Source organism: Momordica charantia (assembly GCF_013281855.1).
Source record: "Momordica charantia cultivar OHB3-1 chromosome 3 unlocalized genomic scaffold, Mcharantia_2.0 BLBB01000003.1, whole genome shotgun sequence".
Taxonomy (NCBI): domain Eukaryota; kingdom Viridiplantae; phylum Streptophyta; class Magnoliopsida; order Cucurbitales; family Cucurbitaceae; genus Momordica; species Momordica charantia.
The window spans coordinates 225,204-291,307 of NW_028275161.1; the positions used below are offsets into that span (position 1 = coordinate 225,204).

The 66,104-nt window shown below is 37.1% G+C and overlaps 4 protein-coding genes, 1 non-coding gene and 1 pseudogene across 7 annotated transcripts; 5 read left to right on the forward strand and 1 right to left on the reverse strand.

The window, feature by feature from the left end:
- The first annotated feature begins 9,535 nt into the window (after positions 1-9,535).
- LOC111022018 (nodulin MtN21 /EamA-like transporter family protein) lies at positions 9,536-16,449 on the forward strand. Of its 3 annotated transcripts, none has more exons than XM_022299172.2 (8): positions 9,536-9,748; positions 10,074-10,235; positions 11,254-11,438; positions 11,694-11,761; positions 14,789-14,921; positions 15,385-15,546; positions 15,636-15,911; positions 15,991-16,449. In XM_022299172.2, the coding sequence occupies exons 2-8, from the start codon at positions 10,115-10,117 to the stop codon at positions 16,105-16,107; spliced, it is 1,062 nt and encodes a 353-aa protein (XP_022154864.1). In that variant the 5' UTR covers positions 9,536-9,748; positions 10,074-10,114; the 3' UTR covers positions 16,108-16,449. The 3 variants fall into 3 exon arrangements, with proteins under 3 accessions (XP_022154864.1, XP_022154863.1, XP_087978087.1); XM_022299171.2 differs by having other exon boundaries at positions 9,537-9,713; XM_088121961.1 differs by lacking the exons at positions 9,536-9,748; positions 10,074-10,235 and adding an exon at positions 10,259-10,360.
- Positions 16,450-17,285: 836 nt separating this feature from the next.
- LOC111022009 (superoxide dismutase [Mn], mitochondrial) lies at positions 17,286-19,211 on the forward strand. Its single transcript, XM_022299157.2, has 6 exons — positions 17,286-17,699; positions 17,879-17,925; positions 18,030-18,155; positions 18,248-18,304; positions 18,539-18,616; positions 18,921-19,211. Exons 1-6 carry the CDS (start codon positions 17,408-17,410, stop codon positions 19,026-19,028), a joined length of 708 nt encoding a protein of 235 aa, XP_022154849.1. The 5' UTR covers positions 17,286-17,407; the 3' UTR covers positions 19,029-19,211.
- A 663-nt stretch (positions 19,212-19,874) lies between these two features.
- LOC111022008 (uncharacterized) lies at positions 19,875-27,276 on the forward strand (the record flags this gene model as incomplete). Its single annotated transcript, XM_022299156.2, has 10 exons — positions 19,875-20,301; positions 20,707-20,840; positions 21,073-21,258; positions 22,341-22,433; positions 23,111-23,293; positions 23,379-23,481; positions 23,553-23,738; positions 25,366-26,264; positions 26,412-26,845; positions 26,933-27,276. Coding segments are annotated over 10 exons (2,706 nt in total), but the record flags the coding sequence as incomplete, so codon positions are not given.
- A 2,907-nt stretch (positions 27,277-30,183) lies between these two features.
- On the forward strand, positions 30,184-30,254 carry TRNAG-GCC (transfer RNA glycine (anticodon GCC)). Its single transcript has one exon. It is a non-coding gene; the product is annotated as a tRNA-Gly (tRNA).
- Positions 30,255-30,261: 7 nt separating this feature from the next.
- Positions 30,262-30,355, forward strand: LOC148212126 (small nucleolar RNA snoR114; annotated as a pseudogene).
- A 1,793-nt stretch (positions 30,356-32,148) lies between these two features.
- LOC111022038 (transcription repressor OFP4-like) lies at positions 32,149-34,687 on the reverse strand. Its single transcript, XM_022299200.2, has one exon. The coding sequence runs from the start codon at positions 33,527-33,529 to the stop codon at positions 32,360-32,362; it is 1,170 nt and encodes a 389-aa protein (XP_022154892.1). The 5' UTR covers positions 33,530-34,687; the 3' UTR covers positions 32,149-32,359.
- Positions 34,688-66,104: the final 31,417 nt, after the last annotated feature.

The following is a 66,104-nucleotide window of genomic DNA, read 5'->3' on the forward strand; positions in this document are numbered from 1 at the left end:
ACTGAGGTTCTGGTGTTTGGAGTAGGACAGTTAACGGGCTCAAGCGTGCGATGAATGGCAAAGTTGCGCTATACAATAATAAAGTAAGGACGAACAAAAAATATCAAGTGAAGTATAGCCTAGCGGGATTTCCTTTTACGTTTCAGGTAATTAATACGTATGCATACTAGTTTGTGTTTGTTGGTTAAAAATTTTTGAGGTGTGAGACTGAACTTGAATTTTCTATTCAGGTGCGAATATATGAGGTTGTCTCATCTCTCAACACTCCTGGTGTCAATCATTTGAGTGAGACCGCGATTCCCCGAATATTTCGGTATTCGTGCAGTAGAGTCATTGGTACAAAAGATCTGGGGGAAGAGGTCCTTAATTCAGTGGTGGTAAGCGATCTAGAATATATTTATTGTTGTGTAGTTATATTGGTGTTTACACTTCTATTCTTGTAATGTACGTACAGTTGGTCATATTTTATCCACTCGTGGAGACGGAGCCGGAGAGAGACTACCAAAGATGTCCATTGGACGAAAGAGAGGTGGTCGACTTAGGTGCGCCTGGGGGTTCTAGCCTTCTGACAGTGACAGTGACGATGGACAAAATTCTTCCCCTATCACTGAGAATGTTGTAGCTGAAGATTATCTCCTGATCGACGATGTGTAGTTGTTGGAACGGACTGTACAGGTGGAGCTTCTGGAGTCTTTGGACATTTTACATACAGAGGCCATGTCTGGAGCTCGACTACAGACACCAGTCGAAGTACGAAGTACATCTACTCGTTCGAATGTGGGGTAAAGAACGCAGCAAGCACCCCGATTGACGTCATGCGATGCTTACCCTGCAGAACGAGACTACACCCGTGGATCGAACAATAGATTTGAGGCTATGGAGCGAAGGCTGGATCTTTTAGCTTCGGACATGGCAGAGGTCAAGACGGACATGGCAGAGGTAAAGTCAACGATTGTGCTAGGTAGCTTTTCTATGACTTAGTATACTATATGTCTTCATTCCGTCCAAGTGTTAATACGTTCTTGCTACTATTGTAGATTGATAGATGCGAGGTCAACATTGGTGTCTCTCCATTGGATAGTCCACCTATCATGTCCATTGGTATCCGATGTTATCCCTGAGCATGATGAGGATGTTGATGACCATCAACGTGGAGGTGCTGATACTGGAGAGGATGATGTTGTAGTTGATGTAGGATAGTCGATGCATGGAGGGGCGACCGATGACGTAGAGAGGACTCTACACCCATCCAATCCCAAAGATCTTATACTAGCCAACCCTACACATATTGTGATGTGGTGGAGTTGGACGTTGCAATAGGGACACCCAAACCGGATGCCCATTCCATCAATTCCAGTAGTAAGAAGACTTTAGGGGAGCTAGACATCACATCGAGAATCCCTGCTACTGATCCGGTGGACTTCCAAATGGCACTTCCAACAGTACATGATCCACCCGCAGAGACAACGTCCAAGTTGACAGCCCATCCTTTTGCCTCAAGCACCATTTCTGGTCCGTCTGACACGATCCATACGCCACATCAATCCGATCATATTGACTTGGCCCCTACACCAGTAGATACGACCCCCACTACTCAACCTATTCCCACCCCTACACCAACAACTGAAAAACCCCTAACCCTTACACCAGCATATACGACCCCCACCCCTCAACCTATTCCCACCCGTACACCAACTGAGAAAACCCTTACCCCTCAACCGAGTGATCCCGTGGATTCTACAAACCTTGAGTTAGAGAAGGTTCCTGAACCGTTGGCCATTATGCGACAACCAACTAAGGAGAAGAAACCTTCCATGGCAAGAAACTGACCACGATCAGATTTAGAGCACCACAAGAAGCCCCACTTGGTGTCAGTGGATCCGATGTACCCGAGCCCACCAAGCCGAAGAAAACCAAACAAAAAACGACTGAGAATCAGTTGGCCACGAAAACCGAGGTATGGTCCTCTACACATTTTTCTAAACTTAACCAATTATGTACGTTAAAAAAATGGTTCCTGTGTTTTGTAGATTCCATATGTCGGCAAACCAAGAAAGACGCAGCATAAACAGATGGAAACGAAACCCTTCAGTCAGGAGGATACGGATCGGCAGAAGAAGAAACAGAAGGCTGATGTGGAGCCGGTACCTGCCAGCCAGGTTAGGCCATTTCGTCCCAAATACAACCCATTGCATAACTTTTTGGACGCCAAGTTTAGCGAGATGATGCATTGGGTACGGGACCCTAAGAATGACAACTTCATTAACATCCTCAATCCTAAGAAGCAGGTTGAAGACCCTGTAAGTGATACAAAACATCACATAACTTTAGACCCCATTACTGCACTGCGTTTCACTAAAAATAGCTGTTGTAATTGTGATTGCAGGAAGCTATTGCCATAACATATTTCATCATGAGGAAGCTCGATAGTCGGCCGCACCGTGCGTTCAGAAGTTTTCTGTCATGGACCCACTACAAATGGTAAGATAGGTAGTTCATAAAGGTACGATATTTATGTTTCGACCAATCTAATCGTGTGTAACATTGCTGTTATGCAGAAAGTCCTTGACGCCGCAGGTGGTTCCTATGCACGGATCAAGGGTAAGGTCGTCTAGGACACGATCGAAACTTGGAGAGAATATAAGGACTGCCTGGAGTTCGATGTTATGTACAGCCCGCTTCACATTAAGGATCACTGGGTCCTGGTCGCGATGGATATGAACCAGTGCAAGATTTTTGTGTACGACTCATTGTCGGGGCACATTCCCATATCGAAGTTGATGACGGACTTGCGGCCGTTGAGTCATACCATCTCATCGTTTTTGTACGCATGTGAATTGTTGTATGGGAACGATTGCAAACTGAAGAGGACTCTGTGGCGTGTATACTGTCCTACGAGAGACACAAGGTAGAAAGGTGGTATAGATTGTGGTATTTTTACATGTAAATTTATAGAATATCTTGTAACTGGTAATACTTTAGAAACTCTTGTACAGTATGAAGTGTCGCATATTAGGATGCAGTATGCGACACAACTTTGGCACGATGAATTGTACTTTGAATGAACATACCATATTTTTTATTCATTGCGTCGTATAATATTTCTAAGTAGTTTAGTTGTGTGATTTGTTCGTAATAGTATGCTTTCAGCAGACATCTCGTTTTTTTCATTTTTCGGATCAGTATTGCTCTATATGATGTATACAGTCCTTTTTTTGGCTCTCGATCTCACTCTAACTCGATCTCGATCTAAGTCGATCTCACTTTAAGTCGATCTCAATCTAACTCGACCTTACCATACCTCGCTCTCGATATGTCCCCTCTCGACGCGCGATATCTCGATATCGTTGTTAGAACGCCTGATCAAGATCATGTAATCCATCTCTTTACACGTTTCACGATATCGCTAGATCTTGCTTGATCTCGCTCTCGCTGACAATTTTGCTTTTCACACACATCGTCAAATGCATTTAATACAGTGCGGCTGATTGAACTGCATGACAGATTGTAATGATAACTTGTCATTCACCATTACACTCCCATTTATTTCAGTATAATCATGGTGATCAATGCAATATCAAAACACATTGTAATTGGACGTGAAGCTCAACCCAGAGGTTGCACCCCCTACATTCCTCTCATTACTGCTTCTTCTTCTCCTTACTCGATTGGTGAAGTATCAAAACGACATTCATTGCACTGCTTCTTCCTTTATCACACTGTAAGCACTCTCTCACAACCATTCATGCGTATTCCCGCATTAAATTAACTACACTTTCTATTGATGAACACATCATATTTTCCAACACATTTGTCACGTTTAGCTATCCCACCATCACTAAACTATTTCGTTGTTCGCTGCATCGACAAGACATGCAAATGGAGGGTTGCAGCCCACTCCATCGATAAATCTTCAATATTTTGTATATCAAAGTATGTAGATGAACACACCTGCACAATTGACACCCTGAACCACGACCACAAACAGGCAATCAGATGGGTCATAGCGAATCTTATTAAGTATAGAGTTGCTGGAACCGGTCGTATTTACAAGATAAAACATATTAAGGAGGATGTCCGTAAAGAGTTCGGGGTGAACATAAGTTTTGACAAAGCCTGTCGAGCATGAGAGTTGGCATATGCTATTGATAGGGGCTGACCAAAGGACTTGTACATGTAAATCCATGCATACGGTGAAGCGCTAAAAATAGAGAATCCAGGTACTATTTTCTGCATCGAGACTGAAGGTTCGCTTAACTTCAAATACATGTTCATGGCCTTGGGTGCCTGCATTAGAGGATTTCAATCAATCACAAGGCGTGTAATTATGGTTTATGGCACACATTTGAATGAGAAGTTCAAAGGAGTGCTGCTAATAGGTGTCACCATGGATGAAAATAGCATTCGCGATTGTAGACAACGAAAGCGATGCATCGTGGAAGTGGTTTATGAAGAACTTGAAGGACACGATCGGAGCCCCACCAGATCTTGTATTCATGTCTGATCGACATGTCAGTATCACAAATGCAACAAGTGAGATATTCCTGGACGCATTCCATGCTATATGCACATACCACCTTAGGAACAACATAAAGGCTCGATTTAAGCATTATGCATTTTATAAATTGTATCAGGACGCAGCGTATGCGTATCGAAAGTCACAATTCACGTACTATTGGAACCAGATACTATCAGTTGGATCTAGTTCACTTGTCGAATGCTTACAAGAAATTGGGATAGAACGGTGGGCTCGGTGCTACCAAGTTGGTAGAAGGTATGAAAACATGACGACGAACAGCGCTGAGTCAGTGAATGCCCTCCTTCGAGAGGCTAGAGAGTTACTAGTCACTAAGATTGTCGAGTTCATCCACGACTGACTCCAAAGATGGTTCCACAAAAGAAGAACTCACTGGTCCAGCTGAAACACCTCTCATTCAGACTATGCAGAGCAATGACTTGCACTACAATTTGAGAAGTCTCGTCGCTACACAGTTAAACCAGTCGATTGGTGCATGTTTCATGTTGAGGACGTCGGCTTGGACGAGACAGTTGATTTGAATGCCCGTACATGTACATGCATGGAGTTCCAGTACATGATGTTGGCTTTCTTGAGTTTCAATCATACCATATGTTTTGATGATAACAAACTTAATCTATTGATGATTTTTGTGTTTCAAAGTGTCTATAGCGTAGAGCATAACAAGACAAATCCAACGCAATTTGAATGGCTCAAATCAGAGTTTAAATGAAGAAGTTATGATCGAAACAAGTCGAACGGAAAATACCCGAGAAGATAACGTGGACAAATATTATGGCGAGCTGTATTGTTGAAAAAAAAAAGAAACAAAGAAAGAAAAAAAAAGAGAAAGAAAGATTGAAAAAAAAGGTAAAAAGTTACCGTTTGAAAAAAAAACATAGTTACCGTTACATATATATATGTATATTATATTATTATTATTATTATATATTATATTATAATATAATGTAATTATTACTTTTTAAAATTCAATCTCCACCTTTCATCTTCAATCATTAAGATCAAATGACCCAAATTGCTTTTAGTTTCAAATCAATTTTACTCACTTTCCTCTCCTATTTAAACCCCTCTTCTCTCCCATTTTATATATACCAATTTTCTTATTTTTAAATCCTCTATAATCCATTGTTGTTCTCTCGAAGCTCTCAATTCTACTTCTATTTTTATTCTTGTGAGAGATTTCCTTTTTGTGAGGATTGATGTATTTGTGAGCTTAAATTTGTAAATCTATTCTATTTGAGAGTTTTAGTATGTGAAAAATTCTTATTTCCACACTTATTTGAGTTTCGTTCTTCAGCCCGGTAAAAGGAACGGAGTGTAGGTTTTAATCTTTGTCCCAAGAAAAAGATTGAGTTTAGTTCTAGATCCCGTAAAAAGAGCGGTTTGTTAGGTTTGGTCTTGATCCCGCAAAAGGATCGGGTTTTCGATCTTGAACCCGTAAAAGGATCGTGTTTAGTGGAAAATCTCGAGAGGTGCTCGGGGAGTGGAGTAGGCCGAGGGTTTGCCGAACCACTATAAATCTCTTGCGTGACGTTTTCTCTATCCCTTACTTTTTATTTATTGCAATTTATCTTTTAAGTATATTTTCTTTTATTGCAAATATATATTGGGCTTATTTTGAATATTTGTTTCATGATATTTTGAGTTGCTTTAAATATTGCATAAATTATTTTTGTTTTAAAAAAAATTTTACTTGGTTATTTGATTTATGCTTAAATTCGAAAAATCTTAGTAAATTAATCTTCAACACTATTCACCCCCCCTCTAGTGTTGTCATACCGATCCAACACATGAGCATTCCATCTTCGTACGCATTAGTAGCAGCGAGACACAAGAATATAAATTGTCACACGTTGATCGATTCATGCTACAGTGTGGACTCCCTAATTTCTGTCTATGCAGAACCAATCTTACTGGTAGGCCACGTGTTGGAATGGAAAAGGTCGGATGATTACCAGCCTCTTCCCGTCCAACCACCAGGACTCGTTAAACGAGCAGGAGCGACGTAGAATACAACGAATCATCTCAATCGGTGAGTGTCGTCGTGTCAACAAGTGTTCTCGATGCGGTACATCGAGTCACAATAGACAGACATGTACTAACCCAATTACGACGGTACAGACATCAGCATGCAGAGATGAGGGGAGAGTGTAAGTCAATCAGATAGTGCAGTGTTTATGTGAGAACACCCAATTTCTGTAGTAATATATTTGTATTTCAGTATCTGGAATTTGTCTCGCTTTCTCGCTCTCGCTCTCTTTCCCTATCATTTTTCTCGCTGTATATTTATCGCAATGATAAATTATCATTCTCGCTCTTGCTTTCTCGTTTTTTCTAGATGTCTGTATCCATAAACAATTAAGTGTGGTTAATTAATGCACCATTTCAAATCCCCAAAGCTTTCTTCCACCTTTCTAATGCACTAATTACTCTTCCTACACGTTCTCCCAATATAATTAATTGTGACTCTTTATCTTCACATCCACATACCATCATGAAACCAACCAACCCCCTATATATAGATACCACCAAGTACACAACAACGACATCCACTTCCAAATTGTTTGCTTCTTTAGAATATCAAACATTTTCTTTCAGAAGCAAACATGTCAACCTCCTACGAGTCAGACAGTTCCTCTTTCGACGGAGCAACTAGTCCTATTTCAAACTATCTCTCCTCCTTCGCGGAGAACAATGGTGAAGGTCAAAGTAACGCTACTGTTCAACAAGCACGGGAAGAAAACGATCAACTAAGGAGAGAGCTACTTCGGACGCAGCATGAACTGAACAACATGAAGTACAGGTTAGCCCGAGTTGAAGCATCACGAGACTTACTAGAAAGACTATTGAAGGAGGAGAAAGAGGAACGACTTCGTTTGGAAGACATGGTGGCTCTATTACTTGTCCGTCTACGTCGATTCCGTAATAATAATGTTTAAAATCTCATTATAGTAGTAGCATGTGATTGTTGTTTTGTTTAAGCTACTAAAAAAATTATTGTAATGGGATGAGTGGATCTCCCCTTCCTTTTGTTTGCTACAAACTACTTAATTAATTAAAAATTTCTCTTTTAATTTATTTATCATTATTGCTTACTATTTCTCAATATCCTACGGTGTTCTTCTCGTTCACGCTCATTCTCGTTCACGATTATTTTCGTTATACTTAAAATTTCTCCCTTTTTATCATCATCGTCGCTTACTTATTATTACTATTTCTTCTTCAATTATCCACTTATCGTATGGTGCTGTTTATCGTTCACGATGATTCTCGTTCACGCTTATTCACGATCTCTTTCGTTATCTGTTTTGCATTCTCGCTGCAACATTTAAAGAACACCAACCAACCATGGAAAGAATTAAATTTCATGTATGCTCTTGATCAAGCTCATGTACGATCTCGATCTCGCTCATGTATGATCTCGCTCTCGCTGATGTACGCTCTCCATCTCGATCATCCTTTAAGTAGCTATCCATCTTCCTTTAACGCGTTAACGATCTCCTTCTTGCCTTCTCGCCCTGTCCGTCAGCTTCTCCCTACACGTCTAATAATCAACAATCCAGTAAACAAACCACTTATATCAGAAGAAGCCCAACGAAACATTTGAAAACAAAGATCTTATGAAGATAGTATTGTTCTCGAAAAGATCCCAACAAAACACGGCTGTGAAAATACCCAAAACCATGGGATGAACGTGTCGTGGATAAATGCTGGAGTTCAAGCATCGAGAGTCGCTTGTAGATGAGAGAAGCAAGCGGAGAGAGAGAGAAACAAACAACCAAAATAATGAGAGAGAGCGAGAGAAATGAAGTGTTTTCAAATAAGGAAGGGAAAACTAAAAACTAAAGGTAGTAGAGTAAGGAGGGACATGAAAGGTCATTTGGCAAGGTAGGTGATGTCAGCAAATGACTAAAAAACTTGTGTTTGAAAAGGACGATTAAAAAACTTAAAAAGGTTATATAGAACGCCTATTTCCTCAAATTTCCCTTTTTATTTTATTTGAGGTTAATAATTATAAAAGCACGATATCATTTGTTCCTCCAAATTTTATACTCAAGTAAAGGATCCAACCATCTAACTTAGAAATAGTAATAAATATATCTACTTAAGATTAGGCTTCGACCGGATTCCTTAGTGAAAAAAAATTTAATATTAATTTTTTTTTAACGAGGGGTGGGATCAAACTCACAACTTTTTGGTTAGAGATATATGTCAATTACGGCTGAGCTATGTTCAGTTGGGTATATTAACATTAATTCTTAATTATTATTCAAACTTTTTTGAAGAATATAAAACTAATGTTTTACCATCTTTCGATTGTTAATACGATATATAAGGACCGCTACTACAAATAGTACTACACCCTTGATCGTGAAATATCGATTGCTTGTTGAACCCTGTGAATTGCGTGAAAGTAGGATACTCCAAATTCGGGAGTCTAAGAGTTTTATAAAACGTTCTTGATGGAAAAAAATGTGAATGAAAGATCCCACTGAATTGAATTGGGTCCATGAATCTAAGAAATAGTGAGAATTCTTGATCTCTCTCAATTCGAAAATCCAGGATTTGAATTGATGTCCTTTCATTGCGTCCTCCTAAATTGCATTGATTTATCCTAAAGATTTCATTTCAATTGGAATTTGGTTATTCACCATGTACGAGGATCCCCACTAAGCATCCATGGCTGAATGGTTAAAGCGTCCAATTCATAATTGGCGAATTCGTTGGACCCAAATCCTAAAACGATAAAGGAATTAAAACGAGAATTACTGGAAATGTGGTAATAATACAATAAAGTCGTGGGCTCTGCTTCTGGTCCAAATCGTCTGTTTACATTTTGAATATTATTATTATTATTATCGTCTCAATTTTCATTTGGTGGGCTTCCGCTCCGTCTCCATCTACAATACGTTCTATTCTACACGAAGTGAAGGCGAGTAGCGACAGCGAGCGAGCGACTAATTGATTAATTAATTAATTAAGTAAATTCTATGGTTTTGTTATTATGAATCGATTCACAACGTTTTTGTGCTACTTCTCTTCTTCGTTCCATTTCTCCATTCTCCCTTCTTATAACTGTTAACCTTCTTCCTTCGCCATTAAAGCCCACGCACACTGCTCCAATCAATCTTCTCTGCATCATTATATGTTACAGATACTCTTCTAGCGCATACACGTACGATTCTCTCTCCCTCCATTTGTCTCTCTGCGGTATGCTCGTTTCTTTTTCCTGACTTTTCTTTCCAGCTAGCAGATCTGCGCTTTACACCTCCAATTTTTATGCAGATCTTATTCACTGTATTGTTTGATTACTCTTTCTTCTCGTTTTTTGTGTTTCCTTCTGCTCATTTTCATATTCTGCTTCTCTATGCTTTCGTGTTTTCAATTCATGTTCATGGTAATAGAATGAATTACGCTCGAATTTGTTGATGCTTGATCAATTTCTGTGTCTTCAGCTACCACCGCCATCTTCCTTCGTATATCCATAGTTTATGTGCCTACTTGGTTTTATTGACGGTGGTGACTGGAATTGCAGAATCCAGATCGAGGCAGGACTCAACACCGAGCACCCTGAAAATGAGTGACAGCCAGAAGTTCCAGCTCGGGACTATTGGGGCATTGAGTTTGTCGGTGGTTTCATCTGTCTCGATTGTCATTTGCAACAAGGCACTTATTAGCACGCTCGGTTTCACGTTCGGTGAGTTGCTAAATATATGTTCACTTTAGGCTCCAAAACCTTGATTCCACGCCCTCTCGTTTGCATCTATTGTGACTTAGATTCCCTGAGCATTATTGACGTATCTTATTCTCCTCCCAACTAAGGTACCAACATTTAACTTTCGTAAGAATTGGTTTCTGGATCTACAAGGATTATAGCCTCCGGTATCTTACACCAAATTTTCGTTGATCACTAGATTTTCTCGAGAGCTTGGATTGGTTAGACTTAGGTGTATTCTTAGTCGAACACTTCTTTTTTTCTTTTTTAAGAAGAAACTATTTCATCAATGCAATGAAATTAAGATTACAAAAAGGGAGATGAATTTATCTGTGCTCTCAATTTTTTGCCACATAAATGAATTGTTACTCATTAACAAAGTCATTCCATGTAAATTTATGTATTATTACGTTTTGTGTTTAGAAAACAAATGATTTGAAAAGATTAAATGCATCCTTATCTAACTTTAAGCTTTTCAGGTCTAGTAGTGTGTGTGTATATATTTTGATGAGAAGGTCTGTAATAATTTAACAGGAGATCTTGATGTTAAATCATTATAATATTATTTACTCTCAATGATGGACTTTATGAATCAAAATTAATATATGAGACTACATCTGAGGAGTGTTAATAAGTGAGTCATGAAGATTAAACTTGGTAATAGAAGATATTTAGTGCGGTTTCTTTTGGCAACAGATAGACTAGCCGGACCAGCACATGAGCTACTCCCATTTGTCTGATTATAACATTATGATTATCAAAATTCGTAACCAAATGATTTGGCATTCAAATTATCAACTTATCATATGCCTCCAGCAAAACAGTAACCTGCTGAAACTAGATCAGTGCGTAGTTTGTTAATTATATTATGACAAGAGTGACTGTTTCACCTTTCCGGCTATTTATTTGGGCCAAACTATGAGCAGAAGCTAACTGCTGATGCTTCGCTCTGTCTTTTTTATGTGAACTGCTACATTGATGGAATTTGGTTGATGCACAGCCACTACATTGACAAGTTGGCATCTACTTGTTACATTTTGTTCCCTTCATGTGGCACTATTGATGAAACTGTTTGAACACAAGCCTTTTGATGCGAGAGCTGTTATGGGATTTGGAATACTAAATGGAATCTCAATTGGGCTTCTAAATCTCAGCTTGGGCTTTAACTCTGTTGGCTTCTACCAGGTAAAATGTTTTTGGTGAACAGAGTGTGTTGTCCTTCACATGATTTTAGAATTCATTCTTTACTTCTAAGATGCAATGTCAAGCCTGAAATCTTTAACCATTTGAGCAATTATAGCGCCCTTTGAGCATGTTCTATTTGTACAACTTTAGTGATTTTATTTTCTCATGAATTGTTTTTACTTATGGAACCAAGTATTGATTTATTTTTATGTTTTGAGTCTTTGAATAAAGAGTCTATATTGATTGCTATACCAGATGACAAAACTGGCAATCATCCCCTGTACTGTACTTTTGGAGACCCTTTTCTTCAGGAAAAAGTTCAGGTGAGTTTAATAACTGTTGAATCTTTCATGTACAAAACTACCTTTTTCCACTTTTCAAGAGGCCTTTGCTTCCGTTCAGTTTTATTCCTATAATTTTGTATAACAGTCTATACTTGATTATTTTTAGTGTTTAAGAAATTAAATCTTGGTAATTTGTCTGCGTCAGGCTCTTTTCCAACACATATCTAGTTACTTTTTTAGATGAAATTGGTACTTAGTTCGTCATGATTTTATTGGGATTTTTGCATGAACCCGTATTGCTTAATCTCAAGCCCATTGCAATAGTGTTATTTATAATGCCATAGATATAAATGTCTAAATTCAGCAGATGCATAATTCCCAACTTAAAAGTAACTCTTTATATCACTTCAAATATATAAATATTCCATGGTAACTTGCATTGTTTTCCTCTGGTTGAAGGTTACTTTAATCACTAAGACTAACTTAAATATTATACAACTCTGATTAAGCTCATTAACTACCAAACGGTCCACTTCTCAGGCTAAATTGGCCATCAGTTTTATTTATACTACAAAAGTGTGGGTTAGGCCTGCAGCACCAGCACCAATCTATGTTTTACAAACCTTACCTGGTTGTCTTTAGTGACTCGTTGTTTATGATTCTTCTAGGAGCCCTCTCTTAGATTCTTTTGCAGTTTATTAAAATTCAATGTTTTGGATGTCTTCTCTTGTGTTATAGATTGTGTATTTTTAATGTTTTTGGATTTCCTTTCTTGTGGTATAGATAGTGTAGATAGATATCTTTGTATACGCCATCAACTTCTATTTTATCTATTTTTTTCTGTATATGAAAGGTCTTGTTTCTTACGAAATAACAAGGAACAGTAATAGCATGGAATCCAGAAACTGGTACTTTTACATGATTGTGCGTCTTTCTATGCCATTTGTAGTCATTTTGATAGTATGCGTAACACTTACATATGCATAGTTTTTGTCCATGGATTTTCTTGGTTATTGCAACCATTGTCATTGTGAGTTTTCTTCAGTTAGAAATAATAGACCAAAACATTTTCTAGTTGCGGACCAGAAAGAAGTCACAAAGTGGATCCTACTCTGAACACTTTCTAAATCTTGGGAGTTGGCTCGATGAACTGAACTATCTTTACGCTGGGGGTTATCTTTAAGTACTTTTTTTGGAGGAGTAAAGGATTCAACTCCCTTTGAAAAAAAAAAAAAAAAGATTCAACTCCTTTAAAGAGGAAGCTAAAGTGCTTAGTCCTTTTTTATAATTGTAAGCTCAGTACGCATTGTATTGACAATCCTTTTTGTACTGGCTTGGAGTCTCTCTCTTTCCCCTTCATCGTTATTTCAAATTACTAATGGAATTATGGAATAGTTTTCTAACAAAAGAGAAAAAGTAAAAAAAAAAAAAAAAAATCCAAGCTTTAACATATGAATGACGTCGTTTGGTTTTTCAGCATATTCATACTTTCATCCATTATATTATTTAATGAAATCTTGTTTCTTGAAAACTTGACGTGTCGATTCAGATTTCAGGTTGGGCTTTGGAATTACCCAATCCTTGATCTTTGATTTCTGTTTTAATTTTTTTCCCTGTGGAGCATCATCTAATTCTTATGCTGTAGTGGTTCTGAAAATGGGATTGAGTTTCTTGGAGAAGTTTTTTGGATCAAGAAGTTCCTTGGCAGTGAATTTGAGAATAGCTTAAGTGGTTAAGACATATATTATTGACTAAAAAGACAGAGGTTTGAATCCAGACCCCACATGTTGTTGAACTAAAAAAAGAGTTTGATTCTTAAGTTCCTAAAAAAAGAGTTGATTCTTATAGTGAAACATAGAAGATGGGTTTTTTTGTTTTGTTTTTCTTTTGGCGAACTTAGAAGGCAGAATTACTGTAGGTAGAAATTTATTCAATCCTATTGATAATTGGGAAGCTCTAACACACACCACCAACTTTTAGCTTTGTTCAAACTTTGTGACATCAAGAGGATGATACATGATACCCTTTATATATTTCTCCACCCTTCTGGAACCATTTTTCAGATATAAATTAGATTACTATTTTGGAGATCCGTGCAGTTATTTCTTTGAACATCTTGCAACATTTCTGAAAAGTTACATAGACATCACATACCATACAGTTGTCCTAATAAGGACAGTAAATCTGTAACGTTATTTGGAAACGATTAAAGAACCTTTATTTTCCAAAGACCTCTGGTAACTTCAATATACCTTAAGAGTTAAGACAGTACTACTGTTATTTTATTCCTCCACGTGATTGAATTTAAGCTCTAGTAGGACAAGTTAAGGTTCCCACTGCAATGGGGGCTTCAAAATATACCACCCTCTTGATTGCGCTCGGGCTCCTGTCTCAGGGCAGCCCTACGCTCCATATGGTTACTAGAATATTCATTCTCCCCTATTAAAATAATAATTTATCGAGATAAAAAAAGCTAGCTATTAGCCAAAGGTTACCGGCAACTCTATTCCCGACTAAAAAACGTTGACCCTTTAACCTCTTTCTAATGGATTCTTCATTGACTGAGTAAAGAAAGAGTAGAAAGAGAGGAAGAAGAGTAGAGAAAAGGGTGGCAGAAAAACAAATGGTGGATGAAGAAGAGAGAGAGAGACTGATGGATGCAATTAGAATTTCCTATTTAGTTGTTCACTTTTAAGAAGGAATCACCTTCAGCGTTGAACGATTTGTCCAGGAAAGTGAAGTTCCTCCAAATCATTCATCTATTTTTCTTAAACAGTTGCACAGACAGATTTGAGAGGAAACAAGGACTGGGAAATACACCATATGTGGACCAAGATAACCCACTTACGACTGAGAGTTTAGTTTAAATAGTGATTGTCTAGCTTGACTTCTACAAAAATTTGGATAACCTTCTCTGAATTTTTGGTCAACTATGAGCCCCTTAAATGATGATTTTATTTTTCAATCATATCTATCAGTTGGGTCATTTAGGTCTGAGCGTATTTGGTTTTTGTTGTCCTGTATAAATATTCTTCTGGCAGCATACTGATATCTATACTATTGCAGTAAAAGCATCCAGTTTTCCCTCATGATCCTTCTCCTGGGTGTTGGAATTGCAACAGTGACAGATCTACAATTAAATGCTCTCGGTTCTTTCTTGTCTCTGCTTGCAGTTCTTACTACGTGTGTTGCACAGATTGTATCCTAAGCTAAGTTACTTTTACACTCGGTGTTTAGTTTTGCATGCCTTTTGTCTGGCTATCATTTGTGGGCTAATGCAAGTCTCGTGGGAAGCACTAATTTAATTTGCTCGAGTATTTATTTGCAGATTGGAAAATGTTTTCCATGACGCCACCAGACGTACTATCTCTTTAATCACTTGTTTATTTGAAAGCATATCAATTGCTACTTGCTAGCACTGATTTCAACAGCCCTTTGATACGTAATGACTATCTTTAGCAAAGCTTCATATTATTCTCGTCACCAACTTCTTCATTTTCAATGGTTTTATAACTGTTTTCATGTTTGAATATCGTGAATATGAAGATTAAGTTTTAGTTGGTTTAATTTGATGAGTGTGTGAGCGTCTACGTGCACTCTCTTTCATAAGTTTTTCTGCACTTTTCCCCCTTATGTTCAAGACCTTGACCAGTTAATTGTAGATGACAAATACCATTCAGAAAAAGTTCAAAGTTTCTTCGACACAACTTCTATACCAGTCTTGTCCCTATCAGGCATTAACTCTGTTCATCGCTGGCCCATTTCTGGATTGGTGTCTGACTGATCTAAATGTTTTTGCTTTCAAATACACTCCCCAAGTGCTGGTGAGGTTAAAGAATTAAGCTTCCTTTCCTTTTCCACCTCCCTGACTATATTATTTCTGACATGATTGTTTTTGTGCTTCTTTGTACAGTTCTTCATTGTACTTTCCTGCCTTATTTCTGTCTCAGTCAACTTCAGTACGTTTTTAGTTATTGGAAAGACTTCGGCAGTAACATATCAGGTCCTAGGACATCTAAAGACATGCTTAGTTTTGGCGTTTGGCTATGTCCTGCTTCACGATCCATTTAGCTGGCGGAACATTTTGGGAATCCTGGTTGCCATAGTTGGAATGGTTCTCTATTCTTACTATTGCACCCTCGAGAGTCAACAGAAATCTAATGAAGTATCATCAGCACAACTATCCCAGGTACGACAAGTAGTAGTGTTGAAATGTTATCTCTTGTTCTACCGCCATGGAAGTGTGACAAACTACATGTCATTTTTAGGTGAAGGAAAGTGAATCTGATCCCCTAATAAGTGTTGAAAATGGAGCGGCAATATTAGGCGATGGTGTGGGGCCCAAGGCTCCGGCGTGGAGTTCAAACAAGGACCTGCATGCATAGGGCCGTCGCCGTCTTTGCTGACGAATTTTGTTGTTAGCCCAAATCGGTGGGTCAAGTTATGCTGCCCCCCCAGCAATGAAGAGATTGCTGGCAAGACGCCTTCTCATGCTGATTGCTGTGTATCAAGAGTGCGACACCTATGGAAGTATAAAATTAGAGAGGTAGAGGAAACTCTTTCTCCTTTAGCAGTTATGAGTATTGTTAAAGTAATATGATTCTGTCAGATTATTGACGCATATAAAAAAAAAAAATCAAAAAATTGAGGACCAGAGAACATAGACCGTTTTACAACATCCTGAAAACAATATTTCATAAATTGCAAATTTTGGTGATTTATAGCTATCCTGGTTTGGCTGTCAGTTGTAAACTCCCGGCTGGACATCCTTAATCGCGTATGCGCCCACCGAATTACGTAGTTCGGAAATTGTATTCGACTGTTTGTTGCTTCTTTTGACGTCTCTATAATTAGTGGGTGACAAAAATTTAATAGAGCCAAATTATCCGAGACTGCACTCTCATTACCCAGTTATGAAAATTTTACGGGTACCGTTGATTACATATTAACGCAAAATTAGCTCAAATTACCTTTTTTTTCAATCAAAATAATGTCTTGAGATTGAATATATAATTTTCAATAAATATGAACTGCGAGATTCCTATCTTTAGAATAAAGTTCATCGTATAGGATTGATCTGCCGCATCTTTTAGAAGTATACAAAACCAAATTGAAATTCATATTACAGTCTTAAAGATTAAAATTTTAAATTATTAATAGACGAAGATATTTTCTAAGAAAAAGCTAAAGCAACAAAATTGTAATGAAAGTAATCTTACCTCCTCAATTTTACTGACGTTCAAAATTTATTTTTAAAGAAGTCTATACACATACCGCCACGGCCTCATAACCATCACGTATTTAGAATTTTCATTTTCAAGTTTTATGGTTTTTACTATAAGGATTGGAACACTATCACCTGTTTCAAAGTTGCACAAACTAAAAGTTTATATTTATGTTACAGCATAGCTTGACAACTAAAGTATGTTATTTCTCCCTGTTTGTTTCTTTCTCCACGGGTTAAGATGTTCAATCTATCCTCTTCACATTTGTTGTTTCAAGAAAACAATAGGTTATAAATACAAAATAAAAATAATAAAAAAAAAATAAAAAAGAAGGGGAAAAGGGCCCTTGGTGAATTGTAGCGAATTAGCGACTACTTGAAGCCGCCTGCCTGTGCTTTCTTTCTTTTGTGAGTCGATACTGTGGTCTGTCATCTGTGACTGAGAGAGGGGATTATCGGCAATGGCTCTTCGATTTCTGAGCAGGAAAAACCTAAAGCCAACCATTTCTGGAGCGTTTGGTTCTGGACATTTTCGCGGTTTGCAGACCGTTTCCTTGCCTGGCCTCCCTTATGACTATGGCGCTCTTGAGCCCGTCATCAACGCTGAAATTATGCAGCTTCATCATCAGAAGCATCATCAAGCCTATATCACCAACTACAACAAGGCTCTTGAGCTGCTTCACGACGCCATTAACAAAGGCGACACCACTTCCGTTGTCAAATTGCAGAGTGCCATCAAATTCAATGGCGGAGGTCTTTCTTTTTGCTCTCTGTTCTTTTGATTTTCAAACTACGATGCCTATTTGATTCCTCATTTGTGTAATACTTGAAATCAGATCTATTCGCTCAATTAGGGAATCGCACGATACTTATTGGGTAAATCGAGATTATATGCCATTTCTCAGTTATTAACCGAGCCTTTTATTTTTAAGGTCACATTAATCATTCGATTTTCTGGAACAATCTCGCCCCCATTCATGTAAGTCCCAATCCTTGTGTGTCTGATTCGGTTTCTAGGTTAATTTCTTAACTCCTTGATGTTTCAATTTAACTATTCGAATATATTCTGTTATATATTTGCAGGAAGGGGGTGGTGAGCCTCCAAAGGGATCTCTAGGATGGGCGATCGATACTCAGTTCGGTTCTCTTGAAGCCTTGATTCAGAGAGTCAACGCAGAAGGTGCTGCTTTACAGGGCTCTGGATGGGTGGTATGTTTTCTCCCTTGTCTTTATTTGCTTTCGTTTTTGTCTACCAAATATAATACAGACGTTTAACTGAAGAATTTTTGAGTTATTTCTAGTGGCTTGCTCTGGATAAAGAACTGAAGAAGCTATCAATTGAAACCACGGCCAATCAGGTATATCTCTAGGTTTATTTGTTTAGAAGCTATATCCATGCTGCTGAAGCAGTTTTTTCCTATTTCTGTTTTTGGTGATGCCTTGTGTTGATTCCTTGGTGATTTGCCAAACAATTTCGCCTTACTTTTTCATTTTATGGAGTATGGTTAGTTTTTTTAATCACTTGTTAGTAGAATTTGAACCCATTGTTGGGTTATATTTGAAAGTCATGTGGCTGATGCATCTTTTTGCAGGATCCTCTTGTGACCAAAGGATCTGCTTTAGTTCCTCTGCTTGGGATAGATGTCTGGGAGCATGCGTATTATCTGCAGGTAATTGTTTATGTCTACCTTGATAAGATCATTGTACTTTTTGGAAGATTCCCCTCATTTAGCTTACTGAAAGCTTGTTTACAACTTACTGTGGTGGTTGGGTTTACTTGGTAATAATGCATCAAGTGGGTGGGAATCTGGTGATAAAGGAACTTGTGTAGGAAACCGTCTTTGATTTTGTCCTTGTTGTGGTGAAATGCTATAATGTAATATATGTTATAAGTCATCATCACATTTGGCCTGCAGCTATTAGCTAACTATCTTTTGCTACTTGTTTGATGTTTTGAACTTTTCCATGGTGCAGTACAAAAATGTCAGACCAGACTATCTGAAGAACATATGGAAGGTTATAAATTGGAAATATGCTGGTGAGGTGTTCGCAAAAGAAGCTCCTCTAGTTGAGAGTCGTTAAGAGTCTCTTGGGTCCATTTGTCTAATCTTGTGGAAGCTGTGTTCTGGTGAATATTGACTAATGAGCATCAGTGTATGCATGGACCTCAAAGCCTTGTAATGAGATGAAATGTATCTTTGTTCAAAGTACTTTCTTTGGCCAGAACAATGAATGCATAAAGCCAGGATGGTTTCTTTTTCCCAAGTATTTGCCTCTTTTCAGTGCAGCTCTCTTTTATATTGATTTACCACCAGGGGTATGAAACATATACGCAGGTCTGTGGGTTGATGTTGAAAATATATGTTGCTGACCATAATTCCACTGATACATGATTGTAGAGGACTTGAATGTACATTCGTCTTCTATGGGAGAGGGGAGACAGCTTCATGTTATTCACCCTCACCATAGCTTGCGTTGTTGTGAATAATGATAATTAACAAGACTAGAGACTAGGGTGTATCTCATAGTTCCCTGATTGGGCAGGTTCCATGGGAGCAAAAGATGTGGTTATTGTTTTAACATGTATGGGAGTTGAATTCAAACATGCTCATGTTCGTTCGAAAGAGAGACAAAAAAAGGAACTAATTGACGATATGCATGGACTTTTATACACAATGTTGAAGTGATGAACCATCTTTGTTTTAGACTGTGTGGGTGAAACGCGGAAGATAAGTATGAAAGTGAAACTATAATTTGGTCATCTCTCATCAGATTGGAGGATAAGGGAGGGAAGCATGCGACGGCGCAATGCTGCGGGTGAGTTTGGTCACCATATACGTTATTATGGGCAGGTTAAGCTTAATTAGCGTTGTAATGTAATGTGTGTTAGCTGTTGACATTGAGAACCTGAGAGTCGGAGATAATTAACCACACCACAGTAACCGAGGTTTATGTCAAATTGATGATAATTACCATAAAAGGAGAAAGAAGAAGAAAGACGAGTCCACCGCTGGCTGCTGCTGCTCGCGAAGAAAAGCACCGCCACCGCAGCAGGTTCCCGTAAAACGACGTACGCAAAGCCAAATACTTCTTTTTCATTCTCTCTTCCGGTTCCAGTTTCCCACCATCAATCAAGAGTCAAGAAGAGTCAAGACAGTGAGGTTGTACGTTCGATTTCTCATTTCCTTCCGCTTTCGCTGCGTCGCATCGCGTTCCGGTTGCTGCCAAATTCAAATTGTGTCGCTGAAACTGAAACGTATTCGCCCACTGATACAAACAACATTGGGAACCACCCGACTCTGTCATTTTCTTTTCTGTGGGAGGAAGAGTAACTTTTCATCAGTTTCCGTCCTGGGTAATTCAACTCTTTCTTCCTTCTCCTTCTCCCTCTCTTGATTCTTTTCTCTCTTACGCATCATCGGTTGACGCCCCTATCCTGGATTTCCCATCACCAGCATGCTAATTCTCGTAAACCCACATGTCCCTTGTCTCTAAATTTCTCGTTCCTTTTTCTTCCACGTGACAATCGCGCTGCTTCGTCTCCCAGCGGTTCCATAATCGGCCTGGATAATGCCTTTTCGTTGCCCTCTTTAATATTATACACCACTTTCTCTTTCTGCTACATTTGATTACATGAGTGATCTCCAAGTCTGTTCGCCACGGCCCCATGGCATCTTGTTGGGCGACGATTACTCCTGCCCCCACTTGTCAACTCTGCCATTTCCTACGTTAAATTCTGATCCCTCTTTAATTACTTCAGAAAATTGGGCGACGGCCGAAAATACCGCCGGTGATATCCTCCGTAGAATTCGGCCCACTTTGGTGGCTGAGCAGAAGAGACAGGAGGTTGTTGACTATGTACAACGATTGATCAGAACTCGTGTAGGATGTGAGGTAACTTTTCAAGTGGATTGGGTTTACAGATTCATATTGCATACATCACTATAACTTGTCTTGTGTGATACCGGTTTCTGTTTATCTTTGTACTTGAACTGCTTAAACACATCACACGTTAAATACATTAAAAGCATATTTTCTTTTCCGTTCAACTAAAGATAAGTATCGCTAAGCTGATTGCTTTTGATGGGTTTCCGTTCAATATGATTTCATTTGGCTTCATTAACAGGTATTTCCATATGGTTCCGTGCCACTCAAAACGTATCTTCCTGATGGAGATATAGATTTGACTGCCATCTGCTGTTCAAATATTGAGAGTGCCGTGGTTTCTGATGTTTATGCTGTTCTTAAGGAACAAGAAATAAGTGGAACTTCTCGGTATGAAGTGAAGGATGTACACTGCATTGATGCTGAGGTTTCACCCTTCCCTCTAAATGAGAAAAATTAAAGAAGAAAGAAAGAGAGAGGAAATAAAAAGAGAAAAAAAATCGTTTGAATTAATATTTCACATGGATATACACGCCTTTATAATTGCAATTTGGTGAGGGTTTACTATAGTTCTCTAATGAATGTCTAATGTGATTAGTTATGTAAGGTAAGCCGGTGGTTCTATAGTTTATTCCTAAATCCTACTCATCATTCAAAAACCGTGGTAGCTTGTATCAATGGGTGGTCAGGAGTCTTGACTCAAGATTTTCGTTGGTTAAACAATTTTTATTTCATAATTCCATCTAGAAAATGTAGTATTGTATCATTATTGGTTCAAGCACTGAAATAATCAGTTCAATATGTAGTTGTATTTTTAACTCTTATTTAAACTTATGATCTTTCTATTAAAAAATTTGTTAAAAAAAATTCTTATTGTTAGTTTGACTTATAAAGTTCAAGAAACTCTTAAATGGTTTGTCTGGCTTCCATTATTCTTGACATGTGTTAATTGGGCTTGCATTATATATAATTTAATTAAAAGAAAAAGAAAAAAGTAAGAATGCTTATTTGGGTCAACTGATCAAGATCCTGTGACTCAGCTTTTTAAGTTGATTCTTATAAAGTTTTAACATTATATTCCTTACATTTTATGTCTATTCAATACCTCTGGTGAGCATCAGATAACTTGAACTTTAAGGTTCTAGTCTCTGAAAGTTGTGGAGGCTAAAGTTTAATCCATGTAAAGCTGTCGAGATATTTTATTATCTTCTATTTATATGCTGGATTTTGGCATTTCATTTTCAGTTATGATAACCTTTTCCCTCGACCATTGTTGAGAACATTATTGGGATCATGAATAGGAGGTACCATGGATGATGGAACTTTGAATTAATAACCAATCTCCTGCCCTGTCCTAGGTGTTTGAACGTCAATGCATTAATTTTATTATGGATGTTAACACTATTATTTCTGGATTGAAGTTTCTATATTTCTTGTTAATTCAAGAATGTCTTTATTAGTTCAGGTTGGATAAGATTTGCTTTTCTATGTTTTTACTTCTGTTGGCAGGTTAAGCTTGTGAAATGCCTGGTGCAGAATATTGTAGTAGATATATCATTCAATCAGTTAGGAGGTCTCTGCACTCTGTGTTTTCTCGAACAGGTATGGTTGAAGGCTAACTACTATTGTTTATAAAGTATATATGTGACACTCTTATATACAAAGGAAAAGCTTATGTACTTTGGAATTGTGCGGTGATGACTCTCCTTTGGCTTCTTTGCCGAGAAAGAAATTGTAGAACTTTTGAGGACAAAGCAGTTTTGAAAGATTCTTTTTGTGAATATCAAGCATACGGCTTCGTGGGCTTCAATCCGCAAGAAGATTTTTTTTGTAATTACAGTCTACTTTTGATTATGCAAGATTGGACAGATGTAATTGTATTGTCTTGAGGGGAGGGTTCTCTCTACCTTCTGCCTTTAGGTTGTCTTCCCCTTTTTTGGGTTTCATGGTTGTTTCTTATCAAAGAAAAAAAAAATGTGACACTCTTTCTTTTTGGTACCCTACCCAAGATCTATACATCGTTCAGTCACTTATTTTTCTGATACGATTTGAAGTACTTATACAAAGGCGGGGCACTTTTATGCTTTGCTTAATCAATCAACAATACACATAATAGTTCATGCATACTTCATGTGATTTTCTGGTGTGTAACTGTAACATGTAACATCACCTTGTTTTCATCTTTTTTTATTCCAAGTTGTCGTGCTTGTATAGCACAATATTAGGTCACTAAGTTTTATGATTTGAGGTTGGAACTCTGATGTTTATAACCACACCAGGTTGATCGTCTTGCTGGTAAGGATCATCTTTTCAAACGGAGCATCATTCTGATCAAAGCTTGGTGCTATTATGAAAGTCGAATTCTTGGTGCTCACCATGGACTGATATCAACATATGCTTTGGAAACACTTGTCCTGTATATTTTCCATCTCTTTCATAATTCTTTGCATGGCCCTTTAGCAGTAAGTAATCATTTAAAGTCGAGATTTAATTATTTACTTGCATAGGTCAGTTTCAGCATCTGGTTCTGCTTGCTTGTTCAAATAGGTCCTGTATAGGTTTTTGGAGTACTTCAGCAAATTTGATTGGGAAAATTATTGCATCAGCCTGCATGGACCCGTTATCAAATCTTCCTTACCTGATATAGTGGGTAAGAGATATCTTTTTGTAAGATTGCATAGGTTAATCTTTGCTTTCTTGACTTATGGCGAGTTTTCACAGCTGAAGCACCAGAAAATAGTGGTCATGGGCTATTGCTGAGTGAAACCTTCCTTAGACACTGCACGGAAATGTTTTCAATCTCATCGAGGAGGTCTGAGCCAAGCTTGAGGGTTTTTACCCTGAAGCATCTAAATATAGTTGATCCCATTAAAGAAAATAACAACCTTGGACGCAGTGTTAGTAGAGGTATTTATCTTGTTTCTATGTGTTTATTGCCTTAAAAAGCTGTGTGTTGTATCCTTAGCCTTTTCCTTTTGCTAATTGTAGTTTCAATTGTCTTTGTTGCTAGCCGAATTGGTTATTGGTATATATAATTTTATTGCAGAATAAACCCCCTCCCCACCCCAGTTGCATCCCAACCCCACCCCAAAAAACACACACACACCAAAAAAGTAAATTTCTGTAGTTTCTCTTAGTATGATGGAGTATTTCATTTCATTAGCCCTTAATACAGAAAAGTTCATTGAGAGTTCAAATCAATGCTGAAAATTGAATTGCCGGGAATTTGAGAAGCCTCACAAAATCTTTCCTTTAATTTTTACTTAATTTTTTACATATTTATTTTAGGATTTGAGCTAGTTTTATACTATTTTATTGAACTTTATTACTGGAAGGTAATGCCCTAATTTTTATTTAATTGTATAATTTCTTTCACGTCTCAGGGCATCAGATACTCCTGTTTACTTTCTAACCTTGTTTTTTGCTTTCCACTAGCTAAGAATTTCGGGGAATTATTTAAGGTTAAACTGTTAGCTCCATCATGCTTTGACACACCTTCAATTGCTCTGATGCGCCAGATTGAAGTTTCTTAAAAATATTATACTTTATGAACTATTTTGTTTTTCTTTTTTATGAGAAACAAATGTCATTCATAAAATGAAATTACCGAAGGAGCAGTGAGCGAAGCCCAAAGTTAAAGGGATTACAAAAGCCCATCCAGTTGGGTACAAAAAGAACTCAAATTGAAAAAAATAAAAGAAGCATAAATTTTACCCCTAGAAAGGGAGAATCCAAAAAGAAACAAAAGCCAAAGGTGCCAAATTCGTTGACAATAATGAGAGAAGCCACAGGAGATTGTCTTTCAAATATTGTTTAAATATATGTATATATACATATATTGTTTTGATTTCATTGATGATTTGAAATTACAAAAAGAAGGTGACCCATCTGGCCATCCAAGGAATTACAAAAAAACATTTCCAATCCTTTGTTTTATATATTATCAGTCAAATGTTGGCACCTTGGTTCTTTATTTTCATTTGTAATTCTTTACGTATTTTGTAGCATTGTTAATGGTACCATTGAAATGTGTTTATATGCATATATTTTTCCAGAGGATCTTCGAAGGGAAATGTAAGGATTCGGTTGATGTTTTCAATTTAGTCAAGTTTAAGGCTTCTCAATGTTGTGCTCTTTCTAATTTGTTTGTCGATCATTCTTCAAGTATGATTTGTTCAATCAAACTGGGAGGCTTTTATTACTCCCCTTAATTCTTGTTTCTGTTATTTTTGTTTCATTTTTTCTTTCACTCCTTCGCGAATTTGTATCTTTGAACAATTTTCTGTTTCTTTTCATTAATCGATGGAAAGTTCGTTTCTTATTAAAAAAAAACATATATTTTTCCAGAAAGGGCTACTTTAATTAGTGTATCTTCATCATGTTTAGATCCTAATTTTTTGAAAAGTAAGGTATTGCGAAGCTCTTATCATGTTGTCCCATATCCGTGTTTGTACTACTTAGATTAAATCACTTTGCATATTCTTCCAGGTAGATATCCTTATTAATCTGATCATGCATAGTTGGTTTACTGTAGGAAATTTTTATAGAATACGCAGTGCTTTCAAATATGGAGCTCGAAAGCTGGGTTGGATTCTTTTATTACCAGAAGAAAGAATGGAAGCGGAGCTTAACAAATTTTTTGCCAACACTTTAGATAGGCACTGTTGGAGTAACGCAGAATTCCCTACTATGGACGCTGGCTTTGGGGTTTCAGTCCAGACATCTGCACCATTGGAGACGTGTGTTCTAGACAAGTTATGTTTAGAGCCAACTTTGGACCTAAGAGATGAAAAGACATCAGGAGCTGAAGTTTCTTTCTCAAACATAAGTTCTACAGGGTCAGGGTGCGAGTTCACAGGGAATGTCCAGAAGCTTGGGATGCCTGTTCTAAATACAAGCAGCACTAATGACGCACCTAAATTGTCTTCCTTGCATTCCAACCAGATTAATCTGGTCTCAGAGAACTGTTTCTGTGCCCCACAGAATGGGTTTCGAAGCTTGTTAGGAAGCCGAATGACCTCAGATTGTGTTAATAGTGATGAGATATGTTTAACGTTAGAAGTTGAATCTAAAGATGAGGGTTTCAACAAAAGATGCAATGGAGACACTAGAAGCTTTGAAGATGCTGGAAAGTTATTAGATCTTTGTGGAGATTATGATAGTTACTTTAGAAACCTTAGATATAGTCAGATTTGTGACAGGTATGCCATGTCTCCTACTCTACCGTTAAGCCCACCCATGTCACCTCATAGGCAGAAAAATTATCCTTGGCGAACCAACCATCGATCCCTAAACCACAATCATTATATTCCTTCGGGAATTGACAGAAATGGATTCACCATGGGACTACAGTCCAATCCTGTTAATCATTTTGCGATTGTTTTGGAGGAAAATAAAAGGCCGCAAGGAATTGGTACATACTTCCCTAGGACGGTATTATATGAAACCTTTTATCTTCTTTTTATAACCAACCTCCTGTGTTAAAATCTTCATGGCTTTATATGAAATGATTGTGCGCCATGCATATGGTTCTCGATAGTTCCATGATAGTGTTATGATGTTTTGGTTGATTATTTGCAGAATACTTGTTCATATAGAGACAGGCAATCTCAGGCAAAGGGAAAGATTCAAGGACAGATGACTCAGAGGCAATTGCAAACACAAGATCGCAGCAACGAATTGTCTGCAACTTCAAGAGAACTTAGCCTATCTGCAGAAGGCAGCCATGAATTCTCGGAAGCTGAATTTCCAGCTCTTGGTAATGGAAAAACGGGATCATCAGGTTCACCTCCCTCGCCTTGCATTTCAAAATGGAAAACCCCTCATGGCAATGATACTTCATGGCCTCACGATGAACTTGGAGCTTGGCCCATTTACCCGGAGCCTTGGGATGCAACCATCTCAGAAGCGAGCAACCCAATAGAGCAAGGTGCTTCACACTGCTCATCTAAGATTGGGTTGTCAGCTACGGAAAATCTGAAACGAGTAGAAGAAGACAATCAAAGTCATGAAAGGTTTGAATAACTCTATGGTTTTTGTTAGTTTTTTTTTTTTTTTCTTTCTTTGCATAAATTAAAAATGACTTTTATCATGGTTATCAGGGTTGTTGAACAATGTTTCCATTTGAAGAACGATGAAGATTTTCCGCCGCTGTCCCACTGAGTGCTGTACAGGTGAGTGAGTGCAAGTAGACAACAATAAAACTTAGGACAAGATTGTCCCTCTAGCTGTAGTGCAAGAAAGAGTTTGTGTATATTTTTAGAATCAATGTCCTTAGACATCTCTGGAAATGGATGTCTTGGGAGTGTGTAGGTGATGGTGAACTTGTAAGTTTACTGGGTAAGGTAGGTAGGTTTACATTACATGATCAGTGTTATAATGCTTTCCACTGCTTTGTAAAACACCATGAGTTGAATGCCAAGTGGAAGAATGCTTTTGTTGTGCTTCTCGCAGCGATGACATATCCATAATCATGTTGCCAATTATGCATTAGAGATCTAACTGATGTTAAAGACTTAAACTATCCCTTTTAATATTTTTTCAATTTCCTCATTTAATTATTAACTTGGTTAAATCATAAGTTTTTTTTTCTTTTAAGTATGGTTAAATTATGAGTTGTATTTCAAACTTTAATGAGTGTGTAATAGTGTCTTAAACTTTTAACTTTCTATCTAACAGGATTCTAACTTTTCAATTAAATATTTAATCCTAACTTTTCAATTAAATATTTAATAGATATGTGGATCTTTAGATTAGATTACTATTTTGGTCTTTATACTCTTAATTTTAGTTTATTTTAATCTCCGTATTTTCATAATGTTCGTTTTAATTATTGTACATTTAATAAGTGATCATTTTAATCTCTATTTGTAAAATTTTTACACAATTCTACACGTGACGAAACTCCTTTAATATAAAGTAATGGTTATATTTTAAGAAATATATTGTGTAGTGTCGTGTTGAAATTGTGATAAAAAAATGAGATTAAAAATGAAATTGAATGACTAAACTACATGGACTAAAATTAACATTTTAAAAATAAGGACAAATGAAAAAAAAAAAGAGATTAAAAATGAAATTGAATGACTAAAGTCCATGGACTAAATTTAACATTTTAAAAATAAGGACAAATGAAAAAAAAAAGAGATTAAAAATGAAATTGAATGACTAAAGTACATGGACTAAATTTACATTTTAAAAATAAGGACAAATGAACAAAAATCAAAATGAGTACACCTATTAAAATATTATTTTAATCAAAATTCTAATAAGTTAGAGATTTATTAGACATAAAATTGAAAGTTGATGAACTTATTAAATTTTTTTTCTTTAAATATATGTTTTAGTCTATAAGTCGTGTATTTTTAAATTTTGCCCCTATTCTTTTAAAAGTTCAATTTCATCATTGATATGCTGAACTTTTTATATTAAGTTCTTGCAAATTCAAAGTAATAAAAAATATTTTTATCAAATACTATTTTGGGTGTATTTTCAATTTCGGTTCATTTTGGTCTCTATATTTTCACTTCTAGTTTATTTTAGTATTTAATTTTAGTTTTGGTCCTATGACCATTTTGACTTATTTATTTTTATTTCTATCTCATTTATTTTAATCAAATTTTTAGCACGACAATTTATTCATTAAATTTTTTAAATGAAGCCATAAATTTATAGGGTAAATTGCAAAAACTACCCCTAAACTATAATAGTTGTTACAATTACACCTACAAACTTCTAATCATCAAAATTAAACACTCTAACTTAAATAATTGTTTGAATCAAACTTTCCTGTGTAGTTGGATTAGAATTGTTGTTAAGTTCTGCGTAAAAAACAACAGGACAAACAAAAATAAAACTCTCCAACTCAAGTTTGAAGAGTAGCAGTGATCCTTTCTTGAAAACCTGATATGTGATGTTTGATTGTTGGTACAATTTCATCTAAAGGGAAAAATACATTTTTGGTCCTAAAATTTGGGGTAGGTATCCTGAAATTTCAAAATGAACAGTTTTTGTCTTTGAGATTTGGAGTAGGTGTTAATTTGATCTTTAAGTTTCAAAATAAACACTTTTTGGTCTCCACAATTTGAAAATTTGTTTTAAATGGTCTGTAAATACTCTTTGCCTGTTTGTTGACTTAACGAAAAAATGACGTGAAAATTAATAGGCGACTGGAGTTTTTTAATTTGTTTTTTTAATGACTTGGAAAAGAATATTAATTTTTAAACAATTTTGTTATTTTTTATTTCATCTCTCTTCTTTTGATCTCTTCATCTTCTTGCCATTCACCGACAATACTGTCGACCACCATCACACGCTATGGCTGTCGACCGTGTCACTCGTCCCTTGACCATCGTCGCCGTCCACCAGACAGAGGGAAAAGCTCTCCCTCTCTCCCCGTTCCAGATCTAGAATGGGGGAGAGAGGGAGGAGCTTTCCCTCTCTCAGGTAAGTAGCAACAATGGCAACGACAGATGGCGGCACGACGGTATGCTGCAACGACGGGCAACAACGACTACAACAACAGTGGACAACGTGATGGTAGTAAGAAGATGAAGAGACCAAAAGAACAAGTAAATAAATTAATAAATGCTACCTCACATCACAAGGTAAAAACTTAATATTTTTTACAAAATCATTTAAAAAAAGCAATTTAGAAATGTCAAGTGACCTGTTAATTGTCGCGTCAATTTTCCGTTAAGTCAACTAATGATCAAAGAACAGTGAAGAGCCATTTAAAATAAATTTTCTAACTTTAGGATCAAAAGTATTTATTTTTAAACTTAATAACTAAATTGACACCTACTCTAAATCTCATGGACCAAAAATATTTATGTTGAAATGTCAAGGAACCAATTGACACCTATCCAAGGGACCAAAAGTATATTTTTCATAATTTTATAGGTAGCCAATAAAAATTGAGAAGAAATTTGAAGCTTATTAATTATAGGTTTTCTAATCCAAAAAAAAAAAAAATTTAATCAAAAGATTTTTTTTTCCAAAAAAAAAACAAAAAGAATTATATATATTACTTTATATCTTCAATGTTATAAGCAAAATAACCTATATAATTTTATATTCTAAATTATATTTATAATTACAAACTAAAGTATTTCTCAAAAAAAATATTACAAACTAAAGTAAATAGATAACAAAACTAAAAAGAAATGGTAGGTATACGTATAATTATAACTAGTCTACGAACAGTCAACAATCGCACCGTAAAAATAGAAAATTATTTATCAATAATGATTGGATCGTCTAAAAAAAAAATACTAAATTCATCGAGTTATCTTAAACAACCAAAATTAAAGTTTAATTATTTAATAAAAACCTTCTATATGAATAGCAAGAAGCACCAGTGGTCTAGTGGTAGAATAGTACCCTGCCACGGTACAGACCCGGGTTCGATTCCCGGCTGGTGCACTCGGTCTTGCGACGTGGAATTTTGCTCTAACTCTGATTGTAGTTAGGGTCCATCTCTTCCGTCTGATGTTTCGGAAGAAACCAATGGCGCATCTGAGCTTGACACTTTTTTTTCTCTCTTTTTTTCTTCCCCACCTCAAGCAATTCGGGATATGGTGATTGATTGATTGATTGCTGCCACTCGGACGCTGAAGAGAGCATACATTCTTTTGGAACTTTCTTTCCTTGCCACAACAGTGTGCATGGAGTACAAACGTTCGGAGACGGAGAGATCTTCAATTCAATTATTGCCCATCAGACAATGTGATATTGTATGTATCGTATTTGTATTCTTCTGCACCAAAATCGTTCATCTCTGTCTTTGCTACAATGTACTGCGCCTTCGTGACTTTGCCTTCTTCTCTCTCCCTATAATTCTCAATTCTGACCCATTTTTTGCTTAATTCACCACAATATCAATCATAACTTCCCGCTTTCCAGCGGTTGTCTTCTTAACATGTGCTTCATAGGATTATGTTGGTTGTCAAAAAGTTGTTTCAGTGGATCATAACCCCAAATCATGATGTTTCACCTTTACATGAAAAGCTTCACAAAAGTATTGTTTTCAAATTCTTGATTCTCTCTAGTTCTTGGTTTGCTTTTTAACAAGTTGAGGTTGGCAGACTTTAAGAAAAATTGTGGGTTGCTGAGAGGGACTGGACCTGAATCATAGTTGTTTGACAGACACAACTCAAGTCTCTAGGAAATCCTAGGTTAGGTCTCTAGCAATAGCCTCATTGGCTGCCTCTATAAATGTTTCTATCCACAATTAGGTGTGGTCCTCCCCGCTCCATAATTGTTCCCCTTCTGGATCTTTTCCTCTTCTTTTTAAATCATGTGATCCTTGTAGCAGTTAAGATGTTTTTGGTTTCCGTTTTCTTTATTTTTAACCAAGAAAAATGAATTGCATGACTCCAACCTCCATAAATTCAGGTATGATAAAATAATTTTTTTATTTATGTTTGGGAACAAATTGGAAATGAGAACAAAGAAGAAACTTGTTTGGTTGTTTCTAAAATCTTTATTTTTAACCAAGAAAAATGAATTGCATGACTCCAACCTCCATAAATTCAGGTATGATAAAATAATTTTTTTTATTTATGTTTGGGAACAAATTGGAAATGAGAACAAAGAAGAAACTTGTTTGGTTGTTTCTAAAATTTTTATACAATTTTGATAATGTTCTAAAATAAAAGGAGAAACAAGAGACATAGTTAGTTGCAAAATGTTTAAATTTCTAAAAGAAATTTGAAATGAAAAACAAGAAACCAGAACGTTACTAAACGAGACCTAATTGTTTCCCCCAACAAAATCTGAAACAAGAGATTTTGTTTCAGATTATTTAGACGATCTTAGAAACATAGGTGCAATGTCTATCTAACGAGACTTCGACCCGAAAGAATTGAATAAACCTTTTGAGGAGGTAGAGAAAAATACTGGCCGGAAAGAGCACAAGTTGAACTCTGAAAGAATGTTTGAGTGAGTATGAGAGCCTGTATAATATGCTAGCCGTGTAGTGGAACATACAAATTTATTTAGGTCTCACTGAGCCAGATTTTGACATCGGTTAGAACTCAGAAAAGATTACAAGTATGAAATTTTTTTTGTTGGAGTTCAAAAGCAAATCCATATAAACATAGGTTTAAATCGATAATACTGTATGTAGAGATATAGAAAGGAGTCAAAGCCACCTAGTTGCCTTCAGTTAATAAGTATGTTTGCTGTAATTTTCAAGGACCCTTCCTTAGCATGTTTCACTAGAATTCTCCTGTAGAAGTTAACCAATTGCCTTTCCATGAATTGGAGTTCTGAAAAACTACCTTGTTTTTCTTGTCCATAAACAAACCAAAAGAAAAAAAAAAACTACATATCTCCCAGATTGGATAATAACATGAATATGATATAGTTACCGACAGTTCCTTGTTGAAAACCTTACATATGCATTGATAAAAGTTTAATATTACAAAAAGAAAAAGAAAAGAAAGAAACAAAAAGAAACCTACATGTTTCTTATTTTAGTCAGCTATGATATACATTTATCACATATTTCATAATCTGAGATGCTTTCAGATCCGAAATTCAGCCATATCAAACCAAATATGCTCAAAAGTTTTGATAATGAGATCATGATATTCGTCAGAATTCAGTATGAGGTAGCAAGCAAGAAGGTCTTCCAAATCCTTGGAACTCCTGATGTTATTCTCAATAATCATCTCTAGCATTGATTCCCTGAAGTCCTCTCGAGGATTATGTGATGTCTTGACCATTGCAACGCTCTCCAAAAGGCAACTATTCTTGCTCTTCAATCTAATGCCCGATGGCACATTCCTTCTTGCATGTGACTGAATCCTTCTTCCGATTCTCGGTGAATTAGCTCTCAGTTTTACACTTATTGGACTTGCAGATGGCTTCCGAAAAACATAACTGGTTTTCTGTTTCTCTACATTCTTGATGTTTTCCTCCACAGTTTTGACAGAGAGGGATTTGTTTGCTTTTATTTTCGTCCATTTGGATGAGCTTCTTAACTTGGTGCCTTCAGTAGCCTTCTGTTTGAGTCTCATTGTCTTCCTCGATATCAGAGGAAGCTGATCCAGCTCTCTTATCCAGTCAAACCCATGTAGCTTGTCAGTTTTTCTTCCCACCGACTCATCATTCATGTCTATGATGATGTCATTGTTTGAAGACCTGAGTGTGCATTTGCAGGAGCTGGACAAAGAGGTTAAATCATCAAAGGAGTCGGAAGAAAACGTGTTGGCGCCCTCTGCTTCAGAAAGACTGTCATAGGCCTCAGTTCTAGGGGAGTACTCTATACAAGAGAATGAGGAATTTGGAGAATGAGGCAGAGTTCCAACTGAACTGGGAGAGACACGACATGTACAGGCAGCTGAGACGGGGTTGACAACTCTTGGGGAAGGCTTGTAGATGGTTTTCCTTCGGGATCTTCTCTTTGAGGATTTTCTGGCTGGCTCCAAAAAATGGGTGTCTGAGAAGTTCTGGATGAAGGGTGGGTTGTGGAATCCATGAAGTTTGGCGGAATCCGGGTTGAAGTCGGTGAAGTAAAATGGCTGCGAGACTTGAGGTTTCTGCGGTGATATGGTTGTGGGCTTGAGCTTTTTCTTTGAGGTGGATTGCGATTGAGAGGAGTTATGCTTTGATCTGTTGCTGCTCATGTCTTTGAGCTTGTAAAACCAGGCATTTGGTATCATACCTGACAACCTAAACTTGTACTTCCCCATCCAACCTAACTCTTCTCTCGTTCCTACCCAAGTTGCTGCTTTGCATTCCCTATATATGAATACAATACGTGTAGAGAGTTAAGCTGACAAGGCTTTGGTTTGTCAGAGGGCAAGGAGAAAAAATAAATGGGGTCCAGAGGAAAAGTTTGGTGACGAAAAACTATGAGAAAGCTTGCATTAAGCACAAATGCCACATCAAGCATATGGCCACTTGTGTCATTGTCACAGAACAGAGTAAATTCTGCTGTTTGTTTAAGCATAATTGGGTTGCAAAGATGCATCATCATTCATTAGGATTTGGAGAATGCAAAAGCGTGGCGACAGGAAGTATTGCCTCATTCATATTGGTGAGATTTATGTTGCGGAAAATCTCAGGAATTTACAATCTTTTTCCTTCTATAATCAATGAAATTTGGGTTGTCAACGTTACAAAAGCTGCCATAAATGAGAGAGCAACGACCCATCTGTCTGGTGAGTGCTCCTTGGCTTTCTAGAAATTTGATGCTTTAATCTTTATGTATGATGATATGTACCTTTTCTTTCCCGACTGCTTCATGTACAACAGGCCCACCTGCCCAGCGCAGGCCTGGAAAGATCACCAATCATGCCCTTAACATTCTGATTAATCACAAGCATGAGTGAGAAACACAAGGGGGAAAAAGAAAAAAGAACCTCTCACTAGTCTTCTTTTGAAAGGTGTATTGATTCCGAACGAAAGAAGATTCAACCATACAACTTCTTCACATCTTTGTATATGGAAGTCAAATTTTGTAAGTTCGTAGTTAAGTCTATTTAGCAGTGAAATGTAGACTACAAAGTTTAACTGATTGAACCCAAGATAACTTTTTTTTTTCCTCATGCTACAGTTCTACTTCAGGCTTTTAATTTGAGGTGCACGACACAGTGTGATAGCTCATGCATGTGTAAAATGACAGTTGAGAGTTTCAATGGTGGTCAGTGGACTAACATTTCTTATTGAGAATTGCTCGTGAGTTCCAAGCAAACAAAGGCACTGTCTGTCATGTGAACCATTGCCATTATTGTCATTGTAATTTCAGGCTTCTCTTTCTTTCTTTCTGTTATAACTGACAGAACAGAAAAATAATTTTCTTGAGGTGAAAAAATGCCAAATGGTAAGTTTTGTGGCGAACTTTCAGGTTTTTTAATTGGAGAAGTGTCTTCACTCCCACCGCGGTTCAATGCCACATCCATGTAAAATACATCTTCACTCTGCAAAAACATGCATGAGAGTGAGGAGACGTGTAGGTTTAATCTTTCCAAAACCATTAATTTTTCAGTTCAATTTCAGAATCTCTAAAGAGCAGGGGTCACAACCACAACATTCTGAGCAAACAGGATTAACCTTAATCTTGACAAACTATTGATGACAATTGACCAAATAATCATATTTAGATCTTCTTTTTCTAAAAGATCAGGCTTAGAAAATACTCCAAAATTGTCCAGACTGCGTTAGGTGTCACAATCGCACCTTTTCAAAGCAGCTCGAGCGATTGTGCGGCACTTGCTCTAGCTTAAACGAGCAAGTCAGCCGGGAAAAACTGTAAGTTGCGGACAATCTCGGTCGTGGGTCCAGCCTCCGCTCACGTTTTAAGAGAAAATTGGTTTTAGAAAACGTGAGAGAGACAAACAGTTGAAAACATCTTTAAAACAAGCATTGTAGACATTGGATGCAAGAAAGCTTTGATTGCAAGAAAGTATACAACACTTGGTCGGGGGAGGTTTGATGACTACTTGGTCCCCCCTAAGGTACATTATAAGGCATTTTTGGTGTGGCAGGTGTAGACGTCCTAAGTGGCGAGGAGTCACTCGGTGGCCTACAGGGCCCGTGTGAACTCCGATTGGCTTGAAATTTGGCGTGCTTACACATCTTACTAATACACACCTAGTTCCAAAGCCGCTCGGCCAACTTCCACCTACAACCCCAAAAACCCGATACAAGAAAATTACACTAGAAAGCTTTAAAGACATGAAAGGAAAGCGAGTGGTGAGGATGGTTTGGACATGCGGCCATGGGTAACACACCCTGGACAAGCATGCCCACAACATTAGGCACCCTAGTAACTTCACTTGTACTTAAAAATATTCTTTTTATAAATGTTCCAACCACTTCTCATGTACCCAGGTGACAAAAAATATCTATATGTGTTAGGGATAAAACAAACTAACAAATATTATCTCAATCACAATTCCAGACCATATATGCTAATTAATCCCAGATCAGGTTCTGGTTCTAATTATAACAGAAATAAATCAAATCGGAACTATGCTCAAAAAGTAGATAAACCAACCTAAACCTCAAGCAACAAGAACAATAAAATATAGGGAAGAGAAATCGACACCGGATTTATACTAGTTCACCCAATGTGGGCCACGTCCAGTTCTCTACTACCATTGCAGGTTCCACTAAATGCCAGGAGAATCTTCAAGAATTTACAAGCGCTCTATAATGATTTCTTTCACTTTTCTCTCAAAGAAAATGCTCACTAATCACTCTACAAGCTTCTTGAAGCACTTCAATGGAGGTTGGAGATTTTTCTCACATGAAAAATTCACACAGAACACTCACCCTCGATGAAAAAATTGCCCAAAACCCTCATTTCAGTAAATCTCACTCTTAATTCTCTCTCTAGTGGTTGTTAAAAATAGTGGGGCGGAGGCATTTAATTTTTTTTAACAAAAAAAATAGAGATAATATCTTGGGAGGGCTATTTTTAATTTTTAATTTCATAAATATCTTTAGTTTTCTAAATTTACACTTTTAGATTTTTTCATGTAGGATTTTATTTTAATACCGTTTATATCCTTATTTATTGCTTTTTATTTTATTATAATTTTAAAATTTAAAAGATTTGAATCCTTAATTTGTTATTATATTCATTTAATTATTGTGGGCCCCGTTCAATTATTCAACCTAAATTCCTCAAATCTCTCCCTCAAAAAAGATTTTATTCTCTCGCCAGTTAAGAACTTCCAAATTTGTGTGCTTTCTTCTCCAACCTTGATTTTTTTCCCTGGCATCTTCCTTTTTTTCGTGCATACCTTCATCAACATCGACAGCATTGAAGTGCATACCGTCTGTGTACTTCTTCAGAGCTTCCATCAACGATCCATTTTTTCCTTCTTCTTTTCGTCGTCGAATAGACTTTCCGTCGACCTCGTTCCACATTTCCGATGCCATGTGCAGCGTGCTTCCGTCAACGAGGTATTTATTCCTTCAATTTCCGTCGCCAAATAAACTTTTCGTCGACGTCTTTAAACGTTTCCGATGCCGTTTAGCGCGTTCCTCGTCTCCTGTCCCCTTCTGTTTTTACCATTGATACTTATTAGTTTTCCGTTAAGATTGATATATATGGGGATATATTTTATGTATGTGTACAGAAAATAGAAGTTCTAAACGTCTCACAGTCTTTGTATTCCTGATTATATTCATATATATAGGTATATATTGTATATGTGAATATATCTTATATGTGTATACATATATCTTATAGTTCTGTAGAAATGGTCCTCCATACCATTTGTAATTATTAGTCTTCCATTAAGATTGGTATATATGGGGATATATTTTGTTTATGTGTATAGAAAATTGAAGTTCTAAATGTCTCATATACTTAGTATTCCCGATTATATTCGTATATATATATGTATATATATATGTATATATATATTGTATATGCGTATATATCTTATATGTGTATATATCTTATAGTTGTATACAAGATATAAACGCATATATCCTATAGTAATGTAGAAAGGGTCCTCCAGAACTGAAGTTTTAAACGTTTTATGGATGAAGTGAAAAAAGTTCTTAGATTTCGAATTTGGGAGATTTTTGGACGGGATTTGGAGATATTTTGGGAGGTTATGATTTCAATTTTGGGGAATTTAGGATTTTGTTTTTAATGTTTTAGTGTTTTAATTTGTTTTGGAAAGTATCATTAACCTAAAATTATGGGATCTAAATTATAACTTTCTAATTAATAAATTTTGCATATTAAAATTAATTTAAAATTAATTTGTAAATACAAGAGGCTATTTAAGTAATTTATATGATGGGTACCCTCTTAAATAGGGCTGATACATGACAAATGTGTAAATTCTATACATTCCATCCTTTTATGTAATTATGATCTTTAAATAGCCCATCAATGTACTAATCCCAAAAAAATAACCAAGCTTAATGAAGAAGAAATAAACGTATTGGGCCTATCTTTAATTACTTTGGCCCAATAACTAATGCTCCATTTTAATATTTGGCTCCACATTAATTCCCAACAATCTCCCACTTGGAGACAAAACAAGCATCACGTCTCTTTTGCAACGGTAGCGGCTCCTCTCTACTCATGGAGAAATCCAATTGAAGTTGCGCACAACTTCAGTTTATCAACAGGGACGACCTTGGTAAACATATCGGCAGGATTCTCACTTCCTGGAATCTTTTCAAGCACCAGCACCCCATCTTCCAAAGCTGATCTGATAAAATGGTACATTATCTGTATATGTTTCGTTCTCGAATGAAATACATGATTCTTTGCTAAATGAATAGCGCTCTGACTGTCACAATGCAAAGTCTTTTTTCCCAATTTCAAACCAAGTTCTTCTAAAAAGGACTGAAGCCATATCATCTCTTTACTTGCCTCAGTAACTGCAACATACTCAGCTTCTGTAATAGAAAGTGTTATATCTTCTGCAATCTAGAGACCCAACTAATAGCAGTATTACCCAAAGTAAATACATACCCGGTAGTACTTTTTCTGCCATCTGTATCACCTACCATATCTGCATCAACATAGTCCTGCAATTTAAAATCTGACATTTTAAAATGTAAAGCATAATCAGTCGTTCCTCTCAAGTATCTGAAGATCCACTTCACAGCTTCACAGTGCTGCTTCCCTGGATTATAAATATACCTGCTAACAACTCCCACTGCATGTGCAATATCTGGTCTTGTGCAAACCATGGCATACATCAGGCTACCTATAGCTGAAGTGTATGGAACTTTAGCCATATAAACTCTTTCTTGCTTAGTAGTGGGTGAATGCTCCTTAGATAATTTAAAATGACAAGCTAAAGGAGTACTCACAGGTTTTGCATCTCCCATGTAAAATCTGTTTAACACCTTTTTTACATATTCTTCCTGTGACAATATTAACGTACCATATTTTCTCTCGATCCTCATCCCTAGGATTTGTTTGACAACTCTCAAATCTTTCATATCAAATTCTTCAGATAATTCAGCTTTTATCTTTAGAATTTCCTGTTTGTTTGATCCTGCTATTAACACATCATCAACATATAGCAATAAAATAATAGAAGAGTTACCCTGAGCTTTTATGTAGCAACAATTATTTGCCTAACACCTATGAAATCCATTATTACACATAAAACTGTCAAACTTCTTATACCACTGTCTGGGAGTTTGTTTGAGACCATAAAGATACATGCTTCTCTGAAGTTTGCAAACTATTTTCTCCTGCCCTTGTACTGTGAATCCCTGTGGCTGCTCCATGTAAATTTCTTCCTTCAAATCACCGTGAAGAAAAGTTGTTTTTACATCCATTTGTTCCAGAGACAAATCTTATTTGGCCACTATCGATAATACAGTTCTAATGGTAGTTAGTTTAACTACTGGAGAAAATATTTCATTAAAGTCAATATCTTCCTTTTGTTGAAAGCCTTTGACTACAAGCCTTGCTTTATATCTTTTGCTGCCATCGGGCTCCTGTTTGATTCTATAAACCCATTTGTTCTGCAAAGCTTTCTTACCTCTTGGTAACTTAGTAAGTTGTCATGTCTAGTTTGTCATAAGAGAATTCATTTCATCCTTCATGGCTAACTCCCACTTGACAGAATCTTCCAACTGAACAGCTTCTTTATAACATTCAGGTTCACCTCTGTCGGTCAATAATATATAATTCAAAGTAGGGGAATACCTATGTGGTGGTCTAATAGTCCTACTAGATCTCCTAACTTCTGTAGGTGGTGTTGTCTGAACTTCTTCAGTTTCAACAATTGGTCCATCAGGTTCGACAACCTGTTCCTCAGATTTCACAACTGGTTCTTCAAGAGTAGTTGTACTAGATCTTCAATTCTTGTTGTCTTGGTCTCAACTCTGGGAAGACTAATGTACCTAGTCTTCTCTTCTGTGCTTTCATTTGACTTTGACTTTCCAGATTCATCATTTGCTCTACCTTTGTACAGAACATCCTCATTGAAGATCACGTTCTTGCTTTTGATAATTTTCCTGTTTTTGTCATCCAAAAACCTATAACTCATCTCAGCTTCGCCATAACCCAGAAAATAACACTTCTTGGATTTAACATCTAGTTTACTCCTGTCTGCAGTATCAATGTGAAGGTAAGATACACGATCCAGTTTACTCCTGTCTGCAGCATCAATGTGAAGGTAAGATACACAGCCAAAAACCTTTAAATGAGAAAGGTTTACCTGTTTACTGTTCCAGACTTCTTCAGGCAATTTGAAGTCTTGTGATGTGGTCGGGCTCTTATTGATCAGATAGGTCGCAGTGGTGATTGCCTCTGCCCAGAACATCTTAGGCAATCCCGCATGTAATCTCATGCTCCTGGCACACCGTTCTGCTGTGGTGTCCTTGTAATAGTCCTTACCATCACAATTCCACTGTTTGCACAATACTTTTTAAATTCCCCATCAACATATTCACCACCATTATCTGACCTCAAGCTTTTAATTTTCAGACTTGTCTCATTCTCAACCATAGCTTTCCAAGTTTTTAAAACAGAAAATACATTAGACTTATGTCTGAGAAAATAAGTCCATACCTTCCTGCTTGAGTCATCTATAAAGGTCACATAGTATCTGGAATCTCCAAGAGAAGAAACTTCAGAAGGCCCCCACACATCAGTGTGAACCAACTCCAATTTCGTACGCTTTGGCGCTGTACCTGTTTTTGAGAAACTGACACGCTTCTGCTTCCCAAATACACAACCTTCACACAGCTTGTGGTCAACTGCCTTAAGTCCCTATAACTTCCTTACAAAGTGAAGAATTTTCATACCTTTTTCACTCATATGTCCCAGTCTGTTATGCCATAATTGAGTATGACTCGAATGATCTACAACAGCCACCATGTCTTTATCATTGCTGTTGACATACAAAGTTCCTGACTCGCTTCCTCGAGCAATCATCATGGCACCCTTTGTAACTTTCCAGTTCCCTTGACCAAAGGATATTTTACATCCTTCATTATCCAACTGCCCCACTGAAATCAAGTTTTTGATCATATTTTGAACATGACGTACCTTGCGAATTTTCTAAACTGAACCATTCGTCATTTTTAAATTCACGTCACCGATACCAATGATATCCAAAGGCTCTCAAACGGAAAGGTAGACCTTTCCATGATTTCTTGCAATATAATTTTCAAGAATGTCATGTTGTCTTGTAGTATGAAAAGACGCACCTAAATCCATCACTCATGTGTCATGAGCGCTCTCAACTGCAAGAAGCAGAGCATCATGTATCTGCTCAGCAACATTAGCACCAGTTTCGTTCCCTTCATTTTTCTTCGGGGCTTTGCAATTCCTCTTCAAGTGTCCAGTCTTAACACAATTCCAAAACTCAAACCTACTGTTTCTCGACCTGTTTCTGTTGTTTTCCGACTTGCCTCAATTCCCATAATCTCTGTTATTATTTCTTCCTCTGTCCACATTCAATACTGAACCAAAAGTAGAAGCGATACCAGAGTTCTTCCTGCGAATTTCTTCTGCAAGAGCTGCATCTCTAACATCTTCAAATTTCAATTTCTCTTTCCTACAAGAATTCAAAATAGCAGCTCGCATGGGTTCCTAACTATTAGGCAAGGATCTTAACAACAAAATAGCATAAACTTCATCACTGAGTTCTAAATCAACAGCTACCAGTTTATTAATCAACGCGTCAAACTCATTTAAATGGGCAGTAATAGATGTACCTTCAGCCATATTCAAATTAAAAAATTTAGTTGCGAGATACACCTTATTATTTATCAAGAGTTTTTCATATATGTTGGCTGGGGCACTCATCAACCCCATTGTGGTCGTCTCCTTCACCACGCTGCTCTGAACATTTTTAGTTAATGTTAGGCGAATCGTACCCAACACTTTTCTGTCCAACTTCTTCCATTATTTTTCTCCCATATCATTCGACTTTCCTTCTAATGGCAATTCCAACTCTTTTGAGTGCAAATAATCTAATACCTGATTTTTCCAAAACGAAAAATCCGACCCATTAAAAGTGACCAATTTGTCGTCCCCTGCCATTGTTCTTTAACCTCGCTCTGATACCACTTGTTAGGGATAAAACAAGCTAACAAATATTTTCTCAATCACAATTTCAGACAATATATGCTAACTAATTCCAGATCAAGTTCTAGTTCCAATTATAACAGAAATAAATCAAATCGGAACTATGCTCAAAGAGTAGATAAACCAACCTAAACCTCAAGCAACAAGAACAATAAAATATAGGGAAGAGAAATCGACACTAGATTTATACTGGTTCACCCAATGTGGGCTACGTCTAGTTCTCTGCTACCGTTGCAGGTTCTACTAAATGCCAGGAGAATCTTCAAGAGTTTACAAACGCTCTATAATGATTTCTCTCACTTTTCTCTCAAAGAAAAATGCTCACGAATCACTCTACAAGCTTCTTGAAACACTTCAATGGAGGTTGGAGATTTTTCTCACATGAAAAATTCACACAGAACACTTACCATCGAAGGAACTCTCTCACTCCACGAAAAAATAGCCCAAAACCCTCCTCTTTGTAAATCTCACTCTTAATTCTCTCTCTAGGGGTTGTTAAAAATGGTGGGGCGACAGACACTTAATTTTTTTAACAAAAAAAATAGCCAAGCTTAACGAAGAAGAAATAAATGTATTGGGCTTATCTTTAATTACTTTGGCCCAATAACTAATGCCCCATTTTAATGTTTGGCTCCACATTAATTCCCAATAACATGATATTAGATAGTCTAGTCCAATGCTATGTATTAATATTCATGGAGTTCCATCTCAAAACCAATTGGCAATGAGAGGAGTAGCCTACTTACATTAACAGTCTTTTATCTTCCTTAACATGCCCGTCAAGATTGTGGCTCTTTTGGCTCATCCATCTTGATCGGATTCCATTTTTGGACCGGATGCTCGTTTGAGCTTGTTGGGCTCTGATACCATATTAGGTCCTTTGTCAAATCCTTAACACTATGGTATCACCAACTCACGATTTTATCGATGCCTTTCCCACACTAAATCCAGGCATGACCATAAAACCAACAGTGTAAGTTGTAATCTCCTTGTAACACTTCCCCATCCCTTTTGACAGCTTCCATGTAAGTGTCTGAGAATTTGCTCTCACTTCTGACCACAAAAGGCTCTGCCTTAGGATTTGTTGAAGTTGCAATCCCTTGTAAAATCCAAACCCATTTTGCTAGTTCTGCAAATATTTGGTAGAACGGAGTTGTTGGATACTTGCTACACTGCACGAGTGTCCTATGATCTAGATTTCCAAAAGACGAGGCTTTCATCATCGGATGAATGACTAGAAAATATTTGCTTCTACAGATTTGAGAGAGATTCAATCTTACAGTATGTGGGTGCATGGGAAGTTGCAATTGCAAGAAGAAAACAAGTGTAATCGAACACGTTAGGAGGCGATGATGGCCGAGGGTTTCAACTTTCAAAGTTCCAATCTTATGCAAATTTGGGCCCAAAGGGATCAACTCTCGAGCCCAATTGTTGGGTCTGCGCAATGGACACCCATTGCAAGCCAGAAATTTGAGTGCCTATAATAATACATTTGTGCAAATACAAAATTAAACCAATTGTGTACTTTAAAACCCAATTATCTACACCTATGGATTCCTACTGTAAAAGGCAAATAATTCAAAGAAATTGAAGACTTTTAACATATAGTAGTTTCAAGAACAAGCAACTAAGAACAACAACAGTACTCCAAGTACCTCAAGTATTTCTACAATGGTACGATATTGTCCGATTCGGGCATAACCCTCACAGCTTTGCTTTTTGTTTAACCAAACCTCCCCTCAAGTACTCATATATTTGTCCACTATTGAACTACAACGAGAGCTTGCTCTTACCCAAAGCTCTACACATACCTGGATAGAAAATAACTATGGATTACACCATGATTATATCTTTCGAGGATCACTACTTTTTTGTTTGACACTCGAGGATTAGCTAGGTGTTGAGGATGCAAGGTGTTGAAACAAAGTCTCACTTTGGTTAAGGAAGAGAGTGATCAATGGTATATAGATGAGGACAATTATCTCCATTGGTATAAGATCTTTTAGGTGAAACAAAAAATAAAGTCGTGAAGATTATGCTCAAAGCAGACAATATCATACCATTGTGGAGATACTTGGAGTACTCTTGTCCTTAACAAGTGCTATCAGAGTCATGGTAAAAAATTTAGTTGTGTGGGAGGAATCATTGGGGGCCGAACAAGAATGATGGTAAGTCTAATAATCATTACGGAATTTGTGTATGGATTTTCAAATTGAACAAAAAGTGATCGAGGTGGCGAGCAACGACATGCTTTGTGTTCGAGTGACAAGCAAGACATGCTCTATCAAGTAGGGGTAGATTGATAGGAAGCCTATCATAGTCGGGTAGACTATTAGGAAGAATGAGGTATTTTTGTTCAAGGGGAGGAGATTGAAGGTGCAATAGAACGACACCAGATGTTCCTACAATGTGGACCGTGTAGCAAGTGCTCTATCTGGACGTGCTGGATAGAAGCAAGCTCTCATTGTTAGTTGGGAGTAGATGAGTTGCATGACTATTTGAGGTAAGATATAAGTGGCATTTTGTTCGAGGGGAGGATTGTTGGGGTTGCAAGGTTTGCAAACAAAGTCTTACATTGGTTCGGGAAGAGAGTGACCATATATAGATGAAGACGATTATTTCCATTGGTATGAGGCCTTTTAGGTGAAACCAAAAGTAGCCGTGAGGGTTATGCTCAAAGTAGAGACTGTTATCTATATACAATGGTATGATATTATCCGCTTTAGCCATAACCCTCATGACTTTGCTACAAACTAAATCCCAAGTCTTCTCCAGTTTCATTCAATTCAAAACTTATGTGGAAAAACTTCGAGGTAAACCTATTATATGATTTCAATATGATGGTGGTGGAGAATTTAAATCATTCACTCCCTATCTTCAATCTCACAGTGTTGAGTATCACTTCTCTTGTCCTTATTCATCCTAGCAAAATGGAATAGTTGAACGAAAACATAGACATATAGTAGCGGTTACACTTGTTTACAAGGGTAAAAAGAGATTAAAATTACAATGTTTCGCTTTGTTTTATTTAAAAGCTAGTATATTTTAGCTTGTTTAAGTGCCCAATTGATGTTATATTAGTGCATTGTGATTAACCATGGTTTGCATAAACTAAGTTTTAACATCAATTAGAGGTGAAAAAATAACAAAAACCAAAATTTGTGTATAGGTGGGCCAAGGGAGGCACCCGGTGTCATGGTCATGCTTGTTCAGGGCTGTTGCATGTGGTCGCATGCCCATAATAACCTATTTCCACATACTTTGATGTCATGTATTTAATTTTGTATGTGGTTTACTTTTCCTTGTACTTTTGGTGGCGAGTAACTCCGGATAACTCTCCTTGGAGAGTTCTAGCCATTATTTGGGTAGTTTTGTGCTAATTAATGGTGTCATATGTCTATTCTAGCTCTTGAAAATCATAAATGGAAATAGATTCTTTGAAATGAGCTTAACTCCCTTGTATTGGACGCTTTAGCTTAAGCACTTGCTGATTTCCTCTATTATTAGCTTTTTTGAACAAAATTGAAAGTTGCGAACTAAGCATGAGGAAAGCGAAAAGCCTAGGCAGATATTGATGAAACATTCTTAAGCCGGAAGTCTGAGAACCTGGAGCAATCGTATGTTGGGGCACGGTTTCACAGTGCAATAATTATCTCACGCAGGGATATTTTACCATGCCCGTACGTTCTCCAGCTGGATACACCCTAAAATTAGGGTATGATATAAAAGGGACAGAATGACCTAGCCAACACACACATATCCAAATAGAGAACATTCTTTGTGTGCTGGAAAATACAAAGAATAGAATTTCACCATATTTGGAATGGAACCTGAGAACAGAGAGATGTTGCTGCTGGTCCTTGCTGTTGGTGTCTCTTCATCTACGTTTCTCTAAAATGGGTTGTATCTTCTACTTACTAGTTTGTTTTCTCCCTTCCCCATGAATTAAACCCCATTTCGGAGGAGATTTCCATGCTGTAACTGTTGAACAATCGATACTCTAAAATGTGTCTAGCTAGGGCACCCATTTTTTTTGTGAAAAAGAAAAATAGAAGCAGGATTGTTTTGGTTTTCCTCTCGTGCGACAGTACAGAAAGCAAAAAGAGAGAGGATGGTTTTCTTTTGTAAAATCCAGTTATTCTCACCATTTGTATTATTCATCTTGAAGGTGAGTAGCTACTTGTTGGGTAAGTTCTATAGGGATTTTGTTGCTGTAAATTTTATGCTCATGGTTGTTGAGAATACTCCGTGTATTTTGTTGTTGCTCTTGGTGATATGAATGGAATGGATGTGTCGTCACAGTGGATGTAGATCACGTTGATCGAACCACTATAAATCAGTGTGTTATTTCCTCTCTCTTACTCATTTATTTTGTTGAATTTATCGTTGGAACTTAGTTAGTGGTTATTATATATTTTCTGAAATTGTTGGTGCTGTTAGTATAAGTTGAAATTACCCAACAAGTAGTATCAGAGCCTCGTTTGAGCATTTTTTATAGCAAGCTAGTATCAGAAAAAATTGGAAAGATTTTTATTGGTGAATCTTGAAAATGACTATTAAGTTTCAACCAGAGAAATTTGACAGTAAAGATGATTTTGGATTATGGAAAAAGAAGATGAGGGCACTTTTAGTGTACCAAAAGGTTGCCAAAGCTTTTGATGATCGAAATAAGTATCCCCCTGAAATGAAGGAACAAGAGAAGGAAGAAATGCTTGTTTAGCCTTTAGTACACTAATTTTGTATTTGTCAGAAAATGTTTTACGATAGGTTGATGATGTCACCATAGCCTTAGAGATATGGCAAAAGTTGGATAAGTTATATTTGTCAAGTCTTTGCCGAACAAGATATATCTCAAGGAGAAATTCTTTGGTTTTAGGATGGATCCTTCAAAACCATTAGATGTAAATTTAGATAAAATTAATAAAATTGTCCTTGATTTAGCCAACATTGGAGAGAAAATATCTGATGAAAATCAAGCGGTAATCTTGTTAAATTCATTGACCGATTCATGTAGAGAAATCAAGACAACAATTATGTATGGAAGAAACAACTTAGATATAGAGATAATTCTGAATGCTTTTAAAGTCAAAAGAACTTGAGATCAAGCTGGAGAAGAAAGACAGTGAAGCACTGTATACTCGGGATAGAGCAGAGAAGAAAAATTACAACAAGCAGAAAGGGAAATCAGGGTCAAAATTGAGAACCAAAGGTAAGAAGTGTTACAATTGTTAGAGGAAAGGACATTTTATTGTTGGCAAAGAACAAACAATCTAACCAGGAAAAGGTCGAGGGGGAGAGTTCAACAAATATAATGGATGGTTATGATCAAATAAGGTTTTGTCGGTTTCATGGAATGGATGATCAGATGACTGGGTTTTCGACTCAAGCTTTACTTTTCATATGACACCTTTAAGGGAATACTTCAGTGACTTTAAACCATTGCAAGCTAGAAAAGTTTGCCTTGATAACAATCAAATATGTGAGATCAAAGGGATTGGCACGCTAAGATTAAGACTTCATGATAATTTGGTGAAAATTTTGAATGATGTGAGGTATGTCCCTAACTTGAAAAGAAATCTTATCTCCCTTGGAACTTTAGATAAACTTGGCTATACCAGCAAAATAGCAAATGGTGAGATGAAAATATATAGAGGCTCACTCTTGAAGTTAAAAGAAAAGCTAAAAAATGGGCTTTATGGGCTGAGTAGTCAAACTGTGTCAGGAAATCTCTCACTTGTCTCTAATGATGTGGATAGAAATGTCAAAGCTACAAAACTCTGGCATACACATTTGGGGCATGTTAGTGAGAAAGGCATGAAAGAGTTGAGTAATCAAGGGATTTTATGCTTGAAGCAAGTGGGTGATTTTTCTATTTGTGAACATTGCATCTTTGGCAAGTCTACAAGGGTAAAATTCACAAAGGGAACACATTGCACAAAAGAAAGGCTTGATTATATTCATGCAGACGTATGAGGGCCAGCAAATGTGAGTACTCATGGAGGAGCCAAGTACTTTCTATCCATTATGGATGACTATAGTAGAAAAGTGTGTCTATATTTCTTGAAGCATAAAGGTGAGACTGTGTCAAAGTTCAGGGATTGGCTTACTTTAGTTCAGAATCAGATTGGGAAGAAAGTGAAGAAAATCAGGACTGATAGAGGACTTGAGTTTGTGAATCGAGAGTTTAATGAACTTTGTTTGAAACATGGTATTGCTAGACACTTAATAGTTGGTTACACTCTGCAACAAAATGGTCTTGCTGAACACATGAATAGGACCATTTTGGAAAAGATAAAGTGTTTGTTATCTCAATCAAACTTACCCAAGTCGTTTTTGGGGGAAGCAACAGCCACAACGTGTTATTTGATAAATAGAGCACCTTCATCAGCTATTGAATTTAAAACGCTTGAGGAGATGTGGAGTGGAGTAAAACCTGACATTTCTCACTTAAGAGCTTTTGGATGTATTGCATATGCTCATATAAATCAAGGCAAGTTTGAACCTAGAGCCTTAAAGTGTGTTTTTATAGACTATCCAGAAGGAGTAAAGGGTTACACACTTTGGTGTTTAGAACCGTATATGTTGGGATTTTCTCTACCTTTAAAAAAATTAGACACTCGTGCAAGCGCACACGGTCACAAGTAATACTCGGAATTAATCCAAAGTCGAATTCTCAGGGACTTGATGCTTTTCAAAATCAAGTAATGCAGTGAAATGGTTCAAATATGCAATTGTGATTTAGGAAGAAAAATGTGATGAAATGTTGTCGTTTGGGGTTTTAACTAACAAGCAATTTAATGAAACTTAACCTTCTTGTCTCCTACCTTAGTTTTGATGCAAAACATGGAAAACACACTATGTTGGGAAAATGCACCAGACGCAATTCCTTACTTTTCTTGGTATTTGAGTTCTACTCTTTTACTACTGCTTTTGGTTTCTGCAGAGACTAGGATAACCTACAATCATATTCTTATGTGTGATTACAATTCTAGAGAATATCTACAAACTCATTTACATTATGGGTCAGAGGGCCTATGCCTAAGACCATGTTTTATGCGCTTATTCCTAAGTCACATCCCATATTGGTTTCCTATTATTTTACCTAATTCACCTTTCCCAAGGTTGAGCTTTGGTATATAAATCAAGTTCCTACTGGTCAAATGGAAAAAAGACGTAAAGAGAAGTTTTTAGAAACCAACCCAAAAAAAGTGTCAGGCGCAATCTAGCCAAAATTCCGAGCGTGTTGAAAATCAAATCATTTGACTAAGGCATTCTACAAGGAGGTTGATAACTAATTTAGATCATAACTAAATGAAAGTAAATGCACAAAAACATAAAGAAATTATTTTTCATTGAATTTAAATGAATAAATAAGCCGTACAAGGAGTTCTAGCTTGACCCTCTTCTCTCTCGAGCGTGAGGGGAGTTGAAACTCGCTAAAAAACTTTAAAATAACAAAATGAACAAAGAACGGAAGTAAGGACTCGAATTAAAAGCACCACGAAAGGTAAAAGCGTGAAAAACGAAGAAATGAACAACTAAAACATGAACATAAACCCTAAAAACGTTTTTTACAGCTAGAGAGCATCTAAAAGAAGATGAAATGAAGCTTGGAAGGGATGATTTGCTGATGGATGAATGGCTTCCTTTTATAGCACCATAGGTTGATTGAAACTCCCCTCCATTTTAGGTGGAAAAGGATTGAGATTCACCTAACTACCTCACTTGGACTTGGACTCACGGTTTTGAACATGTGGGAAATGTTCTCATTGCCCTTCATTAACCAAAACGTGTGTTTTGACAAATTGCCCTCTAAAAATGCACCGGGCGCAATTCTGCAAAAAACAGAATTATGTTCTTTTCTTCCAACTTTGACTGCATTTATCTCATATTTTTCCTAAAGTACCATAGTTTGACTTTTATGCAGAAATAATCTATGTATGTTCTACTTTAAGAATATGTGGTCATTTTTGGCAAATAATAATGGAAAATGGGTAAAAAACTTGGTCAAACAGGGCTACTGACACATGTTTCTGCAGTAAAAAACCAACCCTAACACACCTCCAAACTTAGCCATTTGCTTGTCCTCAAGCAAAAACAACAAGAACAAATCTAAAACAATCAACATACTAGAAATATGAATGATCAACAATCCAAATGTTCTAAGTAAGTGAATCATACAAGTCTCAGGAAAGGCTCCACAAGCTAATCGTCCTAACTTTACTCTCAAGCCAACAAACCATAGACCATCCTTTGTTTTGAAAATAAAAACGATTCTAAATCTTCTTCTTTTCTAAAACACAAAACTCTTTTACAAAACCATGTAATATGCACACTTCCATTTTGATTCGAAAATTTTAACATCAAGTGGACCGACTACTAGCCCCTGAGGTTTTCAACACACTAACATCAGTTTCAAACCACAGCCACTCATAGAAACTTGTTAGGTAGCAACCCGGCATAAAATGATGTCGACAATGGTTTTCACCAAGTCACCTTAATATGTAGGCTACCACCCTCCAAGATGCTAACGCCACCCATTTAAAGAAAATGAATGTCTATAGTGAGACTCGTGAAAAAGTAAGTGCGTTTTCTTTCCTCTCATGTTTCTTACCACTCTTTTCTTACTCTCACTTTTATTTTTCTTTCCCCCAATCTTATTTTCACTCACGACACTTTTTTGACTTGTTTTTTTTCTTTTGGATTCTTTTTTTTCGTACTCTTTCTTTCGAAAAAATTTTTCTTGCACATGACTCTTTTTGCATAAGACTCTTTTATTGCTTGCATTTTCTTTCTTGACTATTTTTCCAAAACATAAAATGCATTTTCTTTCTTAAAACAAAAAGACACACACCGTCCCCCCCAAACTTAAAGGAAACAGTGTCCTCACTGGGGAAAGAAATTTTGGGAGATGCAAAATTTTGGCACAAAAAGGACAAGGACTCCCAAAGCAATGAAAAAGTTAAGGTTTCAAAACAAAAGAAGCAGAACACAGTTTTATAACCAAAACAAAAAGAATGGAAAATGACTTATGGCTTGATCATAAAACTAGGAAATCTAACCTATTCATGCCCTTAAGAATCCTCATCCACATGATAAAAAAACAAAGAAAAAATGAAAGCATTTCATTAAAAAGATGAATATGTTGAGAAGTTAGAAAAGATGCATTGAAGAAACATGGGACAAGCTAGTAGCTAGAACAAGGAAGCGTGCAGGCTTGAACTTTAAACATATGCAAAAACACAACATATATACCTTCCTAACAGCATAACATCCCAACAACTAACCTAAAACTAAAACTAAGCTAAAAAACCTAACATGCAAACTAAAAGAACAAAACAACAACCTACACAACCTAATATGCAAACTAATCTAAACAACCTAAACTAAACAACCTAACATACAAAATTAGGATCCAAATATTAAAACAAAGGGATGAAGATACTTCCCTATTCATCATCGGAAGACTCATCGTTGGTGGAATCGGTAGGAAAACGGGTAGAAGATGGTAGGTCGGCCGCAAGCTCATCGGGGAATGAAGGTGCTTCATCATCGTATATCTTCTTGAGGAAAGCACATGTGGCACGTTGAGTAACTAAACGAAGCTCATACTTGTGCCCAAGCTCATCATATTGCTCCCTAGTCACCACCCCCGAACTCTTCTTAGGGATGTGAACGGCTTCTTGGGCATCACAACATTGGCATCATCGGCCTCCACTCCCGCCTGCAAGCATAATTCAGTTATTAGTCCAGGAAAAACAAGAGGACCTACCATTTTCTCGGAGCAACTTCGTATCTCATTTCTTATGAGTTCCCCAAAGTTGAACTCAATGCCCTTTATGAGAATGGACACCATCATCGCTCTATTGCGCTTAATGGAAGAATTGTGAGAAGTGGGGATCAACCAGTTCTTCACCATATACATCCAAATCGTCGCTTACTCATTGATGTCAAGGGCTTTAAGGAAAGCTTCCCCGAGGTTGAAACGGTCCATGTCTTATGTGGTCTACAAATAAGTCTACGCGTCTCCTCCACTTGCTCATCTGATGGATGCACCAAAATTTCATTACTTATGGCATTAAAAACATCCAACAAGCCATAGTGAGTATTAATAATGGAAGGTGAGAATTTTACCACTTTACCCCGTACTCTCACTACATCCCCTCGGTTTGGGTTGATGGCAGTGTAAAACTCTTTCACCAAGGCCTCTGATACACGCGTAGTTGGGGCAAACAACGCCTCCCAACCATTATCCACAAGCCTTCTCCTAACATATTCCGGCACGAGCTCTTATGCTTCATCAAAGCCACTCTCAAGTAGAATTCCACGTGTTGTGAAGTTGGGCCTTCGCACCTCCAATCTCAAACTCATCTCCATGCACTTCTTGGGCTAATTCTCCAAGATCTTCATCCTTTCCATCAACATTCAATTATCCTTGTGCTGCCCCACTGTTTCCATCATCCTCCAATGGATCCTCTCCCCTTGCTTCATTCAACGCCACCAAAATTTCGGCAATTTTCGACGTTGTCCTTTCCTATTCTAAATCATCAAAAACTAGGGGCTTTTTAGTCAAGATAGGATATGGAAAAGATGGAGACAAAATACCTTGTAGAGTGGCCGGTGCAGTCTCATCCATAATTGCGCCAGACGCAATTTGGCATTGAATTTCGGCTGTGGCCGAATCTGAATGCTCCAAGGGCTCCGTGTCGTGTTTTGAATTCCCACTAACCTGTTCTTAACCTTCAACATGCACAAAAATAGTAGTGGAAAGAGGGGGAGGGATAGACAGTTCTAAAGACTCGGAAACGGGGTTATCTTGAGAAAGATTCATCTTACGACGTATACTCATGCTATTTAACTCAAGTTGAATCTCCTAACTCACTTTCCTTGAGTTTTCCAAAAAATTCTTGCCATTTTATGTTTAATTCCTCAATTTTCGCATAAACCCTCTCATTCTCTTTATCCTTAATTTCGTTATTTTTACTGAACACCTCCGCTCTCTCTTGAAGTCTAGCTATTTCTTCATCTAAAACAACACCTTTTTCCTCTAAAGATTGATTTTTTCGAAGATAAACTTTATTAACACCTCATAACTTCTTTTCACTAGAACCTTCTTTATTAACCCTAGCATCATTAGATTCCATATTATTTTTTTCAGAATTTGTACCACCTATGGATAGATTTCTCCTAGGGTTCATTCTTATAGCTTCCTCATATTTTCTTCTTTGTTCCCTAGGATAAAAAACTAACTTTTCATGAGAAATCCTAGGAGGTTCAAAAGGAATCATACCCGGTTTGGTTGGTGGAGGCAACAACACTCTCTTTTTTTCCTTCTCTTTGTCGTGCGGCTTGGAGGAAGATGAACCTTCCATGGTTCTTGAGTTTGCTTCACGATCGACAACGAAAATCCCTCCAATAAACCCTAAAGGTGTCGAAAAAGAAAGAGATGAAAGAGACTTTGAGATTCTTTGAGATTTCTTGAGAGAAGATTTGAAAACAAGTGAGAAAATTTTGGTAAAAATCGTGAATGCGGTGTTTTCAAATCCTAAGGCTTTTTGTTTTATGTTTTAAAACCTATTAAAGACATAATTGGGTTTAAAATTGGACCTCATTTTGATTGAAAAAAAACCCAAAGTTCATTTAAACATAACCCACATAAAGCCCACGAAAGCCCTAACCATAACTAAAAAAATATCGATTTTGTCTCTTAAATTACGCGTGGTGCAATTTTGACGAGGGTCGGATCTTGATCCTGCAAAATTCAAATGCAAAAACAAAAATTAGATTTGGAATCTACACAAAAAAGCTTTGAAGAAAATGTAAAAATTTCGCAAAAAGAAGACAAAAAATATTTTACATAAAAACGCCCCCCAAACTGTCCGAGGGACTGTTTCCACTGTTTTCTCATGGGTCTTTCAGTATTACAGAGGTTTTACCTCTGTCAATATACTCGCCATAATATTTCTTGACCCGATGCCCATTTACCTTAAAGATATTACCTTTAGAACCCTTTAAATTCACCGCTCCATGTGAATAAACATGTTCAACTACGAATGGGCCTGACCATCTAGACTTAAGCTTACCTAGAAACAACTTTAATCTAGAGTTAAAAAGCAAAACTAAGTTTCCAGATTCTAAATTCTTGTCCATTATCTTTTTATCATGCCACTTCTTAGTTTGTTCTTTGTACATCTTCGCATTCTTATAAGAAAACTGACGAAATTCATCCAACTCATGTAACTGGAGCAATCTCGCTTCACCTACAGCAACATAATCAAAATTTAGTTTCCGCGTAGCCCAATATGCTCTATGTTCTAATTCTAACAGAAGATGACATGCTTTACCAAAAACAATGTGATATGGGGACATGCCTAATGGAGTTTTATAAGAAATTCTATACGCCCACAAAGCATCATCAAGTTTAATAGCCCAGTCCTTCCTATTTACATTCATGGACTTCTCTAAAATTGACTTTATTGCCCTATTTGATACCTCCGCTAGTCCATTAGTTTGTGGGTGATATGCAGTAGCAATCTTATGGTGAATGTTATACTTTTTAAGCAAATTACTTACTGCCTTATTCAAAAAGTGCGTACCCTCATCACTAATCAAGCATCTAGGTGTACCATATCTACAAGAGAAACTACCTTGGCATCGTTAGTAGGGGTGGCAAAATCCTCAACCCATTTTGAGACATAATCAACAGCCAAGAGAATGTAATTCTTACAGAATGAAGGTGGGAACGGACCCATGAAGTCGATGCCCCAAACATCGAAAAGTTCAACTTCCAATATTGGGTTTAAGGGCATCTCATGCTTCCTTGTCAAGTTACTTGATCTTTGATAGCGGTCATATCCTTGAATGAATATATGAGCATCTCGAAATAGAGACGGCCAAAAGAAACCACTTTGGAGGACCTTTGCTGCAGTCTTACGTCCAGCAAAATGCCCACCATATGGTGATTTGTGGCATGCCTCTAGAATCTCCTTATGTTCGTGCTCAGCAACACACCTACGAAGAATATTGTCAGGTCCTAGTTTAAACAAGAAAGATTCATCCCATCTATAAAACCTAACATCATGAAAAAAAACTTCTTTATCTGGTGCTTACTCAAATCATTAGGAATTATTTTGCCCATCAGATAGTTCGCATAGTCAGCATACCAAGGGACTTCAGAAATAGCTAAAAGATACTCATCCACAAAATGCTCTTTAATCTCCCAACTATCATGGTGCAAAGAAGACTCTAGCGTAGGTAGATGATCCGCTACTTGGTTTTCTGTTCCTTTTCAATCTTTTATCTCTAAGTCAAACTCTTGTAGCAACAAAATCCATCTAATCAACTTAGGCTTAGCTTCTTTTTTAGCAAACAAGTATTTAAGTGCAGAATGATCAGTAAACACTATCACTTTAGTCCCAATCAAATATGAACGAAACTTATCAAATGCGAAAACAACAGCCAAAAGTTCTTTCTCAGTCACAGTATAGTTCAATTGACTACTATTCAAAGTTTTACTTGCATAATAAACAGGATGAAGAATTTTACCTTTTCGTTGACCTAACATCACACCTACAACAAAATCACTTGCATCAAACATTAGTTCAAATGGCAAGTTCCAATCTGGTTCAATTATGATAGGTGCTGAGCTAAGTGCATTCTTAAGTGTCTCAAAAGCTTTCAAAAAATGTTCATAAAAAACAAAGGGTCGATCCACTTCCAACAACTAACACAAGGGTTTAGAAATTTTCGCAAAATCTTTTATAAGACGGCGGTAGAAACCCGCGTGTCCTAAGAAACTTCTAACACCTTTTATAGTTGTAGGAGGGGGTAGTTTAACAATCACATCTATTTTAGCCCTATCGACCTCGATTTATTTTTTTGCAATTCTGTCACCTAAGACTATACCTTCACGTACCATAAAATGACACTTCTCCCAATTAAGCACAAGGTTAGTTTCTTCACACCTTTTTAAAACATTCTCTAAGTTCTCTAAACAAACATCAAATGACTCACCAAACACAGAAAAATCATCCATGAAAATCTCTACCGTGCTTTCTATCATGTCTGAAAATATAGCAGTCATGCATCTCTAGAAGGTAGCGAGAGCATTACAAAGACCGAACGACATTCTCCGGAATGCAAATGTCCCATAGGGACACGTGAACCTGGTCTTTTCTTGGTCCTCCGGAGCTATAGTAATCTGGTTGTAACCAAAATACCCATCGAGGAAACAATAACATTCTTTCCCTGCAAGACGATCAAGCTTTTGATCAATAAAGGGTAATGGAAAATGGTCTTTTCGAGTTACCTTGTTTAACCGACGGTAGTCCATACACACTCTCCAACCAGTCACCGTTCTAGTTGGGATCAACTCGTTGTTGTCGTTTGTAATCACCGTCATACCGCCCTTCTTTGGAACGCATTGAACCGGGCTAACCCAGCTGCTATCCGAGATGGGGTAGATCACTCCAGCATCTAACCATTTTAAGATTTCGTTTTTGACCACCTTTTTCATTTTCGGGTTAAGCCTCCTCTGGCACTCGATAGAATTGGTGGCTCCTTCCTCCAGGATGATTTTGTGCATGCAAAATGTAGGGCTAATTCCTCTTATGTCAGCTATGGTCCATCCAATAGCCTTCTTATACTTTGATAAAACCTGCAAAAGCAAAGACTCATGTTCATTAGACAAATATGAAGAAATAATAACGGGCAAAGTATCGTTTAAACCCAAATAAGCATATTTTAAATGAGAAGGTAGGAGTTTCTTCTCCAATTCTGGAGGTTAAATGATGGAAGGTTGCAAGGCTTTCAAATCCACTATTGTCGGCTGCAAAAACTCAAAACGCTCAAATTGGGGCAAAATTGGGCCAAATTCTTTTTCTGCGGCCTCCAGATCTGCTTCTAAGTCTTCCACTATTGTAGAGCACTCCTCGACTACATCTGGGAGACGCATCGCATCGAGGACATTGAAGGTTACTTGCTCATCGTTGACCTTCATTGTGATCTCTCATTTCCTGACATGAAAACTGTATCTCCAGTTGATAAAAATGGCCTCCCAAGAATGATCGGCACCTCAAAATCTGCTTCACAATCCAAAATTATGAAATCGACAGGAAAAATAAACTTATCAACTTTAACAAGCACATCTTCTATTTTTCCTTCCAGTTTCTTTATGGATCTATCTGCTAGTTGTAAAGTGACAGTAATGGGACAAGCTTCTCCTATATTTAACTCTTTAAAGACAAAAAGAGGCATAAGATTAATGCTTACTCCTAAGTAATACAATACTTTCCTAGGTTCTTACCTCCTATTGAGCAAGGAATAGTGAAACTACCTGGGGCCTTACATTTAATAGACAATGGATTCCCTAAAGCATCACTACTACACTTTGTCAAGGCTACCGTCTCATGCTCACCCAACTTCTTACGCCTAGATATGATGTCTTTTAAAAACTTAGTGTAGTTAGACATTTGTTCTAAAGCATCTATGAGAGGTATATTGATATGCAACTATTTTAGAATCTCAGAGAACTTCTTAAAATGACTATCCTGATTCTTTTAACTAGCCTTTAGGGGAAAGGTGGAGGAATCTTAATATTACCTACCTGTGGAGTAGTGTTGGGCACTACTTGCTTACCTTTATCCGCCTTCTTACCTTTTTCTTCTGAACTTACAGGTTCTGCTTTCTCTTCTTGTTGTGGATTGGAGGTGGATGCAGGAACAGGTGTAACTGCATTAGTTCCTTCGTCTGGAAGTGAGGGTCCATCATAACTTAATGCGCTTCTCGTGATAACCACTTTACAGTGCTCCTTTCCCTCACGATCTCGCTTCGGGTTTTTTGTGTGTCCAGGCAATGTTCCTTGGGGTCTAGATTTTTTATCATTCACTATCTGCCCCACTTGCATCTCCAAGCTTTTTATTGCAGCATCAATTCTTGTCATGAACTTTTTCATCATGGCCTCCAAACTTGCGTTGCTACCACTTTGCTGAGTAGTATTTTGACCTCTTTGCTTATTGTATTGTTGAGGCTGCGACATCGGTTGAGTTGGAAAACCAGGAAGAGTGTAGTTTTGCTTGTATTGTTGAGCGGGTGCTTGTGCACTGCTACTAGCTACTCCTTGGTTACTCCAGGAAAAGTTTGGATGGTGCCTCCATCCAGGGTTGTAAGTGTTTGAATACGGGTTGAAATTCCGCTGACCACCTTGACCTATATAGAAAATAGACGCTGGATTAGCTGGACAGTTCTCATACAAGTGGTTATCACCAAAATAGACACAAGATAGATCTAAAATTTGTTACTCTGGCATCTTCTAAGTAACTTCTTGAACTGCTTCGTTCTCCTGTCTAAAAGACACAATGTCCTCTCGAAGGTCTGTGTTCCTGGTCAAAGTATGGTACTTTGCCAAAAATTTCTCCGTCAATTCCGCCCATGTCTTGATAGAATTTGGTTCTAACGCGTTTAGCCAAGTCCTTGCACCATCCCTGAGAGAAAAAGGAAACATTTTTAATCTTAGTGCATCCTCAGAGACACCAGGAAGTTGAAATGCATTAGCTATTTCAATAAAGGATTTGAGATGAGAGTAAGGATCTTCGTTAGTCAATCCTCCGAACTGGCCCATCGTCTGTAACATCTGAAACATGACTGGCATGAGCTCGAACTGTGCGGCTTGGGGTAAAGGATTATTTATCCGTGAATTTAGGTTGTGGAACACATGAGTGACATAAATCCGCATTGCTACATCTCGATTATCTGCTAGAAGGATCAGATTAGGAATTTCTCCTACTTGGTTTGCTGCTCCTTCACTTGCCATATCTTCATTCACAGGTGGATTTTGTGGCGGTGGAGGATCTTATGGATTTCTATTCATCTCGATGGTCTCTTCTTCTTCACTTTCTTTCTCTTTTTTACTTTATTTCTCTTTTCTCAACCTCTGCTCACGCCTTCTCCTCTTAAGGATTCTTTCAATCTCTGGATAAAAGGTTAACCAACCAGACCCTGTGCTCATACACAACTCCCTTAAAGGTTAGATATAACAATTAAGTCCAATGACAGAGGTATGCAACAATCACACTATGAAACAATACACTTGAAAAGAATATGATTTGAAAACTTTAGTCCCCGGCAACGGCGCCAAAAACTTGTTGGGATTTTCTCTACCTTTAAAAAGATTAGAGACTCGTGCAAGTGCACATGGTCACAAGTAATACTCGGAAGTAATCCAAGGTCGAATCCTCAGGGACTTGTTGCTTTTCAAAATCAAGTAATGCAGTGAAATGGTTCAAATATGCAATTGTGATTTAGGAAAAAAAATGTGATGAAATGTTGTCGTTTGGGGTTTTAACTAACAAGCAATTTAATGAAACTCAACATCCTTGTCTCCTACCTTAGTTTTGATGCAAAACATGGAAAACACACTATGTTGGGAAAATGCACCAGGCGCAATTCCTGACTTGGGATTTGAGTTCTACTATTTCACTACCACTTTTGGTTGCTGAAGAAGCTAGGGTAACCTACAATCATATTCCTATGTGTGATTACAATCCTAGAGAATATCTACCAACTCATTCGCATTATGGGCCAGAGTGTCTATGCCTAAGACCATGTTTTATGCGCTTATTCCTAAGTCACATCTCATATTGTTTTCCTATTATTTTACCTAACTCACCTTTCCCAAGATTGAGCTTTGGTGTATAAATCAAGTTCCCACAGGCCAAATGGAAAAAAGACGTAAAAAGAAGTTTTCAGAAATCAACCCAAAAAAAGTGTCAGGCGCAATCTGGCCAGAATCCCGAGCGTGTTGAAAATCAAATCATTTGACTAAGGCATTCCACAAGGAGGTTGATAACTAATTTAGAACATAATTAAATGAAAGTAAATGCACAAAAACATAAAAAAAGTATTTTTTATTGAATTTAAATGAATAAATAAGCCGTACAAGGAGTTCTAGCTTGACCCTCTTCTCTCTCGAGCGTGAGGGGAGTTAAAACTCGCTAAAAAACTTTAAAATAATAGAATGAACAAAGAACGGAAGTAAGAAATCGAATTAAAAGCACCACGAAAGGTAAAAGCGTGAAAAACGAAGAAATGAACAACTAGAATATGAACATAAATCCTAAAAACGTGTTCTACAACTAGAGAGCATCTAAAAGAAGATGAAATGAAGCTTGGAAGGGATGATTTGCTGAGAGATGGATGGCTTCCTTTTATAGCACCATAGGTTGGTTGAAACTCCCCTCCATTTTTGGTGGAAAAAGGTTGAGATTCACCTAACCACCTCACATGGACTTGGACTCACGGTTTTGAACATGTGGGAAATGTCCTCCTTGCCCTTCATTAATCAAAACGCGCGTTTTGACAAATTGCCCTCCAAAAATGCATTGGGCGCAATTCTGCAAAAAACAGAATTCTGTTATTTTCTTCCAACTTTGACCGCATTTATCTCATATTTTTCCTAAAGTACCATAGTTTGACTTTTATGCAGAAATAATCTATGTATGTTCTACTTTAAGAATATGTGGTCATTTTTGGCAAATAATAATGCGAAATGGGTCAAAAACGTGGTCAAACAGGGCTACCGACATATGTTTCTGGAGTAAAAAGTCAACCCTAACAGTATAGAAACAAATGTATAATAAGCAGAGACGTTAAGTTTGATGAATGGAGTATGTCATACTCAAAATCGAAGACATCAACTCAGGAAACATCTCAAGGGTTAGATACATTTGAGATTGAGGTAGAGCCTACTTCAATCCAAAGGCAAGTCACTTCTAACAACATACCAAGCACATCAACAAGTACTGAACCAAAAGTTAGTACTGATTGATGAGGATGATGGCAATGATCAGGAATCAGAAACACGAGGGACTGAGCATACTAATTTGAGTGATTATAACCTTGCTAGAGATAGGGTGAGAAGGACCATCAGACCGCCAACAAAATATGGTGAAGCAGACCTTGTTGCATATTGTTGCATCCACACAACCGTGTTGACAACACGTGCAAGTATACATGAAATTGCCAATTGTAGCACGAAATGAGGTCGAATCCAGAGGAACTTTGGATAATATTCTAAACGATGTTCGCAGATACCAAAATGTAAAAACAAAGAAATATAGGTATTGTGTCATAACTAAGCAAATATAATAAACAAAGCAGTAAAAATCTCAGTAGCAGACGCACTTCGCAGAGCTGATAACAGGAAGAAGAAACAACTCAGAATACGGAAATGGGGAGTTAACAAATATGGAAAAGTGGGGGAGATTCAACATGCATTCACAAACTTCTCAACCTACCCTCTAGTCTTACAAACATTCATTAATGCCCAACTCGACTTGGTTCCCTCTTGAGACACCCAAACATGGAAACCCACAACTCCCGTTGCTAAGTTTACAAGCAATAAAAATAAGTTTTAGGCATGATTAGGGGACCCCATTACTGAGCATCCATAGAATACTATAGAAAAGTACTAATCACAAATAAATCAAGTCGGCAATCCGTAAGCCTTCCCAGGTCAATAAAGAAGCTAGCATATAGAACAAAGCGACCTACAATGTTCGATAAGATAAATGAAATAAACACAGCTTCATTTAAAAACAAATGTAGTAGCTAGAGGTTCTGTTGTTCATCAGTTACAACATATGAATCTCCCCCGAAATGGGTTTAGCTCATGGATAAAGAAGAAAATACAATGAGTAAAGGAAGAAGACAACTCATTTCAAGTAAATAGCAGAAAAATCGAAGAAGAAAATGACAGCTCGAAGCTGATGGGATGTGATTCTCGCAACGGAAGCAATGATCATCGTTCATCAATTTTGAGAAACAAAACAAATGTGCAAAAACGAAATACAGGGGAAAACTTATGTTTGAAGAACTGTTCTTCAACGATTTCCCGAACACCACCAATAGACCTTCCGTGTTATCCTCTGAGTATCGAGAACACGCTTGTACGAACGATCGAGTTGGAATGCAAGAGAGAATAGAGAGAGATTTTTGCTTGAGAGAGATGCAGGGGCTCTCATTCTTCTGGGTTGTTCTGTAGAACTGTTATTCATAACCCAAAAATATGACGTGGGGTAACTCCCCACGTCAGAACTGCCACCACATTCCCTTGCAATTAAGCAAGGGAGTATTAATATTAAAATTAAAATTAATATTAATATTAATATTAATATTAATAATTAATAATTAATAATATATATATAATTAATTAATTAATTAAGTAATCATATTAATTAATAAATATTAATTAATTATTAATCTAATTAATATATATATATATGTGTATATATATATATAAATCAAATAAATAATTAACACTTAATTATTTATCACAAAAATAGAATCATATTCTATAGCATTTCTCTCATATAACTGTACATTTTATGCACATTATTTTTAACCTATAGCTTTAATATGAATCACATTCATATTAATTTTATTTGAATCTCATTCAAATAATTTTTCTCATAATATATAGTTTCAATTAGAATTAACTATATATTATAATGTACCACTATACATATAATCCCTTGAGCAATTTGAACACTTCAAATTTTTCCAAAAACTTGATCCTCGTTTGACCCATTATGAGCTAGCAAGGGGACCTAATGGACCTACATATTAGAAGCTCCAACGATTCGAGATTAATCGGTCAAACTCATTGACCGAGTTAATCAACATTCGCTAACTACGGGTCACTCCACTAAAGACCCGCAGTTGCACTCTTCTCACTGCAGAATGTTTTCGTGTCCATAGATATACGATCATTAATGACAAGTTAATTCTTCACGAGTGCTGGTAACTCAAGCTGGTCAAATTACCGTTTTACCCCTGAGTTACATCTTACTCCTTAAGTACCACTACTCCTTTAATGAACAACCCAGTTATGGTCCGACCAATAACGAGAAGTCCCTCTCAGGCTAGTGAGAGGGTGGGACCCCTTATTCAAGTCCCGGAGTCAACATTTAAGAGAACACTCATCTATTCCCTAAAGTCGGGAATGAGTGAGTTCCATCTTGTGAAGTTATGTTCCCAGCTCCCCACTCGGTCTCGTCCCCTAAATGGTAGGAATATTGAGTCAGCTACTCGGGTCACTCTCACCCATACAGATCAAAGGACGAGCCCTGGCAGGAGTCCATAACTCACTTAGCATTTAGAATGAGTTGCCTGGTCATCCTATGAAATAGCAATCTATTAGTCAACCACGTTACATCTAAAGATTGGCTATTTCATGGTCCGGTCTTATACAAACTCATTGTATAGGATACCCCCACTCACATGTCTCCACATGAACGACCTAGATCGAGTCGTCTGTAACATTTACAAAGTAGACCGTATCCATAGTGTTGTCAGGATAAGGTACCCAACCTTATCCATATACTATAGACCATTTAGGTTATTCACGAGACATTATCCACTTGTATATCAAGGGTATATCAAATATATACCTAGTATATCAGAGGTATATCAAATATATACCCAATAGATATACTGTCCCGGTTACATAATAATAACCTTGGATGTTTAGTTTATTGGATTTTGGACAATGCAATGCTATAAATTCAACAAAAAATTGATTGAGTAAACCTTTATTGAATATACATTTGTTTTTACATAAATACAAACTACAAGTTTAAGGCAACACACCCAACAGAAGCAGCAATCGAATATCCCCCTCTATCGTCAGCTTTCTCCCCGAAAATGGAGAGATTCCTCCTCCCTTGTCATTTTAGCTCTAAAAAGTGTGCCTCCATTGGGGTATGACGGCTAGGGTTAAATGTCTCTTTTATATCGGGTTCCGTTTTTAAGGCACCGAGCTGAAGTTTGTACGAATATGGTAAATCCCGTGTCTGAGTTGTTACTGCGCAGTGAATCCATGCTCCAGCTCTACTTCGCTCCAAATTTCATTTGCTCTGTCTTCAAAATGCTTCGCTCATTCTTCTCTGGACTTAGCATTCTCTTCATGTTTAATCTTCTGCTTCCAAATCGAAACACTTTGACAATTCTTTGCATAAAAACACCCAAATATACACTAGAATAACTCTCTTTGGAGAGTTATCACATATGCACTAGCAGTTACTGATGAACTTGTAGAACTTGAGCCATCCACCTCCATTGAAGCTATAAAATGCAATGATAGTGAGAAATGGGAGCAAGCTATGAAGGAATAAATTGGTTCATTGAATAAGAACAAGACTTGGGAGCTTGTTAGCAAGCCAAAAGGTAAAAGACTTGTATCTTGTAAATGGATCTACAAACTTAAACCTGGACTGACTGATGACGATGAGATGAGGTTTAAGGCCAGACTGGTAGCAAGTACACACAGAAAGAAGGAGAAGATTATAATGAAATATTCTCTCCGATTGTCAGACATACATCGATAAGGGTGATATTAGCTTTGACTACCCACTTTGATCTTTACCTTGAGCAAATGGATGTCAAAACTGCATTTCTTCATGGTTAACTTGATGAAGAAATACATATGAAGCAACCACAAGGTTTGAGATAAAAGGTGAAGAAGACAAAGTATGTTTATTGAAGAAGCCCATTTATGGACTTAAACAATCTCCTAGACAATGGTACAAAAGATTTGATAGTTTTGTATTGTCTAAGGGGTTTAAAAGAAGTATGTTTGATCATTGTGTGTATTTTAAAGAGGTACAACATACAACCAAACTCTACTTGCTACTTTATATTGATGATATATACTTATAGCTTGTAGGGATAAAGTAAAGATAGATAAGTTGAAAATGGAGTTGAGCTCAGAATTTGAAATGAAAGACTTTGGAACAGCAAAAAAGATATTGGGCATTGAAATTTCAAGAGATCGGAATGCCAAACATTTGTTTTTGTCTCAAAAGGGGGACATTTCAAAGCTACCGAGCAGGTTTAATATGACAGATTCAAAGGTGGTAAAAACTCATTTAGCGCCTCAAATTATCTATGAAACATTGTCCAAGTTCTAAGCAAGAAAAGAGAGATATGAAGGATATTCCATATAATAGTGTACATGTACACGATGGTTTGCACTAGACCATATTTGGCTCATGGTATGAGTGTTGTGAGCAGATTTAAGTAAATCCAGGGAAGGTTCATTGGACAGTAGTGAAATGACTTCTTCGATACCTAAAGGGAATTAACAGTCATGGCTTGACATATACTGGGGATTACATAGGTGTTTATCCTTTGGTGGGATATGTTGATGCAGACTATGCTGCAGATCCAGACAAATGGCGAAGCACATCAGGGTATGTTTTCACTTTATTTGGTAATACAATTAGTTGGAAAACATCTTTACAGCATGTAGTAGAATTACATCTACTGAGTCTGAATATATAGCTTTAGCTAATAGTGTTAAAGAAGCATTATGACTTAGGGGCTTAGTTGGTGAATTGATTCAAGTAGATGATCCTGTTATCTTGTGATGTGACTCCCAAAGTGCAATTCATTTGTCAAAGAATCATGTTTATCATGAGAGAATGAAGCATGTAGATGTTCGTTACACTTTGTAAGGGAGGTATTTGCTGAGAAAACTGTGGTTCTTGAGAAGATTTCTACATTGTTGATGCATTTACAAATACTTTGTCGTCCAGAAAATTTGAGAAATGTATGAACCTGGTTCAATTAGAAGCAAGCAAAACAGTAACCTTCAGAATCAGAAAATAAGTGGCGTTTCATTCATTCATTCTTGAACCAAGGTGGGGAGTTCTTAGCGAGTGGAGTTTTTCAGCTAGGTGGAGATTTGTTCGGCCATGGGTTCAATTATGCCCATCTTTTCATGTGCTGAAAAATTAATTTGTGGGCTTGTTGTCAATGCAAGGTTTTTTTTTTAACAAAAAAAGCTCCCACGTGTCTAGCTAGGGCACCTATTTTTTGGTGAAAAAGAAAAATATCAGCAGGATGTTGAAAATTAAACATGTTAATACATATTCTAGATATATTATGCATATACATTCTTAGATACATGATACATGTACTTGAACAAGTACATTCATGTATTTTGTTTTTTAAGATGGGTTAATTGTGTGTTCATGTATGTATAGGTTCATAGGACGTTTATGGATCTAGATTCTTCCATGGAGTCCTATAAATAGAATGTTCATTTGTTGTATTTCAAGCAAGTGTGCGGAGAAGAAAAACAAGAGAGTTTGAGAGAGTTTGTGAACCAAGTGTGTATTTTGTGAGAAATTTCAATACAAGTGAAGTTGTTTTATTCTCAAACGAGTCTTGTT

Excerpts from the sequence above, each read along its gene's own strand:
- LOC111022038 (XM_022299200.2), bottom strand. The coding sequence starts at position 33,529 with ATGGGGAAGTACAAGTTTAGGTTGTCAGGTATGATACCAAATGCCTGG.
- LOC111022009 (XM_022299157.2), top strand. The coding sequence starts at position 17,408 with ATGGCTCTTCGATTTCTGAGCAGGAAAAACCTAAAGCCAACCATTTCT. Across the intron at positions 17,700-17,878 it reads CATCAAATTCAATGGCGGAG|GTCACATTAATCATTCGATT; the intron begins GTCTTTCTTTTT and ends TTTATTTTTAAG. Across the intron at positions 17,926-18,029 it reads ACAATCTCGCCCCCATTCAT|GAAGGGGGTGGTGAGCCTCC; the intron begins GTAAGTCCCAAT and ends ATATATTTGCAG.
- LOC111022018 (XM_022299172.2), top strand. The coding sequence starts at position 10,115 with ATGAGTGACAGCCAGAAGTTCCAGCTCGGGACTATTGGGGCATTGAGT. Across the intron at positions 11,439-11,693 it reads ACTCTGTTGGCTTCTACCAG|ATGACAAAACTGGCAATCAT; the intron begins GTAAAATGTTTT and ends TTGCTATACCAG. Across the intron at positions 15,547-15,635 it reads AATACACTCCCCAAGTGCTG|TTCTTCATTGTACTTTCCTG; the intron begins GTGAGGTTAAAG and ends TTCTTTGTACAG.